The 59,189-nt window shown below is 40.0% G+C and overlaps 1 long non-coding RNA gene and 1 pseudogene across 1 annotated transcript; one reads left to right on the top strand and one right to left on the bottom strand.

The window, feature by feature from the left end:
- The first annotated feature begins 38,944 nt into the window (after window positions 1-38,944).
- On the top strand, window positions 38,945-40,326 carry LOC135252040 (uncharacterized). The gene is made up of 2 exons (XR_010329276.1): window positions 38,945-39,963; window positions 40,115-40,326. It is a non-coding gene; the product is annotated as an uncharacterized LOC135252040 (long non-coding RNA).
- Window positions 40,327-48,951: 8,625 nt separating this feature from the next.
- Window positions 48,952-49,931, bottom strand: LOC135251930 (craniofacial development protein 2-like; annotated as a pseudogene).
- Window positions 49,932-59,189: the final 9,258 nt, after the last annotated feature.

Below are 59,189 nucleotides of genomic sequence, written 5' to 3'. Positions count from 1 at the left end.
TGTAATTAGACCTCCATGTACAAAGCAGTTCACATTTTTAGGGTTAACAGTAAATTTTATTAAAATACAACAACTAAAAAAAAGAAATAAAAAAAGCTCCCATAAGCAAGAATGACAGGACCATCTTTTAAAGAAACTACCAACTGTGCATACCAGTGTTAGCTGTGGAGTTCTGCTTGCTTAGCCTCATCTGAAGTTATGAATACCAGATATATGAATTGAATTAGGAACAGATTGAAATATTTCCTATTTAGATTCCTTCTTTTTGTCAAGCAGAAATTCAGCAATACATGAGATTATTGCAGGCTGTACCTCAGGCGAAGTGGATTTACAGTATTCCAAACAATACCCCCATAGCTGTATTTAATACCACACTAAAGAGATCATCTAGCCAACACTATATGCATTGCATATACAATTATGTGGAATTGTACTCTGTTGCTGGGTGACTGTCATGACCATCATTTAGCTGACTCAAGTATATTCTGAGATAGAGACCAGGCAAAAATCAGCAAACAATTCGTCTTTGTGTTAGAATCCCTTTAGAATTTACGTTGGCAATTCAGATCAATTGTTTCTTAATACTGGCTATCATATGTAGAAGAAATGAGGATTAGCCTTTGCTATTTTTAAAACCATTTTATGTATTTACATTTTCAGCTGTTTAAGTTTCTGACATTGATTAAACAATGCCATCTAAATGCTGCCAGGTTTCAGTACTTTATAAATTAAAGCACAGAAGACATCCAGTTTTCACAAACTTGACTCCTTTTGTTGAAATTGCATGAGGCATACCAGAAAACCCGTTTTATCTCACCACAGTGAAGGAGATGGGTGAATATTGTATTTAAATTAACATTTTCTATTCCTGGCAAATTAAATCAATTCCAGCCTTTATGTTACTTCTCCCCAGCCTTTTGTCTTGTTGCGGAATCTTTTCTGTTTCTCCCTCATTCATCTGTTTTGCCCTTTCCTTGATCTGATAGCATTAAACATATAATTAAGTCATAAAGGAGGAAACTGATGAGTGTAGCAGATGGTAATTGCCTCCTACATTTGAATGAAATGATATGTATTGCTACAATTTACAGCTTTTGCCTCATATTTTATTCAGTAACCTTTTATCTCCTTTCCCACAGAATTATTCTGTTGAAAATGTAGACATCTTATCAATAGCCAGTGTGATAGTGGCACAAACCCTGGGAAAATGTAACCTCCAATATTTCTTTGCTGTTTGATATAATTTTCAATAATAAAGGAGCTAGTAGCTAGCCTCTATCAGGGCTAAGGGCTGATGGATATTCTAGTAAGTATTTTCTTGGTGGAGGACAAGCTGACACTCTTTGTGTTTATTCAGTGAAAATGTAAAAGTACTCCAAGAGGAAGTTTTCGTAGAACTCAGGTCTTTCAGCAAGACACCTTTGGTCTGGGTTGTTGAAAGCCTTTCATTTCATTTATACCTTCAAAACCGATGCCAGGAATGTAACCTGCAATCTTACTAATTTGTTCAATGCATGAATAGCCTAGTGTGTGAAAAATACTATCCTGTGTGCATGCTAAATTTGCCTTGAACTAATTTCATCTTATTCTCCTGACAGGTCTATTACATCTCTCAGTCTCCCCCAGTCCCCCTTTGCTGAGACTCTACAGCTAAACCCTCTGTAATCAGTAAAACATTTATCCTTTCACCAATTAAATTCAAATTATTTAAACACAGGCTAGTTAAGTAATGACTAACACTAATAAGAAATGTGTCATGCTGGTTAAATACTAGATCTACTACTATGCTTACTGCTGTTCAAATAAGAAATTTTGCATTTCTCAAATGCAAATGCAAAACGCTAGTTAGTTCACAATTCAAGTTCACTACTTCAGCAAGTTTGTTTAGTTCAATATGGGATCCTAAAATCTGAAAACAAATCTCAGGCAGATCATGCTGTATGTATGCACTTGTTCATGTGTGTTATTGCAATGCTAAAAATTCATATTACACACCTTTGTTGTCAGTGATCAATGTTGGGGGCAGTGATTAGTGTGGTTGCTTCTGTCATGGTTCTGTATTTTCTGTTTCTGTTTTTCCCCTTTTGGCCGCCAGATGGCGGCACTTCAGTTTTGTGTTTCAGTTTGTTCTCCCTCCCTGTGTTAATTGTATTATTGGTTTTAATTATTCTAACATTGTTCCCACCTGTGTCTTGTTATCCCCTCCTTCCCTGGTTTTATTGTTAATTGTGCCCTCCTGTGTCTTGTTGGTTTTCAGTCTATTTAAGTCCTTTGTCTCGCTGACTCGGGTGCTGGTTCCTTGTGTTCGTTTCTGAATGTGTGTATTCTGCCCGCTTTGGTCCTGCTTGTGCGTTATGTGTTTCTGTGTTTGATTCTAACTATATGTATTTGCCCGCTTTGGTCTCCTGCTTGCATTTCGTTTGTATTTCTGACCTGCCTGTGTTCCGCCTTGCTTTTGTTTTGTTCTGTGTTTTTTTGGTTTTTGAGTTTGTGGTTTTGCCCCTCGTGGCCCCTTTTGTTTGTTCCTGAGTTTTTTTGTATTAAATTTTTTGTGTATATTTACCCTTTTAGTTTTGTGAGTTTTTCCCACTCTGCATTTGGATCCATTTCCACAAAAACCCTGACAGCTTCAGCCACCCACTGCCAGTTCTCTTGCGCACTTAATAGTGTGATTGCTTCAGCCACCCACTGCCTGTTTTCTTGCATACTTGATAGTGTGATTGCTTCAGCCACCCACTGCCTGTTTTCTTGCATACTTGATAGTGTGATTGCTTCAGCAACCTACCTAATTACATACTACTTCTGCCTAAAATTCTGCATGCTGCTACTCCTACAGCTTTTAAACTAGACATGCCATTCCAACTTCGTAATATTTAGATTGGCTCAGAGAAGTGTGCATGTACACAGCTTCTTAAAATTCCGAATAGTTTTCAAAACATTTAGTTTTTTGCGAATAAATTCCCATGGCGAATGAATGGGAAATGAAAAATAAAATGCAATGAATTGGGAGTGTTGACGACTTAGTACATGTAGTGCTATTTTAGCCAACAGAACACATAGAAATAGTACAGGTGATGCTATTTCAGCCAATAGGACACAAAGAAAAAACTTAAAAGATGCCATTTTGTGCTTGTAAAGCAAGCTACCAATCTTATAATCATTGTAATTTAACAATATCACAACAGAAAGCACAAACATACAAGCAAGCTTTACAACTGTTTTTATTTTTTTTTTTTAAATTTACATACACAATACGAACAGTTGAGAACACTCATGAAATCTGTTCACATCCTACAAACAACCTGGCATACAAAGACTTTAATACGTCCCACATTTTTTTGCATAAATGCATTTCTGGGTGATTTACATCAAATTTGTTTGGCTCATGTTTGATCAATGAAGCTAAAGGTCATTCACCCAATCTGAATCCAATTAAATATGTGTTTCATATGCTGAAGAGAAAACTTAACTATTCCCCAAAACAAGCAGGAGCTGGAGATGACAAGATGGAAGATACTCAGCACCTGGCGATGTCTATGGGTCACAAACTTCAAGCAGTCATTGCATGTAAAGAATATGCAACAAAGTACTAAACATGACTACTTTCAGTTACATAACATTAATGTCCCGGACATTATGGTACCTTGAAATGCTATAACAGCCTCCACTCTTCTGGGAGGGCTTTTCACTAGATATTGGAACATGGCTGTTGTGAAGTTGTGAAGCAACTTCTCTCTCAAACTCTTCAGGGGCAATACTGTGTATACCATACTACACAATTTCTTGTAGTCTAACATTTCATATTTTCTCCTAACTGCCATCAAACATTAAATTATTTTCCTACCATAGCACCACCAATATGACACTGAGAAAGTTCTAGTGACATGATTTATATAATCAGCTCTTATAATATGCTCTGTGTTTATTAATTTTACAAGGTTTATGTTATAAGATGGCTCTTGAATGCACTCTTTTAGCTCAGTTTCTTAGGTCTTCAACTTCCATTTTCAATGCATTACAACTGAACAACCATTCCTGCATGCCATATTATTTCTTCCCCGGAATTCCCCCGTGCACTGCTGGTCTCAGCTGATATTAGGAGACTAATGCAGGTTTAATTCTCATGTTCCACTAACCTGCCAAGCAACTACTTCAACATGCCAGCTGGAAGGCTTACACATGAGAGAGAGAAATATTAACAGGGCAAAAGGAAGAATGTGCGCAAGGTCTTAGACACATGCTGTGCTCTCTGTGGTATGCAGTCCAAATGCTCACCTGAGGGACTTGGTCTTTACCAGCGGTGCTGGACCATTGCTTTTAGGTACAAGTATTTCTGTTTGCTTGCACCTGACCAGCTATAAAGTGGGAGCTCAGTTTACCTTGAGTGACCTGCATGCACTTATTTACATCTCTTAATTTTGCACTGGCCGGTAATAGGGAAAAGGCTAAGAGGAAAAATTATTATTTTTAATTGATCAGCATGAACGAGAAGTTTGATTTGTAGATCAATAATGGTTTGTAGTCAAGATAACTACTTTTTTCTTTAATTGAGTAAAGATTTTTTTTTACTCCCCAGTCAGGGTTGGATGTGTCAGGCACTCCTGACCATGTCTGAATGCCTTGCAGAGATCCTAATATCCACAACAATTCGTATTTATAACTAATACAGTACTGGCGTGCCTTGTGGCCTGGGGCTGAATTCACCAAGCCAATCTGATGTATGTGTTTTTGCAAGCTTGTTGTGATATGAATTACAATCTTAGAAGTAATAATAATTCCCCCACATTTTTTTTGCTGGTAATTCATTTGTTTTTCATTCAAAGGTAAAATGATTGGATTTTTTGTCCAAACAATTCAGAATTTTTCAATGTGGCAGAAGTATATTATAACTGAAATGGGCAGAATGAGAGCATAGATGTACTGTAGTGTTGCAGAAAGACTTATTTTCTGGATTCAACATTTTATATTTGTCACATACACCTCCCATGATAGCTGGCATATCAGGGTGCATAATCTTGCAGCCTGGTGACGAGGATGAGAATGATGACCGGGATGACAGCTGTAGCCACCAAAAGCAAACCTGGTAGCACCGCCACCATCTTTTTTAAAAATAAAAGGAAAAAAGTTTTGTGGGATTTTTTTTTGCTTCATTGGACAGGACAGTGTAGAGCGACAGGAAGAATGGGGAAGAGACGTGCCAAAAAGGTTGCATGGTCAGATTTGAACCACCGATGTCACACTTCGTAATGCACATGTGGACAGTGCTCTACAGGCTATGCCACGAGACCCCCAAATACCCTGCACATCTCTACAGTCGTTTTGTAGCCCCTGGCTTTAATTTAGAGAATGGCTTGAATATTCATCTAAGGCAGATGCAGCTTTATACTATACTTGCCAAAAGTTTTGCGGAGGTCCGGGTGCTAATGCTGATAAGGCCATCACTTGTCGCTTTGGATAAAAGCGTCTGCCAAATAAATGTAATGTAATGTAATGGATATAAAAATTGGCCCCATGCTACAGAAAGTAACAAGGGGCTAGTGAGGTATGCAGCCTGCAAAGAACATTTGAAGTGCATGATGATTTGGAAAAATCCTTCTGTGCTTCGTTCGTTGGTAATGAAGACTGTCCATGATGAGACTGCTGGTCATTTGGTCATAAAGAAAACCTATGATCATGTGTTGCAATACTTTCACTGGCCCCAACTGAAAAAGGACATCTTATTCTATATCAAAACCTGTCATACAGTACATGCCAGCTTACAGGTAAACCCAACCAAGTTCTTAAACCGGCTCCTCTCTATCCCATTCCAGCTGTGTTTAAGCCTTTTGAAAACCTGATTATTAATTGTGTTATTCCGTTGCCTCAGTCCAAGATAGGGAATGTGTACTTATTGACGGTAATGTGTCAAGCGACTCATTACCCTGCCATGTATCATCTTCATTCTATTACTTCAAAGTAATTTGTGAAGGTATCGTCTCAGTTCATTTCTGTGCTTGGTATTCTGAGAATTATTCAGTCTTATCTGGGTTCATGCTTGTGGAAGTCTTGTGCCAGCTTAATATTACACACAATAAGGCCTCTGCTTACCATGTCCCATCTGGGGGCTTTAGAGCACTTCCACCAGACCATAAAGTCTTGGTTGTGGGCATATTGTGTCAAGTTTGATTGGGATAGGAAGGAAGGGTTGCCATGGCTGATGTTGGTGACCAGAGAGGTGACAAGAAAGCACAGGGTCCAAACAACCTTGTGCTCAGACATAAGGTACGTAGACCGTCAGCAGTGTGACAGGAAAAATGGACAGATGCTGAACCATTTGCAGAATTTGCCCGATCATGTAAATGGTGTTAAACTGTGTCTTTTCGGGGCAATGGTGACTTATCTAGGAGAAGTGGTAGGTCAGGGCCTAGTGTTCCCTGTGCATGCAAAGGTTCAGGCCATAGATCAGTTCCCACCACTAACCACTAAGAAGGAACTGATGCGCTTCTTGGGTTTGGGGGGATATTATAGGAATTTTTGCACTAATTTTTCAACAGTGGTTGTTCATTTGATGGACTTAAAAGCTACTGCAATGTTTGTTTAGTTCTTGGCTTGCCAGAAGGCTTTTGGTACCATTAAATCTTTACTCACTTCTGCTCCTGTTTTGGGCACTCCACAATTAACCCAGCCTGACAGAGAAAAACTTTGGTTGTTGCTCCTCTGTGTGCTGATTAGAACATACAACATTAAAGTACCCCTGGAATAGTCACAACATTATTTGATTTAATACCCAATAATTTTTTATAGTTTGCGTAACGTCTGTGACATGAACGAAGTGCCTTGATCGGTTAGGATCTCTTTCGGGATATCAACCCGGGAGATTATTTGAAATAATGCCTGTGCGACATTCTTAGCCAACATGCTACACAGCGGCACTGCTTCTGGGAATCACATTGTGTAGTCTACTAAAACACAAAATGATACCTACGTGTACTTTGGTCTAATGGCGCGATGAGGTCCATCCCTACCAGTTCAAACGGGACCTCCATTAATGGTAATGGGCGCAACGGCGCTTTTGGAGTGGTCATGGGATTAACTAACTGACACTCGGGACAAGATGCACACTACCTCTGCACTTCGCCCCGAATGCCCGGCTAATAGAATCGTGCCATTAGCCTACTCAGTGTTTTATGAACACCCAGGTGACCAGCCATCAGGTTATGGTGAGCCGCCTGGATAAGCATTTTGGGTGACCAACAATTGGGTGATTTCCTTTCTAGTTTGAGTGTCACGGCTCACTCGATACAGTCTATCTTTAATAATTGCAAAATAAGGGTGAACTAGTACGGTGTTAGGGCGCACCCAGTGACTATCAATAACTATCACTTAGTCAAAGGCAAAGCGTAAAGTATCATCCCGAGACTGCTTGAGCGGAAAGTCCTCCTGGAACTGTATGCCGAAAGTCAGAGGAGTTCTCAAGATAGCTTCTCCTGACCCCGCCTCTCCCTCGGCAGTGTCAAACAACCTTGCGTCACCACTGAGCACATCACAGCTCACAGATCCCTATCAACCGTGATTGCTTCGCCAGGTAATCTCTCATTACATTAGTAAACCCCAGCTAATCAGTACCCAATAAAAGGGATGAGACAGGCGGGAGCTAACTCTATGCTTTTTCCCCGTGTCGAATTTCCACTGGCACCACTGGGTAATCGTGAATATTCCCATGCACACACCTTATTGACACCCACGATGCTTCCACCAATGCCTTGGGCCGAACCAAGCTTTGATGAATCATGGTTTGTTTACACCCTGAATCCAACAAAGCCTGGCGTGTACCCCCTTGGATCCTCATCGGTATCAGATAAATCCCCTCCAGACCAGGGGAGGGGGCTGGCGAACCAGTGACCCACACCACTTGCCCCACTTTTATCAGGGGACAGTCCCTGCGGACGTAGCCGGGCCGACCACAATGCCAGCACTCCTTCCCAGGCGCATGAGGAGGTCTCTGGGTGGCTGGCGCTGTAACCACTGAAACAGGGGACTGTGGAGGAACACGGAAGTGGTTGTGGGGAGATAGGGAGAGGAGCAGAGGACTGTTCCCCCGCTACCGATGAAGGCCCCCCTAGTGGCCTTCTCCTGGGTGTCGGAACCGGACGAGAAGACCGGGGTTCCCTCGGGGCGGGGCCAGGTGGTGAGTGAGGTTGGAGGGAGCTGAGGTGATCCTCTGCCAGGGCAACGGCGGCATCCACCGAGGTTGGTATTTGGCAGCACACCCAGTCAGCAGTGGCTGTCAGCAGGCTTAGCACAAACCGCTCAAGCGTCACCTGCTCAACAACCGCCATCCACTGAGTGCACTGCTGGCTGGATCTACCAGTTAGCGGCATCTCGGAACTGCTGAGCCAGAGCAAAGGGGCGGCCGGCATCCTCATATTGAAGAGATCTGAAGCGGCAATGGTGGTCCTCGGTTGTTCGACCTACTTGGTCTAAAATCGCCCGCTTCAGGTCTTCATAGATTGTTCTCGAGGACACCGGCAGGCTGTGCGCTGCTTGTTGAGCCTCCCTGGCAAGAAGAGGAGGCAAACGCACAGCTCACTCCTCTGTGGACCACCCACAGCCAGCCACTGTACCCTTGAACGTGGCCAGGTACGCCTCCATGTCTTCCGTGTTAGCCATTTGTGGAATCTGCAGTCCGGAAGTGGAGGGCACAGGAGGCAGTTGACTAGGCTGAATTATGGCTGCAGCATAGCATGCTGGTGGGATTGGTGGCGTCTGGGTGGGCAGGGTTTTGTAGCATAAAACTTGCTACGATAAAGCTCAAGATAAGGAAAGATGTCAGCTAGTCCAGGGGGAGGTACGAGCTGGGGTGAAGTATGCTCCAGTAGGAGGTTGGGGATGTGGCAGCAGGGCGGGTGGACAAGGTCGGAACATGCAATGGGCCAAAAGATCTCTTAGTCAGAGCTTTGGAAGGCCGAGTCACTTTGCATCAAATTCCTGATTCAGTCTGGCTATGACATCCTTCCCAGTCCATCAAACCTCTTCGGCTGGGGTATGGAGGAACATCAGCATGCCTACAACGCCAGAGAACAGGATCTCTGGAGCACATCCTCAGCAGTTACCCAAAGGCCCTGGGGGTGCGGTGTCATGACCAGGTAATGTAGGCAATCGCAAATGCACAGGGATCACCCAGATCAAGCAACAATGCCCAGCAAAGCAGGTCACTGCTTTTGTCAAGAAGGGGAAAAGCCGTGGCCAAGAGTGCCTGATGGGCTCTACATCATGGCATGGGACTGGCAGCTGAAAGTTGATCTGGGGAAGCAGTAAAAAAAAGTACAAGTTTTAAAGTAATTTCTTTGGTCAAAACAAATTCAGCTATTTCTCCCTCCCTTCTCTTTAGAGTACGCTTTTACATAGCCTACGCACCATCATTCTCCTCTTATCAATTCCACAGACATCGTGCAGCTTCGGTGGTTTGCTGGGACCGCACACACACACACACATTGGTTACATTTCACACAGTTGGCATGTAGCTGCTCTATTCAATTGTTAAAGTCTCAGTTTCAGTGAGAACCTAAAAATATGTTGGTGGCATTATCTCTGCAAAGTCCTAAGTCTATGATTTCTATAACTACAGCATCCACAATTATTCATCCCCAACCCAAAGGCTTTATCAACTTCATCAAATGATTTCAGTGAATTTTGAGTGATTATATGTGCAAACTTAGTTTCAATAGCTCTTGATTGGGAAACTCGTATCAAAGCGCTGGTCATTCAGTTACTGAACAACATGCTTGAGTAGACAGCGGTACGTTCACACCAAAGTGTGATGCCGTCACTCAGACCTATCTAGTGTGAAGGAAACTTTAATTTGCTGTCTCTCTGCAGGTATATATGTGTGTGTCTTATTAAGAAACTTGGTGCTGACTTCTGTGCGAATCGCATCAAAGAGATGGGAAAGAAGATCAGAATTATATTGGCCAAATTTCAGAGGAGAAAACATTTGGGGAGAACGCATTATTTGAGTGTTTCCGAATAGTGGTGTCACTAGGGTTGGTGACACCTGGTACAGTCGACCATTGGTGTCACCCGATGTTGTTGACAGGGGTGCTGTTGGATGTTGTCGACCGGGGGGGGGGGATGCTGGCGGGTGTGGCCGCATGGAATTGCATGTTATGCATTCAAATGACAAAGTGCTTCTCGTCACATTAATACCGCTAATTAAATAAAGTAAACTGCATCAGAGAAATTAGCTGTTTCAACTCATCGCTACACAAAACACTGCACAAAAAATTTATTGGCAGTCATTTCTGTGTCACCCCCCTCTGATGGTGTCACCCGGTGCGGTCCGCACCCCCTGCACCCCCCTAGTGATGCCTCTGTTTCTGAATATGGTATATTAAATAGGAGCATTGGTTTGCTGCTGGTGATAGATGCGTTGAGGCTTTATATCCATTCAAATTCAGAATTCAAAGGGTTACAAGGGGTACGTGCTGATGCAGTATTTATTTGAACAAGAAATGACACCTCATTTAATTGCACAAGCTAATGTGTGTTACAGATTAGGCTTTTCAATTGAGTCATTTTCAACACCAGCCTTGGTGTTAGAATATTTGTCAGAATATTTCAGTCACCAGCATAAGTCTTTCATTCAACATGATTTGTGCATGGATAAGTGTATGTAGGGGTTGCCAGTGCATGGGCAGTAACTTTTTTGCCTTTAACCCAGCGAAAAGCAAACATTTTGGTAAAATATGAATCATCATGTTGAATCATCATTTAGGAGAAGTAATTTTGGACAACACAGATATTAATCCCCAATAAATTAAATATAATAAGTAGAGGGAGGATATTCCAAAAAGTTGTCAACTCAGTACAGTCCCAAAACATTTGTAAGGAAAATCCTGTTGTACCTTAAACATAGATTAGAAAGGGATCATTTTCAAGGGATGAAATTTTCCTGGAGTAAGATAAGTTCTGTGCCGAAAAAATAAAAATGGATTTGGGTTTTTGGGTGGTCTTTACAGGTGTTTAAAATTGAAGGCCAACAGATGTCAGTATTTCCCAAGACTCTATACCATACAGCAAGAGGAAGCTATGAGGAATTGGTAAAGAGAACAAACAAGCCCTCTTACTCTTACACATCCACATTTTTTACTTTATTTATTTATGTAGTTTTTATGGTTCGCTTTAGCATTAGATTTAGGGCTACACATTTTTATTTATTTATTTATTCCTGACCCTAACCCTAAAAAACCCTAGGAAATATATATATATATATATATATATATATATATATATATAAAATAAAACAATAATAATTATTCAAGAATAAAAACTACTTTAAATTATAAAAATGATAATTAAAAAAATAATTGAAAAATGTAAAAAAATGAAAAATATGTAAGGAATAAAAAAATTTGAAGAAAATTATAAAATATTATAAACACATTTAAAAAAGAAATAATAAAGTTAAAAATGAATTAATTATGTGGAAAAACCCTAATCTCTCCTCAATCCTGACACCTACAGTTTTCCTCACCCCAACCCTAACCCTAATCTCCCCTCGACTGTTACATTTTTTTACAAAAGAATCACATCTTTTATTATACATTTTTGTATTATTGTTTTTTTTTTGTTCATTTCATTTTTCACTTTATAATAATAATAATAATAATAATAATAATAATAATTATTATTATTATTTTTATTATTATTGTTATTATTATTTGAAAATATATATTTTAATTATTATTATTTATTTTTTTTGGTGGGAGGGGGTTCATAGACATGAAGAGAATGAGACAACTGAAAGTAAATTTCAGCTGGCGATTGCATTCTGTCGCTTTTTAGACTTTGTTGGGAACACCCATGGTATATAACACATCAAAATGCATTCACATTCTTAAAACCATAGATGATATTGTCTGCTCTTACTAAAAAAGACAAGCCTACAAATTCACCAAGAGGGCTTCACAAAAGGAAAGGCTACATCTTTGTATTTACATTTGACAGAGGGTGGGTGGGAGGCCAAGATGCATATTGTTTGTGTTCGTTTGAATAAGGACAAATGTCAGATTTCCATGGCTGCAGGCAATCAACGTGTCAGATGATCAACTCTTTGGGGCTTCTGGTTGCGGGGTCATTGTTGGTTCTTCCAGGTCAGCATCACCACATGGCAGTTTGGAGCTATAATTGACCTTTTGACAGAGCTCACAGAGACAGCCCTTCTGCTCAGGCATGAATAATCACATTGCATTTGTGCATTGAGACACTCGCTCAGAGTAATTCAAATGTTTTGAGCCTGCTTCATCTGAGAATACGTGAAAATTCTGGTTAGCGTGATTATGTAATTAAAATGTCGGAGACATGAATATGAATTTCATTCAAAAAAGGCTGGTCATTTACATGATATTGTTGTATTGTGGGAATGAACCATACTAAAATCTTTAAAAATAAGATTTTTTAGTGGCTAGCATGCATTCTTGCTGTGTAATATTTAACTTATGGGCAAGAATATCATTGTTGAATACATGTATTTGAATTGGTTGTGCTTTATAGCAAGCTGCAGCTTGCTTTCTCTTGGTAAATTTATAAGTGCAAGAATCGAGTTCACAGGTACTCAAGAATTTACATAGACATAGCATTATGTTCATGTCCATAGCATATAGTGGAGACTGATAGGAAGCAATAAGTTCAGTTTCTCACTATCCACGGGCCGAGCACACGGGAGCTTTGTAATTCTTTGATAATATTTTAAAACTGAAGATGAGCCAGTACAAAACAGAACCAAGTAAGCAAAATTACATCCTATGGTTTGTGTCCTTTTCACAAACACATAATAATATATTTACCTTCAGCGTATAGGACACTCTAAATCAAATATATGGTCATATAGCTTTAATTCCATAAGATAATAGGGCAAATGCAGTATGGTAATAAACATATTGGTTTTCAATTGTGTGCTTGTAATCATGAAAGAAGGTCCAAAATGCTTTGCAGCAAAAACACAATTTTGCAATATGTCAATGCGCTGGGATTCAGAAATAATACTTGAGTAGCTTTGCTGATGTCTAGACAGTGTCCATAAGAAATATGAAAAAGAGCCCTCAAGGCCTAGTTGTTGCAAATATGGAAGTAAGTTATTAATTAAAACACCAGTCAATTCTTTTTATTCATAGCCCATGGACATATTGTGCATGCATTTGGTTGAATCAGGAAGTGGCAGCTCAGGCATTTTGCATTTTGCCCTTCAAGCAATGAAGGAAATGTGAAGAATTCAGGACTAAATGCTTCAGGACTAAATGTACTGTGTACAGTGATCATGATGTAGAAGATAATTCAGTACTACAGCTTGACAACTATTTTCACAAATATGTATTTATTTTAAAATCTCTGCTTTGCTACTTATTGTAATGGCAGATTATACTATTTGTGTATTTATTTATTTATTTATTTATTTGATTTTATTGTGTTAAAATATTGTCATGTTAGGCCCCAAGAATTGGGTGGTTGAGAGTAATTGGGCTTGTGTTTGGCCTTGCTTAATGTGACACCATTGTTAATACTAGTACAATCATAGGAGTAATACTACTTTAAAATAGTAAATGAGCTTAAGTTATTTTTGTGCTTTATTTACCTCAATATTTTTGAAAACCCACTCTCTCAGGAGGAAGATGCAGCATGTAAATGTGATTAAATCTCATTGTGTGAGTCTGTAGAGGGGGCTGTTGCATTTGAGCTCCACTGATGTTCTCAGCACTACAAAGAAGGCAATGACATTATCTTCTTTGGATAGTTTTGTTTGTACATATTTCTGTCAAATCTTTGTGCACATGTGTGTGCGTGTGTGTTTCAGGTATTAATGCTCAAAAAGGGATGCTTTATGCCAAGTATTTGTGTATTTTCATTCAATTTCTTAAAAAAAAGCAACAGAGCCCATACATTTGACTTCTGGATTACAAGGTAAAAGAGCATCTGAACCACAATATTTGTTTTTGTTTTAGTAATAGGCAAGTGGATCATTGAGCTAACTGAGCACAGAAACTACCACCACCCTTCCAATGTTACAATTCTGAAACTGTGTAATATTCATTCCTACTGACCTATAGAAGGGGAGAGTTGCATTGCAATCCTTATTCCATCAACTAATGCTCATTATTGCTTATAAAATATGCCTTAAAAAAGTGGGGATTGAAAAGGCTATATTAGTCTCTCATCATCCTCATTAAGCTGTCCTGTGGAGCCCCGAATATGCATTGCCATAATAAGGTGTGTGACAGAATGAAGGCGATTGTAATTGGTTTTAATGCGGGGAAGGGATAGATAATATTACACTCAGGACAATACAGCCCCTCTCTCCCATAATGAGGCGGGGATACGGCGCGTGTCTCTGAAATCTCTCTCTTCATGTTTGAGATGGAAGAGGAATATCGAGACCTCCTTTCTCCCACCTCTGATTCTCTCTGACCCTCGGTTTGGGTCTAATAGATATAGTCCAGGTCATAGTAGATGAATCGCTGAAATACCAAGGCTTGCCCAAGGCTTTTACATTCTGTTTTATCCTTCGGGTGTAAAGTGCTCAGTGGAGGCAGACAGTGTCTTTCCATGCCCTCTTCTGCTGCCCTGGTTCTGGTGTTTAAATTTTTGCTGTCACCAGAATCAGAGGGTTAATTAAGTCTTAATCCAGAATGGCTGCTAATATATAAAACAGCACGTTCTCTAATGTGATTGAATTAATAAAAAACACACGTGCCTGCAGCTGTTCCCCAGTGAACATGCTATGCTGTGACAAGACTGCGGTTTGCTCGATGCCAATGTAACACTAACTATATTTTGAAAATGTTTAAGATATGCCTCTAGTTACGCAATTATATAAATATTGTAGTAAAACAGTTTATGACAATTTATGTTTATGACAATGTTTTTTTAAAAAGCACAAAATAAAGAAATTTTTGTTGTATATAAGTAATAGGTTACGTTTTAATGCCACTGTCTTTTGAATATAACTAGCATAAAGTGTATTTTCATTTCATTTGAAGTCAGCTTCAGTTTTAAGCAAATCAATTTAAAATTGATAATAAGATGTCATATATTCATAACAGAAATGCATTATTAAGTATTTTATAAGATTTATAAGTTTCATCCTGTTATTATTTTAAAAAGAATTATCAGATACCTAGCATGTTATAGAATTGTAGAAAACAAAAGAAAACACAGTTTGGCTTTATGAGAACAGTGTAGCTGCTTTTGTCTTACCTGGATATATTTTATTTTACACATTAAGCAGCTGGTACAAACCCATACTCCTGCAGAAAACTGGCTAATAAGAGAACTAACATTTAGAAAACCACTGATGAAAAAGAAAAATATATTTATTACAAGGACCTAAAGTTAAATGCAAAACAACAGGGCAGTGACACAATTATGTTGTTTTGGCTCTGTACTCCAACATAATGGATTTGAAATAAGTCATTGAATATGTGAAAGTGCCGATTGTCAGCTTTTATTTGAGAGTGTCTATGTCTGTATCAGGTGATTCATGTAGAAATGTCTTTTTTTGATGGAGTCCTCATTTTAGGAAAGCAAAAGCAATGGGACAGATGAACATGATCTGAAATAAAGCTGTCATATTTAGTACTTGGCTGCAAATCCTTTGTGTTCGATGAGTGCCTGCATTTTACGAGCCATCGATATCCCCAGACACTGTGACTCTTCTCTGATGATGTTTTTGTTTTGTTCCTGTTTGTTTCTGGGGTGTTTTGCCTTTAGTCTTGTCTTCAGCAAGTGAAACAAATGTTGGATTCAGGACAGGTGATTGACTTGGCCGACCAATGAGTTTTGAGGCCTTTGTTTAGATATGAGCCGATAAAATGTTTCTGTGCGCTTCAGAATTCATCCTGCAGTCACATCATCAATGAAGAAAATTGAGTCAGTTCCTGAAGCAGCCATTCATGCCCGAGCCATAACACTACATCCAAGATGTTTCACAGATGAGGAGGGTGCTTTGGATAATTCCTTTGTTTTTCCACACTTCCATCCCTCTTTCCATAACTTTGGTACAGGTTAATACTCATCTAATCTGTCCATAACTACAGTTTTTTAACATACTTTTTAGCAAACTCTAATTTGGTCATTATATTATTGAGGCTTAGCGGTGGTTTGCATTTTGCGGTGAACCCTGTGAGGTTATGCTGCCGTAGTCTTCTCATTATGGTAGTTTTTGACACATCTATTCCTACAACTCGAGAGTGTTTTTAAAAAATCTGTTTAACAGTGTAAAATGGGTTTTCATCACAACTGAAAGTATTCTTTGGTCATCCACTACAGTGGTCCTCCATAGTCCATCAGGTTGTGTGCTGTTGCTGAGCTCACCAGTGTATTCTTGCTTCCTAACAATGTGTCAAACAGTTGATTCTAACACACCCAATGTTTTGACTATGTCTCTGATCAATTTATTCTGATTTCTCAGCGTCATGATTGACTGCTTTACTGCCATTGACACTTCTTTGGTCCTCACGTTGAGGGACAACAGCAACACTCCAAATGCAAATTCCACACCTTAGAATAAATTCTTGAACTTTTGTTAGCTTTCTTGTGAATTAACTAATGATGCAATGACATACAGCTGGCCATGAAACAGCTGAGGAACCAAATGTCCTTTTTGCTCCCCTAAAATGGAGGGATTATGTATAAAAACGGCTGTAATTCCTACACGGCTCACTCGATATGGATGTAAATACCCTCAAATTAAAGCTGACAGTCAGCAGCTGGAGCTTGTTTTGAATGACCAATGGCAATTCCTGGATTTTACCCCCTTTCATAATAATGGAATGAGATATGTCTCTGTTAGAGTGGGGGAGGGATATTTAGCAAGCCTGGTTGATGACATTGACTTCCATCAGAATCCATTCCTTTTGGAGACGCCCCACTTTTCCACACATTAACACCCCTGCCCCATTATTCCTGGCGCACTTGTTTGATCTGAGCCAGGGAAATTACTGTAGATTAAGATTCATGCATGGTCTACTATTGAACAGGAGTGGGGCTTTAGAGGGGCAGAGTCCAAGGGATGGGGTAGAAGGGGAGTTTTGGACAGGGGCTGAGACAGTGTTGGAAGGTATCCAGGGTTGTTGGGGTAGGAGGTGTGGGAATCTTCACCTCCTCACTAAGGGAGAGATGGTTCTTGCACTAGCTGGATGGCCCCACTCAATGTGGGGGGATCCTTGGGTCCCAGTTTGTATACGAAAGAATTGTCTTCAGAACAGTATAGGTATATCTACTGAAAACGCAAATTTAAATACATTTTAACAGAAATTTCTTAAAATATGGTGAACTGAGCCTCAAAAAGTCTGTGGTTACTAGTAACAGAACAGCTATAATCTCTGGATGTCTCTGTGTCAGTGAGAGAAGGGCGGCCTTCTCCTAGAAACAGCATACTGAGGGGTGAAAAAAACAACAACAAGGCACAGGAAACATGAGTCACCATGTAATATTTGTCTGTGATTATGCCAGCCTACTGGAGTCAGATATAAAAGTGAACATTCATCTGCCTGAGTCACATTGTGAACTCTGTCCTGATCCAGCACAATGAGATTATTGTAGAGGGCTAGATGGTGTGGAAAATATTTGAGAGAAACGAGCACTTTAAGAGCTTTTTTCACACAGAGTCAGTGTTCTGCTCAGTTTGGAAATATTGAGATTTTTTGAGAGCAGGGGGGGGAACAAAGAGGAGATTTGGACTGGTAAACATCGGGTATTCAAGCTTTTGTGTTCTACACAGCTCTGCACATTCTCTTGGTAGAAGGCTTTGGTGGATCCAAAAATGATATAATGTGGCAGTCTTTGAGGTTTTAACACAGCTATCATTTTCAAGCAGTAGTACAGTGACATATTTCCTTTGTCATAACAATACATTCAGTGTATTTTAAAGGCAAATGAACACTTTTTTGCAAATTTCCTTAGAGTGAATGTAAGTCTTACATGCAAAAATACAGTTATGATTGGTCTTTTTAGTCAGTTTTATTCTTTTGATACACACACACACACACACACACACACAGATATATACAAATTTGCTGATTGTATACAGTATTTTTCAAGATTATAATATATTATCTATGCCTAGATGTGTTACTGTATTTATGGCCTGTTTAGGTGCATTACCTACTAAGCAAAACAAGCAAATAAAATTGTAATAAATGTCTGAGAGAATAATTTCTTTCTTTCTCACTGACATGCCAAAAGCTGAGCTCATCTTTCCTAAAATGTACAGCGTTGTATAGTATACTTCAAGTAAGAATGCCATTTTCTTACATTTTATATGTATATTAACGGTTTTTACTTTCTGAAGTTTTGTCAACTGATATTGCTACATAAAATATGGTATTCAATCTGGAAAGCAATTTGGGTGAATTGGTACAGTATAGTGTATTTACACCTGGGGGGTCAAGTACAATATCAGAGATATACCTCAGATGCACTTAGATGCAAGTCTGTGTTGTTTCTTTTGCACACTTCAGAAATGGTGGATGGGGCACTGTCCCTGCCAGTAGAAAGCCCATAGGGTAAAGACAGAGCTGGTCTAATTTCAGCTTGCTGTGGTCCACACTGGCAAGTGGCAATGCAGTTAAATGTCAGCGACAGCTATTGGCATTCAAATATCTAATGAAGCAATTGCCTGAATGTAAAATCTCTCTCCATATTGACTACAACTGACTTTGAGCTCGCATTATAAAAATGATTTCCATATTGTTCTTCTTCATGTTCTTTTCAAAAATGTTGATTTCACAAAAAACGCATGGGTGACAATAAAATGTACATGTTTAAATTTGATGGATCCTTGCTAATTCAGTTACTCATATCATCTTAAACCATTATATTTATTGTTTGTATGTTAGTATAATGTATATGAATGTCTATCTATGGAAAGCTATGTGTATCCCAGATTGGGTTTTAGATCTACTTGATACAACTGTAAACTGCCAAACAAAAAGCCTACCTAAGAGAGTAAGCCTTGTTTAGTTTAAACACAATGTACAATGTTTTCAGTAGAAATCAATTGTCAATCCATAGTAAACGTTAACAGTACAAACAGAAAGAGAAAACGGTGAGAAAGAAAAAGTAAAGATAATATTTTTTTAGCTGTTTCCCTAGCACAGTGTGAGACTGACAGGTCTTTCATTTGAGTGACAGGTGTCCTTTGAAATGCTAGAGAATGGGCATCTGTTCGCACTGTTGAAATGCATATTCCTGCCTCTTATCATGAACTGCGGATGGTCCAGATAGGTGCTGTTAACATTGCAAATGGGTCCAGGAATTATTCATTGTCCACGCAGTATGAAGAATGGCTGGGAGAAGTTTGATTATTCCAGTCACACAATGGCGAGGTGCTTAATGATTCCTTTCCACCTCGGCATTGGCAGCATCGCCTGCCGACTTCAGCCGTTAGTGACAGGTGACACGGGTCTGGCCAAGTGTGAGAGCAAGATCATACGTTCCGGCCCCATTTTAATTTCTAATACATTAATCTAACTGCCACAGATTCCCCCATAAATATTCCACTGGCCCTCTTGTTTATCAGGGAAGGCTGTCCCTGCTTTCATCTATTCAGGTGGCTTCATTCACTCTGGAAGTGGACTAAATGGGCCCGATCATTCAGTGACAACCACGGAACAATAGAGCCCGGCAACGCACCCCTTTTACCCTTTCAGGTCTCTGATAGACAACTTTGACGCCTGGTCCCCCCAGGACTGCTCGGGAATAAAGTTGCCATCCAGGCTCCTGAGGGACTTCCTCTACTTTATCCGCCCACAAAAGAATTGCCACAGGTGAACATATCAGTGATTCTCAGGAGCTACACCTTCTGACCCCCGCACATCTATGCAGCTTCAGGAGGGTTGGGGTGCGGTGGGGGGATGGGGGGGTGTGGTGTGTGGGGGATGGCGTTGACGGTCTGAATCAAAAATGGATTAAGGCGGCTTAATGCTGTCGAACAAGGAGGCTGAGCACCTCAGGGTTTAAAAAATAAAGCCATTGTTCTCTTTAGGTAATTAGCATTGTCTTAAGTTCATTATCCCAGCATACACGTTGCTTCTAATAAGGTGTCGCTGCTTGCACGCTGCGTCCTCAGCTTTGCAGTGTCTGACCTTATCCGACCAACATTCCAGGTCACTCCTGAGGAACACGCAAATGGATGTATAACATACAGCCCTTTTCACTGTTTCTTCTATTCATACTTTTTAAATTATGAATGTGGTCATTAAGAGCTGTCTACACTTTGCTGCATCCATATTAGAAATGCTAGACAGGGTGTGATTAGAACATTATGAACAGATAACCATGACTTTGAAATAGCTGTCAACAGAATACCTGTTTACATTTTTAGAGCTGCATATTTTTTTTGGTTCGGTGCCTAACTTATATTGTCGGATATTTTTGCAACACAGTTTTGATTTAACCTATTTAGAAGCCACAATCATAAATAATAACTGAATTCAGTCTTTTTTTCTGGTACAGAAAGTAAAGTGTCTTTATTTTTGGTATAATGTTGTAATACAAACACTATAGAGGCAATTAATCATCTGTGCCTATGATTAAGAGAAGCTGACAGGAATTTTGGTATTAAGGCAATATTGTGTGATCGTACACCTTAAGTAGGAGAACACCTTTATGGTGCAAGTTAAAAGTGCTATGGCTTATATGGATATCATGAGCATGAAATGCCATAATATGGGAGTATTGACATTCAAATTATGATTTAGGCTCAATCAGAACCCCTGCCGCGGCAAATGAGTGCAACTGTGTTCAGCGGACAACACTTTCTTTCAAGGAAAATCACAGACAACACTGGTTATTTTCTATTAATATGGAAATGAATACAGGTGTCCTGTGTCTGGAAAATTGAGTTAGCTCTTACAAATTGCAATTAAAGGTGTGTAAGGAGAGGGGGGAGTGATTGCTCTGCAGCATGTATAGATTTTCAGAGGAAAAAAAGAGAAAAAACTATCATGTTTAAATGGACACAATACTAATGATTTGCCCTACACACACCCCTTGCCTTCCCTGTCTCCTCTCCCATGACAGTGTGCTTTGGCACCCTCACTTGTTTGTCATGGTGGTGAGAATAGCAAGCACCTTGGCGCAGAAGCCGCAGCAAATAAGCTGTGAAACATTGTGCCCTTCAAGGGTGAGCACTTGGAAAGGGCTTCAAGCACCAGGAAGGCATCCAAAAAGTCAAGTCCCCTCCTGAGGGGGAAAGAGATAGATACTGTGGAGAGACTCTCCCCCCTCAGAGTAAACCAGCTAGGTAAGGGGGGGCAGCTGAAATACCAATGGTGGGTGCCGTCGTGGATCCCTTCCTCTCGGCTGTGTGGAAAGATTGTGAGTGGAGCCGATGCCAGATGCCCTTCAATAAACACAGCTTCAGCTTTGCAAAGCTTCAATTTAGACATACCCAGGCCTGTGTGACTTAGGCACTCTGCTCTCCAGCCCTGTACTCCAGTCCAGCCTACACACACATACACATACACAAGCACACACACACACCACTGACTACTGGTGATTCTGCATTAGATTAAAGAAAGGGAAGTGCCAAAACTGATGTGTCCTTTCCTGAATTTGCTGCTTGTCGTGGGCAGCACCAAATTCAAGAACTTACATACCGGAATGGACAGATTTTGTTGTCTGCAGATTGCCCAATCTGTACTGACAATTTAGTCATGCTGGTTGACTGACCCCCCCCCCCCTTCCCTTCAAATTCTCCAGAACCACCATATCAATCTCTACCTCTCAAATCAGGGGCTCATTAACACTGAAGACAGTAGCTTGTGTTGCCAGGACATAGTATGATGTGATATTTTCTCCAGGCTGGTTGAATAATGCCCCTTGGATAATGTACATGTAAGAGCTCTGAATCAATGGACTGGATGAAGTTAACCAAAAAAAATACGACTTGATTACATGTTTTTTACATTTGTTTGTATGTTCTGTGATCACCAAAATAGATGACAAAAAATGAAAAAGGTATGTGAAAATACATTTCTGTTTCAAAGTTTTTGACAGCCTTAAATTAAAGCTAGGAAATAAACTCACTTAATATTAGTGCACCAGTATATTGTTTTAAATGTATCCTATTAGAATTTTGGTACTAAGGGAGAGACACTCACTTTTTGCTTGGCTTAAAAGCAGGGTGACCCAAACCAGCTTGGAATCCATCTTTTTTGGAAAGGGTAAAAGACCTGCTTTGCATGGCCTTGCGACTCTGCACAGCTTGTTATGAAAGTTCATGATTTCCCTTTCCAAGATTTATGTGGCCTGCCTCTCTGAGCACAAAATTAATGTGATCTTCACTCATAACAGCCACATCTAGTGTTGCTGCTTTGCAGTCACTGTGTTTCCAGCCATAGCAAGTAATTGAGAAGCTCTTGAGTTAAGGCAAGACATTAATTCACTGTGTCAACCTGTACCCATAGACTATTTATGATGCTAAGTACATTTAATTAGGAGTAGTGGTTTTGATTTAAAAAGTGCACTGAAAATGTGAGTGTATGAGTGTCTACTCACACACACGCACACACACACACACACACAGTATATACTGTTCTATAGCATTCATCTCTGTGAGTTTTTGTTAGTGAAATAACCATGGCAACTGAAACCATGACAATGTTACATGGTACAATGAACTGATTCCAAACTATTATGCAAGGTTTCCCCCTTGGTGGGACTGAATTTGTAACAGGGAGAGCTGAGAAAGACCAATACTTTCCCTAAACCACAACAATAATCAGCTCAAAAGTAGACAGGGCCACAATACGGTCACTGTTGCAGTGACGCACATAACATTTCTGGAAAATATTACTCAAGGCATGAAAAGCCCTTTTAATCTGCTCCTAAAGGCAACCTTATATCATCTAGATAACAGCATGTGGGTGGGGGGTGAACTGTCTCTTACATTTTATCTCGGAACAAGCACAACTTGAACATGAAGAATCACATTAAGGATCCTAACTGTTATTTGCCTCTAAATTTATATTTTCAAAATATGGATTTAGCAACTTGCTTCTATTCACTCAAATATTATTTCTGTTATGTATTCAGATTCTTGGATTGCATCAGCCATGGAGTTTGTTTCAAACTAAATCTGAAAATGTGCTAAATATGAATTGAAGATATCTAATTACATCCCTTTTTCAGTATGAAAGCAGAGGTATCAAAGGTAATTCTTGTTATGAATTATTATGAGTGTTTATCTTTGCTTTTCATGTACTGTAGTAGAAGTGATGACAAAGGTAGAGAAAGATGATTTAACAATCATGTAAAGGTCTCTGCTCACAGCTAACTGATGGATTGTGTCGGGATGAAATGCCAATGACAGCAACTGTATAAAATAGAAACATATTTTGTAGTTTCTGTTCTGGGAAATGCATAGTCATTTGAAAGAATGAACTGATTCAGATACTTCGATTTGTGTTTGTGAAAGGTACCGTGGTACCTGCTCCAATGAGCTGACTTCAAGCTATTATTTGAAATTCCCCATTTGGTGGGGGAGTTAGGTAAAAGCTTGCTGACTCTGAACTCCTCAACCCTGGAGTTTTCTGGCTTAGTTTTCAACTTACTGATGCAAAAGCATTTTTGGTTATTTTCCATGATTGAATTAGTTGTTTTACCAGGCACGGCATTCAGCTGGCTTAATCACCTCATGCCCTGGGCTCAGTCATCTTATCTCCTGCTCATGTTATGTCACTCATGAGTGATCAGATTATAGAAATGAAGTCAGAAACATCTAATTTTAATCAAAAATAATCCATATACTTTTTTTTCTGAAACCATGCACATAAATTGAGTCAAACTCCAATAAGTTAAAGTTAATGAATGCTATATTTGTTTAATTAAAATACCTACCTAACTTATTGAAACGGATCAATATCCAATACTAAATAAAAAGCAGAAACCTCCTCGTGAAGTGAGACATTGTGTCTGGCTTTGATAAAAGACAGCTACAGAAGGCCGAGCCTCCATCTTGACATCTGTCAACCTTGTGGAAATGGATGGGGAAATGACCGTCATTCTGTCCGCAAGGCCGCGGGTGTGTAAGAGTGGCAGACCGATGCAAATGGAAGATAATATCTGCGCTATGCTGAATGACATTACACCAAATATAATGTAGTTAAGGGGATGGGTATTAGAAGTGGCTGGGAGGCAGCGTGGGCTTGCTCTGGGGCTGACTGACACACAGATTAAGCGCGCTGACGGGGAGCACAATAAAGTCGTCAGAGAAAGTGACATGTCCGTTAGAGACAGAGGGATGAATTGTCACTCTCTGTCTGAGCAGATACACTTTCCTGTCCCTAACGTCCCACACGCCTCCGTGGGAAAAAAGAGCTCAGAGCCATGTTGCACTTATCCATGTAACTAAAAGTTCAAAAGGAAATATTTTGAATTAAAACTGTGATCGCAGGGGAGGTATGAGTCCTACCAGAAAACTAGAAAACCTTATGATTTTGGATATATTCTGCCTTATGCTCATTATTGCTGTAATTACACACTTCACCAGATTTCTGAAGAGAACAAACACCGTAACCCAATAAAAATGTTGTGCCTGACAAAAATTCTAATGACTTATTTGAGTCTTCTGGACTGTAGAATAATAAAACGACAGAATCTGTATTGCATGTGCTTATAACTTAAACATTATTTAATTAATCGTAAATAAAGTGTTCACCACACTATAACTTAATTGTGAGATGTAAACGCAAAAGTGTACATGAAATGAACTGGTTAAATTTACATAACAGCATTAAAGTAAGTGCATCATAAATAATATGCCCTGTTTATCCCTCTGATAACTAGAAAGTGATGCATGGTCCTGGAGAATGCACACATATAACAGATAGCCAAAAACATTTTGGCACGTGCGTTGACAAAATCTCCTCCTGACACAGCTGGAGTTTTTCACGGCCTCTGGGTGCACCGGGCTGCCAAAAGGTGGCAATGTTGCAGTACTGAATTCCTGATAAGAATTTTCCTTCTTTGGCTGACCTTATGAAAATCCCAGGCCACGTCCGCATCTGTGCCTTCAGGACTTGCTGTTCCAAACTGCTTCTCTGAAGCTGTTATGCTGTAAACCACCCCAAACATTAGGTATTGCTGCACGCTTGTACTTCTAACATGTGCTAACATGTGTACTGAGTAATAAAAATAAAAAAACACACTAAGTGAACATTGTGAATAGGATAATTATTATAATGTTTGAATAACTATTAAACTCAAATGGATTAAAGTATAAATGCTGCATTTAAAGTCCAAACCTTTGTCTTGGGCAAGTTTTTTATTTCATGTTTTGTGTGTTTTGTGTTCATTAATATGTGTGGAGTTAAGCAGAAAACATTGAAATTGTTGATCCTTTCAGTGAGGGGCAGTTTTTCCAAATACCTATTTTTTAAATATGCATCTGTTTTTAATGACCCTTTTATGGGCCATTAAACCGTATGTGTATTTTCAGTTTTCAAAGCCTTTATATTGTCAAGCAGTGTAAAGAAGCAGAATGTATTGAGTTCACTCTCATTTTGATAAATTTGGCATTCATTAAATGTTCTTTTATTTAAAAAACATAGTTTCCAGGGACTGGATTTTCCCTAAAAGTTCTCGCACAGAAGCTCCTCCCTTTTTTCAGTGCTATTTTTGTGGGTAATTACTGCCTGACGGAAGACACTGTGATACATTTTAGAGCACCCAAATGGACAATCAGCAGGCCAGCAATTCTGAAGCTATTATCACTGAAATCCCCCCAAAAAAGTGTCCCTCTTAATGGATTATGGAGCCATATCTTCGAGTGAAAGGGTTAATGTAGAGCAGACACAGTCGGGGCTAAATTGGCACTCTTGACAAAATTGCATCTGAACAAGATGCTTGCTGAGATAATAAAGAAAACTTTGAAACTAAAAAAGTCACTTATTTTTATTAATTATAGACCATGCACCTAATTTAAAGATGTTAAAAATGACAATGCTCCAACATCGGATGCAGAATTCTTATGGCCTGACACATCTATGTAAAAACACAGCATGTTCTGTTATTTTAAAATGGAGCAGTCAGTCTTTTCTATAACAGCCATTCTTTCTATGCATTATTGTTTGCCACATTGGTCTTATCCTCACACACCTGTCAGGGTTTTGAGCCCTTTCCTGATTCTTACATGGTCTGCAGGGACTTATAAAGCTTGCATGAGTGTATCTCCTAGTTTGACCTCAAGCATTCTTAGTTACTGTAGAGAAAACTTAACAAAAGCACCACCAAACAATGTAAGAAATTGTATCTGATGCTGAATAATGTGTTGTTCAGAGATAAAGTTATGTGATCATTCTTGGTTGACTGTATCTCTTGTGTACATTTGAAATATTAATTCTAGATAAGCAGCCAGTCAAGTAACCTGAGTTTTAATCAAAGAAAACGCTCAACAACCCTTTATGCTATTATCTGCTAAACCAGTTAAAGTGATGTTAAATGTATGAAATACCTCCACCCTCTCATTTTAGTCATTTCTTCCAACTCCTACGCCCCATTCATCTCTTATTTGTTCTCTGTAGGCCTTTGTCATTGGGGGAGGTGGAAGGGGTGTCGACAACTTCTCTTATGGCCAGATGTGATCCTGACCATGAACTCCAAGCCCAAATTTAAATGCAAAAGTATCTCAATTGCAAAATTCAGTATTTCTTTACACAACGATTGCCTTAATAGTAATGCTTGTCTTTTGAAATATTTAAATGCTTTCTTCTGAACTGAACTTTTACATGCTTTGCAGGCAAAGGCTGAAGCATTATGCTGTCAGCTAAAAACATCTACAATGTAACGTACACCAAATTATCTAAAATAAACTCATTATACCAGAAGCACATATTTGCTTAGACCAAAAATGTAGAGGCACTGATTTGACAATTTTTTTTGCGGAGACATAGTGACGTATTTGGTGCAACTCTTCCCATTCTTCCTTCCTGCTCTGATGCATATTGTGGTGTGTGGTACTCCATCAGAATCAGAACCTTAGCTCTTATATGTATTTACGACTTTGGAGAGGGGCGGAATGTTCCAGACAGGACCCTCAGAATTGAACCTGGTGACCAATGTTGTTCTGAACTGCTTTGTTCCTTAAGGGCATGAATTACAGTCTACGATAGAATTGTGCTGTTTTACTGCATAAGGTCAATAAATATGAAGAACATGAGATCTGAGCACATGCTGAACCACAGTCAGGTAGTTGCCTTGCCTCAGGCCATGGCAAACATTATTTATTGAGTATTCTCTCACAGTGTAAGCCATACAATCAAATACATTTAGAAAGATCCATTCATTGTTTTTCTCGCGAAAAAGAAATATAAATAAATTTAATTTAAAAAAATAAAAAAATTGTAAAGCTCATGGGAAAATGAATACATTTGAACTGTTCCTCAACATGGTTTAAAATGAAATATAGTACACACAGCTTCATAGATAACTTACAGCATATACTTGTATATTCCTTGATAGCTTGCAGTATTTGTTATATATGTTCAATCTGATGTTAAAATCTGAAAATGATTGTCATTGGCTGGATCGACTCTTTTTAATTTTTAATTTCAGTAATATGATATTTTGACTTGTGATAGCTGCCCTTCTGTTTTTGGGAGTCGCGTGGTTCAGCTTAAGGTGGTATAGTGTTGAGCGGAACCGAATCCTCTTGAAGAAAGAATGAAGAAAAGATCAGAGAAGGATTGTAATGATGCATGAAGGGAAAGGGAAGGAAATGAAGTGATTTACTGGGAAGCTCTGGGCTTCCACTCCTGAACTTAATCCTACTGTTACCGCACCTCTTCTCCCTCATGCCAGTCACAATTTCTAATTAGCTTTCCCTGCAGAGGAAGAAGATGGATTAGATTTTAATATCTGGGGCCTAAAATTAGTTTATATTTTAGCAAGTTAGCACTTCTTAGCAGTTGATTTACTCTTGAAGCTTTAAAGTCTGTGTGCCTGCAATTAATCATGAGCTGGTCACCATCTTCAAAAAAAAAAAAAAAAGGTTTCAGTGTCCTTGGCTGGATTGAAATGGGGGCTTTTGTACTAGCCTGATTTCAGATACATCCAATGTTTTCTTCAAGATACCTGCCAAAGAGGACCAAGCAGAAATGGCTATTATTTAGGGCCTTGCAAAATGAATTACAAAATTGGGAGAAGCAGATCATTAGACACATTATTAGACAAACACATAGTGTATGCCAGTCTTTATTATTCTTTGTTCTCCATGTACACAAACTGGATAACTGCACAAGGCAGTAGTTTTGTCATATGGTCAAGAAGTCAGACTCTCATTATCTGATTAGCAGAATCCTAAGAGGTTTGCACAGATTATCCATCATGTAACCAGTGCTCTGGAAGAGGCAGGGCCAGCCTGACACTATGATGTACAGCATCGAAGGTCCATAAACCTCATATGCAATGCACTGGCTTTATTTAGCCAACAGAAAACATGGTACTAGTGTGGAGTATCTAGAGCATGCCTCGGTAAGGCCGAATGTGTGACTACTGTGACTTGCAATTAGTGGTTCATAGATTTACACCATTTTAGATTCTTATTTTCTGAAATATATTAATACATTTGTTGAAGGTTCATGTCTTTTAAAAACCTTGAGTTCCCTAGTGCTGCTCACAAGTTTTGAAAATACCAATGCATGAGATTGCGAATTTCCTGGTGGTCAGGGGCTGTTGCACCAGCTGTGCATAAATAAAACTTGCGTACTACTAAAATAAAAAATGACAGTTAGAACGCACTGTAACAGTATGTAAAAACAAAATATATACGCAATATTTTTAAACTTATACAAGCCATTGACCAGGAGTAATCATATAATTAATAACACCGTAAAACACATTAAAAAATGACTTGATTTAAAATAAATTAGATAATAAAACAAAACAAAAAAATGTTTACTCATGCCTTTGACTAATATTACATTTTGTCAAAAAATCTGAAACCATTCAATGTGACAAATATGCAATAATAGAGGAAATCAGGAAGGGGGCAAATAATTTTTCACTGCATTGTAGTTGTAAACTAACTAGTAGCTACTAAGCCTGTAGTGTGAGCTTTATGTTTCAACTTAAGGGAGATCTTACAGTACGGAAAGCTGGTGCCATTCTACCAAGGACTTGTGACCAGTTGGGACTCCTGTCGAACTGTCAACCTGGGAGTGATGTAAAAGAAATTGTTTATAGGTGCAGTGAGACTGGGGAGGGCAAAAATATGACATTTTCACATACATTGTAGGCATTGTTGAACTAACATTCCGGAAACCAGCATGATAGCTATCACTGAGATGTGTGAGTTTTCTGACCAGGCAGTGTAAGTGCCCTCAGTGTGCAGGTCTCATGCCTGATGTGTGAGATTTCAGAGCTCTGTGACCTGTGTTTTTTTTTTTTTGTGTACATGATCACAGACAAAACTGATAAGCACAGAACATGACATCACCTCTTCAAGTAGTGTTGCTATTAGATGGCTTGAGATACCATAGCCTATTTTGTGTGTTATTTTTTGTATTAAGGATTATGAAAACCTCATCAACCCATCTGTTTTCCAGCTGAATATTACAATTATGTGCCAGTTTTGTGAATCAGTACAGACACCCCTCTACTCAAAACTGAACTGTATGTCATACACCTTGTCATATATACCTTTTTCTTTCCTGCTTGTAAAAATACAGAACCCTGCATTAATATGAAATCTGAAACCAAATGACTTTGAAAACTTCACTGGCTTGTTATAACCACTGTTATTGAAGTAAACATCCTTTTCATCAATATTAATCATCATGTCTTTTCTTTAACAGCTAACTCTGATGTGAAATCACTTTCCCATACCTTTTTTTTCTAAAATGAGGCAGTGTTCTGTTGGTTTATACATTTTGCAAAACTAATTTTTCTGTAGCTATATGGGATATCCTAAAGAAAAAAACTCTTGTGAATTCTGTTTTGCTAAAGCACACAATATTCCTTCTAAACAAGTTTTTCAATAAAAAGAACTATTGAAGTTGGACTAATATCTACCTCTTTGATTTACAAATTAGGTCATTAAAAGTCTTTTGACCACTGCATTATAATTACTGCAGAAAAGAGTAAAAGAAATTGCATTAGAAATACCTGTTTGCATACAGGTATAGTAATTTCACAGGTGCCACAGTGAGAACTTGGAATAGTTTCTCCATGCTATGTCACTAATGGACAATACTATCTATCATGACTACTCCATTTACATCATGTTATTTTGGGATGCTCTTTCCTTCACTAGAAAAATTATGATGTGGATGCAGTTCTCTGCTTTTATTATTGCCCTTTATTCCAAGCCACCTGGAATAAAAAAAAATTACAAGAAGTCATGGCAGCCCCAGCAACATGGCGGCAAGAAAATGCAATACACTAAAGTTTCATGTTATAGCAAACACACAACCCAAAATAATAACAGTAAAACACCAAAATGACTTTGGTGTTGAGAGTGTTAAAGGTAATTTGGTATGTGCAAACGAATGACAGTGGTTGGTTGGTTTCGATTGGCTGTGTTGCGAGGTGTCACATCCCGTCTGGGGCCTTCTGCCTCCCCCATAGCGCCTTTTGGCACCTCCACCAAAGGAAGACGCACAGCAGAGACCCATTTCATATGCAGGCCTTGATCCCTGGGTCTGGGTGGAGGTGGGCCCGGGTCCACCCCATATTCCCGCTTCATTAATCACTCGCCGCCCACCGCCCGCCGCAGCTTACCAGCAAACACCCACTCCACCCTTGCTGGACAACCCCCTGGATTACCCAGAGCCTGTGAAATGTCATCCCAAATCTGAGTCCTGATGCAGATAATGATTTCAATAATATTTCTCCATTTGTGGCCCTGATGCCAGGGGAATAGAGCTTTTCGGCAGTCAGGTTTCCCTTAAGACTGCACTTGGTGGGAAAACTTGACTCTGAGCCAGATGGCTTAGCTGTGCTTTCAGCATATATGTTCAACAAGCCTCCCTGTGTTGTGCTCACGTTGCAGCTTTATTCATTCAAAACTGCAGGGGGAGGAGTGTTGCACACTGCAGTGGGGGAGCACATATATTTACACTAACCCGTCCCTCTTAAATTGTTACGTCCAGGACATGTGTGGCTACTCAAATGAACAGGCACACGTTCTTTTAAACGACTTCTGATAGCTAGGGGAATATCTCATGTGCATTCATTGGCATGTCAATTAAGATCTATTATCCAAGCTCATGTCCTTATAGTTCCAATACCCAGATACCATTTTTCAACTGTGCTAAATTATATAATATTTCTGTTCTTCATAATCACCAAAAAATGTATTTTTTAGTTTCAATATTGATGGCCCAAGATGGGGTAAATGAGCTATTCTCATCAGTGCAATGTTTTTGTGTTATTATATCTATACAGTTCAATTTTTCTGGATGTTTCTTGGCTATTGACACTGACTTAACAAAAATCATATCCGGTGATCTACTCAAACATAATAAAATGTCTGGCAATTCATAGAAATGAGGGGCATTGAAATGTTCCAAAGAATAGGAACTGCACAGGAATAAAAAACACCTATACTTCCAGAACCTGGACACCCTGAACCTGTTAAAATGTTAAATTCTATCAGACCCGACTGTTTGAAAATGGAAACAAACCAGAAAAGTATGTCAGGCTGCTTTCAAAGTATGCTTAATATTGTTCTACGAGTGAAGGAAGAGAGGGAAAGAGCGTGTTTCAAAATCAGCCACCAGTACGCAGCTTGGTATTTTTTATTTTAAAAAAAAAAAGAATTTAACCTTCATTTTTCCAGGATGTACCATCGAGACTAAGAATATCTTTTGCAAAAGGCACCAGGTACAGAAAAGCAGGTATATAATTTTTTAGCATATTACCGTCAAATATATTGATTTCACATAAAATTTCAAGTTGAAATTGAGTTGTGAATAACAAGGCAAATCACTTTTTCAGGGAACAAACTCTAATTCCCCTTTAAAGAGATAAGACAATACATGGAAAAGCATGATTTTGCAGAGCAAATGTTTGATGCTGGTGAGACACGGCTGCATAGGAGAGAGAAATTTATGTGTAGCCTCACAGTTTCACTGAATCTCTCTGCTCCACACAATCCTGGGAGTTCTAATCCTGGTGACTTATGGCGCTATGGGGGTGGGGTGGGAGGGGGTTGTGAGGTCATGCAGAAAATGTCAACAGAAATAGTATGTCTAACAGAGAAGGCTTGCCTAATTAGCACCCATTTAGATTTTATGATCTAGAGATCTGCTCATCCTGACAGAGACTGCTATGGTTACATATTGTTCTTGCCTGAGGGAACTATAGGAAAATCCAGATTTATTATACCTATCCTACCGGTATATTTCATTTGCCATTATGAGATGCCATCTCACAATGATGCCAAATTATTTATTACAGATTAAACTGTAGAACAAGGATGGTTGAGTAAGGTTCTGGCGGTATCATTTATGTTATTAACTTGTTCATTATCTCACTTACTCTATTCGAAAAGCTATGGAGGTAGCAGCAGATCTGAGATACTGCTGAAGACAAAAACTATGGACAGCTCAGAGACTGTAATGATCCAGTGACATTTTGGGGATGTGAACACATAAGAATTGTACTGTATAGCTTTCCACATGCACATCCATTTGTGAGAGAGCATAATCTTTGTGATAACACGCGATTCCTGTTGAGGTATTTTTCTTATGCAAGGATTCTGAAATCACTTTATGTGCCATTGCCACATTACCATCACATTCATTTGTTGATAGATGTATGCAACAAAACCAAACCACACATCTGTTTCACAATCATTGTAATATACTGTGTACCTAGATGTACTTTCATAATATTGAGAAGGCTGGCAATAAGGAAATTCCTCTCTGCTCTGACATTTTTCTGAAGTCCTCTGACAGACTGGGTTTCTTTCAAATATAATTAAATCGCTAACATGTTCAGGTATAGATAGAAGCAGGGCTTACTTTCGATGGAAGATGTTCTCGTTAGCCTACAAATAGCTATATGCATTGTGTCTATGCTGAATATCACCACCTTAATTATACAACAGTATAAGTGTAGCAGTAGCTTTCCCTTAAGATAAAGATAAAATGTAAATGGTAAGGTAAAATTTCCTTTATAAGAATCAAATTTCACAAAACAAGAGATTTCACAAGTGTTTCATTACAGAGGTTTATTAAGATCAGAGAGCACAGCTTTTTAATAAGTATTTTATCGCAATGACAATTTAAATTTAGCTATATTTTCATTTATAGACTTCATTATTAGCCAAAAAATAAATAAGTGAAATGGAGATGATGTTCCTGTCTTTTTTCTCTCCGAACCACTGAAGATATTCTGCAGTTTTATATCTGATGTGTACCAGGAAATGTTTATTTACATGCCCTTTATACCCTTAGATGTTGGTATTTACCCTATATGCACACCCATATTACTTTTCTATAAAGGCCACGAGAGTGGCATTTAAATAGCTGTGTTTGGTGCTATTGAAATGCACTCCATACAGTGAGGGGAGCACATAGGGGAATAGTGCAGCCCTGGAGTCCCATTACCCAGTATAAAAGTGTCATCCACTTTAATTACATTCATGCTTTGCATTGTCACTTGTATGGTACTCTCAACTGTATTTCCTGCAGGGCTAAACTTTTCATCAAAGTAGGGCTAAGCATTCTTAAGGCAAATGTATAGCTGAGACTTCTGGTCTCATTACCTCTACGTGTAGTTATGAAGGTGAGATAACAGTGAATCTGAATCACAGTTTTTCACACTTCTCAATTCATATTTTTAAATCTTTCACCATATTCACAATTCCATGACACTTCAACCCTCCTATACACACACACACACACACACACACATATATATATATATATATAAATGTCATGGAAATGCAAATTCTCAGAATAATAAAGACAACCCCCAAACACCTGTCTGACAGAACAGAAACACTCAGAAATAGGGGTCACACATGAATGTGTCAGTGACTACTGTCCGCAGTACCGTCCGTGTCTTCACAAACAGAACTGCATAGACTACACTGGATATTTACAAGAAAACTGCTCTTCTTTTGTGCTTTACTAAGGATCTCCCAGAGAAAACTGTCCCATCAGTCATAAGGTCACAGTTTTTTACATACACGGGAGCATTTGTTTCGCTCACAAAATTCATAATTACATTTGATTTAGTGCCATTTTTATTTCCTCATTTAACCATCTACATATAGGGAATGACAATGTATATATACATCCTGCAGTACTGATTATAAAGTCAAATAAACACAACAAAAATGGCACAATAATCTAATCACATTAAAAGGACATCCACTCAAGTGTGTGCATGGGGTATACAGAGATGGTTTGTGTGTTTTCAGTTAGTTGTCATGCTAAATTTATTTTGTGGTTTGCCTCCTCTCTCTTCAGCACCTCAGCCTTTAATGCGATTTTGTTATCGCATTTAATTAAACTGGCATGCTCGGTCACCAAATATCAGCATACCCCATGAGAGGGAGTATACTAAGGCCACTGTGGGACATGTCTGCAGTGGGGAGGAGGAGATTGAGTCACTAGGTTCCACCATTTTCCGCAGCTCGGTCAATATCTTCCGTGCTGCCAGTATCAACATTTGCCAGTCATCATAATCTTGTCACCTGGCATCCATAAAAGTGTAGGCACACACTTAGAAAGGCAGGAGTGGCCACAGTGTTTCGGCTTGCAATCTCCTTTTCTAATGACTAGCAAAACATGTTATAGCCTACACTCAAAAAAATAAAGTTTGACCGGGGCTGCACGTAATACTATTTTGTAGGCTATGAAAAACTGATTAAGTTGAAGATGTCACATATAGGCGACTTCATTACGTGGAACCACTGTACATTTTATTAAGTAAATCTAATTATTTTTTGAGTCTCTTAATAATATTGCATATAACCACTTCACAACATTATTGTGTGTAGTAGTGTTCTATATATCTAGGGGAGAACTACTATCTTAAATACATTTTCCAGTAACCTACCATGCATGTAGTTCAACTACTTCCACAATCAAGTAGCATTCTGCCTGTATTGGCATAAAATAATTAGACCAGTATAATATCTGCACAAAGAAAAATCCAAGCTTTAGATTTAAAACACCATTATCCATCGGATATTGAAAGTGAAATTTCTGGCCTAAAATGTAATAGATTTATTGTGTCACCACCACGATTGGATTTTTTACTATTATATAAAAATATACGCCAAATTGTATGGAAACCTGTAGCGGCATAAAAGTGAAATCATTAGACCAGTACCATAGATAGACAAAATCCCAACTTTAAATTCACACCATTACCTGTCCGATATTGAAAGTGAAATTCCCAGCCTAAAATGGATCAGATTTATCACCACTACAACCATTCTGCCCTCCAATGCATTGGCAAAGTTATTGTGTTACTATAATGTGATATTTCACAAAGTTTTGAGTGCACAGGTGTGTCTATATCATGAATGGGAATGCTTAATGTAACAAAGTTCTCTAAAGCAGCAGTTCGCCCCATTTCTTGTCAATCATGTGTACTTGTCTGTCAGACAGAAGCTGTAGGGAAGATGATTGAAACATATTTGAATTTTAACAGATGCATTTTTAAAAGTGAGATCTACCAGCATGGCCTCTGCGATTGCGATCAATGTATTTGGGCACCCCTGAGATAAAGTATCTCCACATACTCTCAGCTTTGAGAGAAAAACTGTAGACACAGCCCTGCTCCCCAATCAATCAGTCAAATTTTATTTTAAAAGGAAATTTGATAAAAATAATTTATCACAATACGCTTCAGTTTACCCTGGCTTGAACCTAAGCCAACGACAAAGAAAAAAGGTATTTTCAAACTATTTTTATTCTTTCCCCTGTAAGTTTGGAATTTATGTGTGACAAATCATATTTGTACTGACATAATAACAAGCACTTCAACTTCATATTCAGCCCAAGAGACCCAGTACTGTCATTTTAATTCCTGTAAAGGGATGCCATTGGAATAGGCTTCATTTCACTTTTGGGGGAGACCCACTGCTGGATCACCTAGTCTTGTGTAGTCAAGCACAATTGTGCTAGCTAGTCTAGGGATCAATTCATATGAACATATTTGGGGTGTCATGTCCCCCTGTCTTCCCCCAAATCTATGTGTATGGGGGATGCAGAGTTTTGGTTTCAGACACTTTACTGCATTATGTTTTCCACCAGCACCACAGATGAAAAGATGCCCAAATACAAAAGATAGATATCTCTTTATCTTCTGACACCCCTGCCATGCTACTTCCTACCTATACATTCTTGCTTTGGTTATAAACAAAACAAGGTACCCTAGTAAGTTATCAGAAGTCATTCATATGATTGAATGCATTAATTGTGGCAACCACCTCCGTTGTAGAAATTATTTATGATGCATTACAGCAGTGTTTTAATGCTGGAGATATTCAAGCAGAAACGATCAATCCAAGATACAAATTTGCAATATTTTATGTCTCTAAAGTGGTAAATCAAGGGCGTTTGTAGTAATTTAATTAATCAAATACTATCTAACCCCTCCTCTACTCTTCAAAGAGAAGAAATTGAAATTGAAGTCATCAATGGGCCTCATTCACCAACCATTCTTAAGCAGAATTTTCTTCTTAAAATCCACTTACGCAGCTTTCACAAAGATTGTGACATTCACCAATGTTTTCTTATTTGGGATTTGTTCTTAGGTAAGAACAGAATCTACGCACACTCAAGAGCACACTTACGCACATTTGAGTGCTGACATGTTGGTGCAAAATAATTGTTTATTGCATTTTCTTCAATTCTACAGTTGTATAATATTATAGGATTTAAATTACAATAATATTTTTATCATTTATAATATTAATAATTATTTTACAAAGCATTAAGGTACCAGGTTCCGCCTCAGAGGGTGGTTGCCTCAGCGGGAGTAAATGATCAAACCATTGTAGTGACACTTTATTTTTTGGGGTTTCAATTATGCAATGTTTGGTCTATACTGCAAAAGCAAATGTTTAAACTTTGAATACAGACTACGCACTTAAGTAACACTTTTTAAACACATGGACATGCTGAAGAAGAGAACGTCACTAGGGGCTGGCACTAAATTTTTTGTACAGTGCAGCGACGGGTTTACTCCGATGCAGTTTAATGCCGGTTGATTTAATTAGCAGTATTAATGTGACGAGAAGCGCTTTGTCATTTGAATGCATAACACGCAATTCCTTGCGCCCACTCCCACCAGTATTTTTTTTTTTTAAATTTTTGCCTCAGATTTGACATCAAACCATTTTTTTACTTCATCAGTTGTGCGCCGTTTGTCATGCCCCCGTGTTTCGGTTGTCTTATGGTTTCCCTTGTGTTCCAGTTATTTCTGTTCCGCGTGCCTTATTCCTCACCACGTCTTTGCTTTTCCCCACAGGGTGGGCGTGATCTTTCCCCATGCACTCCTTAATCACTTCCAGCCCTCAGCAATTTTCACACTCGTTTCAGGTCACATTCCTCACACCCTCCCTGATTAATTCCTATCAGCACCAGGCTATAAAGCCACACTTTTTGTTTCTGTCTTTGCCAGATTGTTGATTTGTTGCCCAGCGGCACTCTTTGCGATCATGTTATATCCTAGCCTTGCACCATTTTCTATACCCCGTTTCCTCTGCACCTTCCTCGGTTCCCTTGGCCACAGATTGTTTGTTTGTTCATGTACCTTGTTCAGTGTTTCCCTGTCTGTTCTGCCTGCGTGTGGTCTGCGTTGCGTCTTGTTCCGTGTTCCCTGTTCTTCCCTATTCCCTCCCCAGCTCCAACCTCCCGATCCAGCCCGTCCTTCGCCGGCCTCCCAGTCCCCAGCCCAGCTCCGCCACCGACACCGGAGGTGTTCCATTCAGCGCCAGCCAGATTCCGGATCTCCCCTCAACACCCCACTGCCCTGCTCCAAGTCTGCCTGGTTCCTGCCTCAGTCCGTACAGCGCCAGGCCAAGCCGGACTCCGGACCTCTGCACCTACCCTCACTGTTCCTGTCCCAAGTCTGCCCTGATTCCTACCGTCTCTGTCTGTACTCCAATAAACCCCTTTGTATATATCTACTGCTGCCTCTGAGTCCTGCGTTTGGGTCCAGTCCGAGACCGGTTCTTAACACCGTTCTCCGGATACAGTGTTCACTGAATGAGTAATATCATCCCATGCATCTTTTTGTGTTATTTTATATCCACTACTGACGCTACTATGACAGGTCGTTTGCTGTTCACTTCCCGCAGCAAAACCTCCACTTCAGAACTACTGAAGTTTTTCTTACGTTTGAAGTCCGGTGCTCCACCGTCTTTAGGGCGACATAGCTCAGGAGGTAAGAGCGGTTGTCTGGCAGTCGGAGGGTTGCCAGTTCAATCCCCCGCCCTGGGCATGTCGAAGTGTCCCTGAGCAAGACCCCTAACCCCTAATTGCTCCCAGTGAGCTGATTGGTACCTTGCATGGCAGCCTTTCACCATTGGTGTGTGTGTGTGTGAATGAAAGGCATCAATTGTAAAGTGCTTTAGATAAAAGCGCTATATAAATGCAGTCCATTTACCATTTAGATTTTCGTTTGGGCATTATTGACTTCGTTTTTCTTTTCGATTTCTGTGTGGGCACACGGTCCTGCAGTCTCATGCCCTTTTATGGGGATTGGCGGGGTGTTTACCTATGCTAATTAGGAACAACTGGAACGCGCTTTACACTTACGAGGACAATGGGATTCATCGTTTTAAGAACACGTGCGAACAATTCTGCGGTTTAAGAACACGTCGTGAATCTGACATAGACTTTTTTTTTAGGAATTTTCTCAAGAAGAAATTTAAGGAAAAAACTGAGGCCCATTGATTTCATTCTACTTGGATCAACAATCAATGTCAAGGGAAGTAGCAACCAAGAAATCAAAAGATGTATTACACTGGGAAAATCTGCCACCAAAGACCTGTCTTCAGTTTTCAGAAGTAAAGATATCATTTTGAAAACAAAGGTGCGTCTGACTCACGCCATGGTCTTTTCAATCACCTCATATGCTTGTGAAAGCTGGACATTAAAAAAGGAAGATAGAAGCAGAATTGATGCATTCAAGTTGTGGTGCTGGTGGAGAATACTGAAAATACCATGGACTGCCAGAAGAACAAATAAATCAGTTTTAGAAAAAATACAACCAAAATGTTCCGTAGAGGCGAAGATGATGAGACTTAGACTCTCATACTTTGGGCAAATCATCCGAAAAGACCGATCGCTTGAAAAGGACATCATGTTTGGTTAAGTCGAGGGCCAACAGAAAAGAGGTAAACCTTCAATGCAATGGATTGATACAATTGCCGCAGCAATGGACGCAAACGTTCGAATGGTCAGGCATGTGGCACAAGACCGGGCAACATTTTGCTCTGTTACATATAGGGTCGCCATGAGTCGTAAACAACTCAATGGCAACTAACTAACTAACTCTTCAAAGACACAGAGAAGCAACTTCCTGCTTGCTTGAGATTTGTTGAGTGGCAGAAACAGGTTCTGGGTAGGAGGTTGCTTTTCTTGTGTTTGCAATCTCATTTGAAACATTTGCCTCCAACTCCCGATTCAGGTCTCTGCTTGATCCAAGATCGGAGGTATACACATCCTGTCATATTCCTCTCGTTTATCATGTTTTCTGTTAGCCTCGTGTATCTTGTCTTTTGTCATGTGATCTTTGTTCTCCCTCTGTTCCTCCCTGCAGTGTAGGCGTGCCTCATTGACCGCTCCAGTGATTCTCAGATCAGCTGATTTCTCTCACCTGTCTTCTCTGCATTCCGCACGCCTCCACTTAAGCACTCTCCAGTACATATTCTCGGTTCACCCGCTACTTCTCACCAGATCATTGTTTCAGCCCGTCTGAAGGTTCTTGTCGGCTCCAGTCTTTATGTCTCGAATTGTACTAACATTTTCTAAATTCCGGTTTCAGCCTCGGTCAGCTCGTTTACCTGCTTTCCCTACTTTGTTCGTCGTTGTTCGTTTATATGTTTAAGTGTCCCTGTCATTGTCTTCCCAGTCGTCGTGGTCGTCTGTGTCTTCCTTGTTCCCAGCCTGCCGGTTCCAGCCCGCCCTTCGCCGGTCTTCCAGTCCAGTCCTGATCCAGTCCGGTCCTGCTCCCAGTCTTGATCCAGTCCAGTCTGGATCCAGCCCAGTCCTGAACCAGTCCGGTTCCAGTTCTGTCCGGGGCGTCAACGCCTTCTCCCTTGCTACCCAGCTGGATCACCAGTTATTAAAATAAATGTGTCTGATTTTTCCCACAGAATCTGTGTCCGAGTCCTGCATTTGGGTCCACCTGCATTGCGTTACGTAACACATCTGTATTTCATCATGAAACTTGAGACAGTTCTGAGGAAATTCTGGGAGAGAGCTTCCCTTACCATATGTTGTCAAGGGAGCATGTTTCTGCTCTTGTTCGTCTTCCCAGGTGAACAACAAGATTATTTTTTGTCCCATGAAAACAGACATAAGGAGAGGAGATAAGTGGTTTATCAAATGCTGGTGTTTTTCCAAAGTCACTGGTATGTAAACCCCTTGTGTCAGGGGTGTGAAACAACTGGTTTTTGTGGTTTCCTTCAAAGACCAACAGACACAGTGTCCCTCCAGCACAGGATTCTGACACCTGTGCTATATGAAGTCTTTCATTATTCCAAAGCTGATATGCTGAGTCAGCCTCAGTCAGTGTATATACAGTGCACTCCAAAAGTATGGTAACAATGGAGTGAAATTTGGCATTTGGATTTGAGATCAAAAGATGAATAAAGAGCCAACAGTACAGACAATCAGCCTTTTTATTTCATGGTATTTACATTTGTATATGTTTTGCCATTTCACAGAAACCCCTGTGGTTGTGGTCCCCCCCGCCCCCATTTTTAGCTGTGCAAAATGAAGTTAACTTGCGACATCTTCTTTGGAGATGCCTTTCCAGGCCCAATGCAGCTGCTTTCAGTAGATCTTCGTTTTGAGGGGGTTCTGTCAGATTCCTCATCAGCAAGCGAAATACATGCTTGATTGGATTTAAATCAGGTAAATAACTTAGCTAGTCCAAAACTTTCTACTTTTTCCTATTTTGATGAATGCTTTGATTGTGTAGGCAGTGTGCCTGGGGTTATTGTCTTATTGCAGGATGAATTGCCTGCCATTGAGTTCAGAGGAATTACTACACAGCCAGACAAAGAAATCTGTCTGTACGCTTCCAAATTCATCCTATTGCTGACATCCTCCATTACATCATCAATAAGGATGAGTGAGCCTATTCAAAAAGCAGCCATACATGCCCAAGCTATGACAACACCTCCTCCATATTTCACAGATGAGGTGGTATGTTTTGGATCATGGGCAGTTCCTTCCTTTCTCCACACGTTTGGTTTTTCATTCCTCTGGTAAAGGCTTATTTTTGACTGATCTGTTCATAGAACTTTGTTCCAGAACATGCCTGGCTCATCTCATATTTTTTGGCTCATTCTAATTTGGCCTTGCTGCTGATGAGAGGATTTCATTTTGCAGTATAGCCTCAATAATTCTGCTCTCAAAGTCTTCTGCATACGGTTACTAGTAATATTTTAATCTCAGCCCTCTGGACACTGCTGGTGATGTCACTGACTGTTTATGTTTAGGCTTTTTTCTGCACAGCTCTTAGGATTTGTCTGTCATCAACCTCAGTTGTCTTCCTTGGCTGACCTGTACGATGTTTATATCTCCAGTCCACCAGTGGTTTCTTTCTTTCTCAAGACGTTTCACATGGCTGTCACGGTTTCTGTGCAGGTAGATCATTTTTCTGTGCCTGCACCGGCTCAGTGGTTAGCATTCCGATTAGCCACTCGGCTAATCGTTATTTTGGTGTGTGGGGACGATTAGTTCGAGCTTGCAGATTAGCCACTCGGCTAATCGTTATTTTTGGTTCCTGTGGGAGGATTGTTCCTGCTTGAACATTCCATGCATTCCTGCAGGGTTACCTCTGATCTGTTTCACCTGTGGGTTGCTCACATCTTCCGCTGATTACCAGCCACACCTGTGGCTGGGTATTTAAAGCGTCAGTAGGCAGTGGAACGGTGCTTGAGTGTAACGTGTTTTGCTCTAGCCAGTTCCCTGTCGTATTTCTGAGCAAGGTGTAAGGAATTTAAGAACAAAGAAATTTAAAAAGAATTCTGACTTCAGTTTGTTTGTTTTTTTTGGGAAAAAGGTATTAGGACGGTATATGTCCAGATTCTGAGGCCGGCGGTTTTAAGGGGTTATTGTGTCACCGTTGGGGCACAAACCTTTCTGCCCTTTACTAACCAGTTTTCCCCCCTGGTTTTAGTTGGCCTCAGAACATCTTCTGTTTGTTTTTGAAAAGACATTTTCTTTTTCTCTGCTTCGGGTCGAAGTCGTTTTTTCTTCTTTTCTTTTCCCTGTTCCTTTATTTTCTTATATACTCCTTCTTCCTCAGTTACCCGTTTAGGGGTTTATTCATTTTTTTGGGATATGTCCCTTAGGAGTATAGCACCCCCTTCTTATTTCGTCTCTCACGAGACTCAATGGTTACTGGAGTGCCCCTTTGGTAACTTATAGATCCCCTGTTTGGTCGCATCTGGTCTTCACACTGGTCTTCACTGGTTCTATAAATCAATGGTTGGGTAGCATCAAGCCCATCTGCTACTACCTTTACAACTTGAAATTTGGATATTTTGAACGATATTACAGACAGATTTATGCAAATGCCAGCCACAGCAATTAGACCACAGGGAACTCTTCTAAACTTCCCTGCAACTTGCAGTGAAATTGTGTGGTACTTGCTTAAGTTATAGTTTATGCTATATAATGACATCCCTGACATAGTGAGGCAAACCTGCAGGGTGTTGAATGAGAGAGTAAGATGGAGAGTGTGAGTCTGGAGCACAGACACAAGCAGGAAGCGCATTCCCCTACAAGCCACACTTTGCCATTCTTTTGTGAAGGTTGAGACTGTCACTCCTCGGGCAAAATTACACCCATGCCTTCTGTCACAGCCTCCAGCCAGGGCCCCTACGGCAACCAGCCATTCGGGCAATGTTCTGCCAGTTGAAGTATTTAATTGGCCATCTGGGGAAACTCCGACTTTGCTGCTGGATATTAATCAGTAACTTAATCCCAGCCATAATGTGCCTTTCCCATTGGAAGCCGGGCAGTTGCAGGTGGAGCAGACAGTTAAATGTGTGGCAACTCGAATGGAGAAAGCTTGCCTTTGCCAACTCATGAATTAATATTTCCTCCATCTTTTCAGCCAATTCCCTAGTGCTTTAACACAGGTGAACAATCAACAAATGCAATGAGATTTCTTACATGTCACCAAAAATGTTGTAGATATGACCTTGGCCAAAGATAATGCTGGCAACCTATAGAATATTGGATTTGACACAGGGGTGTTGGAAGATGTTTTAAGTAGTGGTTGCTGATAATGGAAATGCAAAGTCATGACATCACTATATATTAGTTAGCTTAATTGTATTTGTTATTCTAGCAGGGAGGGGCTTGAAACTAGATAGTTTCTTATTACATTTTAACTTCATACACATAACGACATAACTATGCAAAACACAGATTTATATGATAAAGTTTGCACAAATGCATATAACTCTTCTTCACAATACAAATAAACAAAAGGCCACGCACATAGCTCTGCACCGTGCATGCACAATAAAAACAGGTCCATAGAATGATTTGCGATACAGAACGACTCAGAAACACAACATCTTTTCTTTGCATATGAATTCACAACACTAAAACCCACAATTCTTAAGGCTTTCCACAGACTCAGTGATTCATGATCTGACATCTACTGTTGTAACTGAATAGCTATTTTGACATACAGGAGAAATAAAGATGGCTTTTAATGCATCCTCACAGCTGGCTGTGTACTGCTGCCTACATTGCAAAGTCTAAAATGAATTGTAAGATGACCAAATTAGACCCACAATAATTTTGTTCATATACACACCGCTACAAGTGAATTCGACATCCAGTTACAATACACCATCTGTTACCTCTGAAGTGATTGCCACGCACACAAATATTCATACACTGTCAGGGTTACTGTGATTGTTTGCATCTGCTACTCGATGGATATATATGTTTTTCTAGCACATATTTTAGCCAAGTCGATCTGCTAAATGGTAAATGGACTGCATTTATATAGTGCCTCTCATTCACCCATTCACACTCACACACACACACACACCAACGGTGAAAGGCTGCCATGCAAGCAATTAGGGGTTAGGTGTCTTGCTCAGGGAAGGAACTGGCAACCCTCCGACTGCCAGACAACCACTCTTACCTCCTGAGCTAACTCACCCACATCGATCTCTACATCACAAAACATTGTGAATTGAACTGATTCTGCATGGCAGCAGTGTACTGAATAACCAAATGTATTATGCATACTTAGAAGACCCCAAATGTAGCCTTGTGCTCTGGTGTGTTGCTTATAATGCAAATGAGGGGTTTAATGTTCACTCTGCCCAGAATGTGACTGTGCACATGTAAGACAGCCAGGTCAGTTAATCTTCTTTGAGTCATTAAAGACATACTATGCATGATTTCTTTCCATGCTTCTGTGTTTTCAATCAAAAATGTCTCTGCCCGTGTTCTGAGCCCCACCTACACCTGCAACATACATGTTCAAGGGGGGAAAAAGTGACTTCATATCCTGACAATATTGTTACTATTGACTTACACTGAAACGGGTAGCTGAAAGACCAATACTGGAGCTAACCACACTGGCACTAGTGAGCAACTTGAGGAAGACGAGGACATGAGCTTCAAAAATGAAGCCCGGTCTTGGCTGCTTGATCCATACACATTTCTTCTTCTTCTATTGACTACATGCTTCTGAGGTACAGCCCACAAAGAAAAAAGGGTAACACCCAGAAACATCCAAAATACTTTTTACAATAACAAATATAGGCAGACAAGCAGGGACTGGGCAGAAGTGAACACAGATACAGTTGCCAGTGAATGCATCATAGTAATGACTGAGCATCGTTGTTATCTCCGCCAGGCGGAGCCTGGAGGGGATCATCCATTTGGTCGCGTGTGTTTGTGCGTGTGTGTGTCTGTCCGCAGCTAATCTCGCATACTACTGGGCCGATCAGCCTAATATTTGTTGTGCATGCTGACAGCAGGCCAAGGACCTGAATTCTCGAATATTTTGCAAATCGGTGAAAAGTGAAAATCCTTCATAACATGGCTTCGGGTTCTGCAGTCAGGTTTTTGATAAAGTAGAAAAATATCACCTCTCTGAACAGTCTGATAGATAGCAGAGCAGCGATTGGTGTTTTACTGAGCGTAGTTCTTATTGAATCAGGGAGCAGATTCAACATCTCATGTTAATTAAACCTTGTGGTCACTTTTCGCCAGCAACTGCCTGATTACAGTGCAGTTTCTCCAAATTCTATATAGCTAGTTGTTTGTATGGAAGGCATTTATGCAAACAACGATACAATTTATTAAAATATGAATGATTAGAAGTCACTTCAAGATTATCTACAAATTTTTGGGTCACAACCGTAATTTAATTGGCAAATTTTTTAGTGGGATTAAAATGGTGAAAATCAGTGATTGACAAGATATTTTCTCTATCACAACTCTCATTATTGCAGTAGGTTACCAACCAGTGCCCCCAGCACCCCCACTTCCAGCACCTATAATTTGACATGAATCTGCTGTAAAGACATGTGTAAGGACAAACTATACTAGAGACTGCATTTACAGAATATTTTCTTTCAGGATAGCAATGTGTTGTCAGGGCCGGCCCTAGGATTTTGTTGGCCCTAAACAACAACAAGCGCGGAGGGGTGGGGGGGATCTCTTGGTAAAATCATTATGTTACGCAATGTTCTGTTGCCATTCCATTTTAAATTCATACCGCTAATTCCGCGATAGGGGATGAATAACGTAATTACAAAAATAACGTTATTTACCTTTGAGATACACTGGATCGTGTGGCCCCCTCTTGTGGTCGTGTGGCCCCCCCTAGCGGTTGTGGCCCTAAACAACCGCATAGAGTGTTTAGGGGGGCTGGCCCTGTGTGTTGTAAATGTAGGGTGTTGAAGATCAATACAGTCCGGCTGGCTAGAGGAAGTGCTTGCTATAAATTGGTAGAACCAATCTGAGAGAGACTAAAGCCGCGTTTCCACCGCAGGGACTTTCCCCAGGAACTAGGAACTCAGTGCGTTTCCACCGCAGGGACCAGGGTCTAAATTAAGTTCCGGGAACATTATTTTACCCCCCCAAAAAGAACCTGCTCGGGAGGCAGTACTTTCTAAAAGTACAGGAACTTTGGGTGTGGGGCGCAAGCACTGAAAATTTCTGATTGGTCGAGTACTCGCAGCATTTTATTTCAACCGCCATTTTTAAAAATCTGCAGCCGCAAACCGATTTATTATTTTCATAATAATAGCTTGAATTCAAACCTTCATGTTATGCGGCGCAGTAGCCTACTTTTGGTTATAGCCTGCCAACGTCTTGGAACAGATGAGAAATTAAGATTGTGGATTATAACATGTGCTCTTCTGTTCTTTTCTTGCTTTAGCATTAAGTCTGTTTTATAAAATATTAAGCATTCATGCTGGGACAGCATATTATGTACCAAAACATTCAAATGGTTTAATTCGGTTGCTGAATATTTTCATCCGGATTTTCTTTGTTAGCCCGTTATAATTGACTCAAAACGTTTGACACAGTTATGTGAAGTATGCGGTAGTTCTGCGTAATTTACATTGGGGATACAGTAAAAGCAAACTGGAAAAAATCATCTTCCACACTTTTTGTCAGGGTAAAATAACAGGTTAATTCTAGTAATCGTCCCTTTTGCTTTTTCAAACTGCCACAATTTTACTCTGCGATTCTTCAATTTCACAAAAAGACCAGGAAGACTAGACATGGACTTATGGTGCATGGTTCGCATCTGGAGGGCACACTTCAAGTGGCCTATTTAGCTGCTCTGCTAGCAGTAACTCTGAAGGAATCTAAAAGATGAAAGCAAATGGTGGCTGTACCATTGCTGTCTAGGCCGTCCTCAAACAAGCCCTCCAGCGGCATTTCAAGTCATCTCGATCATCCATGCATCTGGCTAGCTCGCCAGTACTTTCCGCCCCTGCATCTTCCTTTAGTACGACCACGTACGTTGTTGTGGGACGCCTTTGTGATCGATGCCCGTGTGTTGGCTCCCACAGCACCAGTTTCCTGGCTGGGAGCTCCTGGTGTCTCTGGCAGTGACCGGCCAGCCTCATTCTCCTGGATGCTATTTTCTCACTCACCCTTGGTAACCCCCCATACAGATCCTTGATGGTAATATGTTTATTGTGGTTGATGTTCAGTACTACACGCAGCATTCTGGTGTAGCATCCGTCCAGGGACTTCTGCAGGGTAGGATTTAGGGTCCAGCATTTACATCCATATAGAAGAATGGACTCAATAGTTGCAGAGATGAAGCTGAGCTTGATATGTCAGGGGAGGTTGGATTTCCACACACTGGCCATGCCGTTCAGAGCTTTCCATGCGAGCGCCTTCCTCACTTTAAGGTCTTGCTCTGATGAGTTGACCCATGAGCCCAGGTATTTGAAGTCATCGACTTCTTTCAGACCAGTGCCTCCGGTTGTCATTAGAGGTGGATGGTCCGGGAGGATGTTACAGGTGATGACCTTGGTTTTCTTGGCATTTCGCCTAAGACCAACCTTAGCACACTCTGTCTCCACTCTGGTCAAGAGCTCCTGTGCCTGCTCCACTCAGTCAGCAGGCTGATGTCATCTGCATAGTCTAGGTTCGTTAGCACTACAGCAGGGAGTCATCTAGACCTCCTAGGTGTAATAGTGACGCCGAGTTCCTGCTCCCGTCCACTGATGGCCCGCCTAAGTGCATAGTCCTGGACTATAATGAAGAGAAAGGGGGCGAGGGTGTCCCCTTGCAAAACCCCAGCCAGGATGTCAAACTCCTCGCTGTTACTGTCTGGGGTCACCACCTTAGCTCTTGTACCCGTGTACATGGTCCCTATGGCCCGGAGTAGGTTGGGAGGGACACCGTAAGCCTTGAGTATCCTCATCATCATACCTCTGTGTATTGAATCAAATGCCTTTTTGAAGTCGATGAAACACAGCACAGCTGTCAGGTTGTTCTTTTTCACCTCCTCAATGATCCTCCTTAAGGCTAAGGTCTGGGTAACGGTGGCCCTCCCCTCTTGAAAGCTATTTTGGTTTTCCCTCAAGTGGGGGTAGATGGTGCACCGTATCCGGTTTAGTATAATGTGGTTGTACATCTTTGCAATGATACATGTCAGACTGATGCCACAGTAGTTGTCAGGTTTTGAGAGATCTCCAGATTTCGGCACTGGGATGATGTTAGAGAGAGACCACACATCAGGCTTGTTGTTTCTTATCAGAACAAGGTTGCAAATCTCCAGGATGATGTCGTCAAGATCGCAATTCTTAAAGACCTCTGGGGGAATGCCATCCGGCCCAGCACTTTTCCCCTGCTTCAGAGTGGATTTCACTCTGGCAAACTCCCTGACTGTAAAGGGACCATCATCAATATTGAGATCTGTGAGGACTGCAGGTATCTCTTCCTCAGCTCCATCCACTGTTAGGTGTGTGCTTAGGAGATTCCGGAAGTGAGTGAACCAGGAAGTCACTCTCTCTTCTGGGCTGTTGCCTGCAACCTGTCCGTTTTTTGACCTTTTGCGCGCACTCATCTCATTTATGACTCGCCATGACTCCCCATACTGTTGTTCACCCTGAGCTGCCTCCACTCTCCGCACCCTCTCCATCAGCTCCTCCCCTTGTCGTACGTATTGAAGAGAAGTTGCTTGGCCTCAATCAATACCTCACGATTCTCCATAGTCCGCTCGTGATCGAAGCATCAACGTGCTTCCTCCACTTTTTCACGTGCTGCCATGACCTCCGGATGCCTGGCCCTCGGGGAGGTTCTGATCTTCTCCATCACTGGCACACATCCTAGTCGCCTCCACATTCGCAGTGACAAACCGCTCATACTTTGCATTAGGCTCCTCCTCCTCATCCTGCAGCTGAAAGCGATTTCTCACCTCCACTGTATATCTGGCTTGAAGGTCAAGACTTGTCGAAAACACCTTCCAGTCACATCGGGTCCTCGGGCTTGGCTTAGGGACCCTCAGGCTCAGTCGCACCCTCATGGTGACCACTCGATGATCAGAGCCCACAGAGTCGAAATTGCTGTAAGGTTCAGCGTTCAGGATAGAATTCCTCCACCTGCGCCTTACCAGTATGTAGTCCAGCTGATGTAACATCCCGGTAGCCCGATCCTGGAAGGTCCATCTCTTGCCCATTCTTTTCCAGAACAGGATGTTCGCAGCCAGTAGCTGATATTCCATGAATAGGGCAGCAAGATATTCGCCATTGTGGTTGGTGGTGTTGTGGTATGTGAAGGGTGTGTCCTCTGGTCCAAGCCTCGCATTGAAGTCACCCAGAATAGCTAGGAAGTTGTGAGCCGGGACCTTAGAGAGTGCTGTTGTAAGATCCTCATAGAACTTCTCTACTTCCTCAACTAGTGTGAGTACACAACCATGATGGTTGTAACTGGGTTGCTATCGAAATCCACGATAAGGATCCTCTCGGTGTGATGGTGAACCCTACAGAGAGCCTTACGCGCCCGAGAACTCAGCATTAGCCCAACGCCACCAGTAGCAGCCTGGGCCTCGTTTCGCCATGCAGATGAGGTGATGAGCGAGCATCCCTCCACTCTGCGATACACGATCGGATCATCAGCATGTACTCTCCTGTGCTCCTGGACTCCCAGGATCTCTACCCCCCTTTCTTCGGCACAGTGTGCAAGTTCCGCCAACCTCGCTTCTTCCCTCACTGTGTTTGCATTGAAGGTTCCCATAATAAACAACGCATGAGTGCATCCGTGTGCTGTAGTCAGACTGAACCCTCCCTTTCGGCTTTGGGGTCCCATCGTCATGCTGTCCACCGGGGGGAGGACCAGCACCACCATCTGCTGTGTGATTCCTGTGGACTCCCGCCACTGGAAGTATAGGATTCTCAATAACTGGACTACAATATTAATTAAAATTTTCACATAAATCCGAGTTTTCATTCTATTTATTGTTGTCATTTTGCAATTATATGGAAATGACGATGAGAGTCGAATTAATCAATTCAACAACAAATTGTTTACGATCTGTGCATGTTTTCTGCAATAAATGTTGTTACCAGTTATTTGTGGAATGTGAATGCATTCTGTCGCCTTGGATGTCAAGACATGAAAGTGAATGTTTGCATAAAAACATAATGAATGTGTTTGAGAGGATATATAAAACAGTTACAATCTGTATATTGGCCTGTTATATCCTGTTTGTTGCATAACAACAACGGTCCAAGTCAAACTACCAATGAGAGTTTTGCTTGACAACGGTAAAATAATATGCCCAAACGGCCCCGGAAGAATATTTCAATTTCAGGTGATTCAGTCAATAAAAATAAATAAATACTAAAGTAATCATATATAGTCATTGTTGGTAACCCGTTGTATAAGTGGAATAAACCTCACCAGGCTGTCCCATTATTGGAAAATAATGTACTTCGGTGGTAGTATGGAGTTACAGAAGAAATCATAGGACAGATGGACCGACGACGACGTCACTTTTTCATACGTCAGTGGACTAATTTGCCTAATCTTTAGACCGCGGTAGAAACGCAGACAACAATGGGCTGAAGGAACCCTTTAGTTCCTTGAAAAGTAGTTCCTGAGACTAAAAGTTCCAGGTACTTTGGGTGGAAATGCGGCTTAAATGTTGACTGAATCCATTTTTTTTTCACCAAGAAGACTGATACTATTCCTGGGATTTTTGCATATTGAAATTGAAAAATGTATGAATGATGAGATTTCCTGTCTTAAGAGTGAGTGCAAGCCCACAAATTTGGAATCAATAGTATTTAAGACAATGTAAGCCCTTATTGCCAATTTACATGTAGTTTCTCTGTGTACCCTGTGTATGCTTCTCTGTTCACACACATACGAGCAGCACAGACAGTATTATCTCCTCATAGCTAGCATTTTAGCATCATATATTGCCCAATGAGATCCAGTGCATTTAGGCATGTTCACAATATCACTGTGTTTCATATTGCAGTTCCTGCCCGACTGGTTCAGGGTTCTTATGGCAGCAGGGATAAAGCTCACACTGCCCCTATTATATGTCCAGTTCCATTGCCTTATACCTTTGTCCTGAGGGCAACCGTTCAAAGCACTCGGCAAAAGTATGCGTGGTGTCAGCAAGCTGCAAAGAATCCTGTGGATCCATAAGGGAAATTTTGTAGGAGATAAACGTTATTTTCTCAAGTGAGTTTACAACGTGCGAAATGTAAGTTGGTGAGCTGTTTTGGACAGTGTATTGTGGGAACGTGAAGATTAAGTAAAAATAAGTTCTGAATCCAGCAGTTCATTGCCTTTGTTAAAATGTTCAGCACAGAATATTGAACACAAGCAGTACTGCATGCTAGAACCCTCACTTAACCTGCATTCAAAATATATTTTATGTAATTTAATTTACTAGTGAAAATGGCAATGATCAATTAAATTGCCAAAATTCATTGATAGTCAGTCCAACAGTAACCTGGCGGAATCAAAAAGTCAAGACAAACTATATCAGGTTTTAAGATTAGATAATTTTATCAAATGAGAAACAGTCAATTGGAGTAATCAACTGATTAGAGTAATCATACATTCATTACTGAATATAGGCTGACTACTTATAATTTACAAAACACAAGCTATTAAACAATGCATTAATTTGAAATTAACATAAAGGATAGAAAGACCAATATCCCACCCCTTGCCAGAGTATAACTGTCTTCCAATTCAAGCAGTACAGGAATGAAAGGAAACAAGCTAGAAGAACTCAGATGCATGCTCTGATTTGGCGAATTTGTTTGCAATTAATAAGCTTGGTTCAAAATAGTGGTCAAAAATGAGAATGCACACCAGCTGATTTACATAGAAATGTGGGCTTATTTATGAACTTAAGGCAATGAAAACTGAGACAATACTATATATCAATTATACCTTATTAATGTAAAACAAGATCAAAGAGGAATGAGGTGGTGCTGCTCTTGTATATTCAATGTGAACTCAATTTCTGCTGAGTATCAATAAGTGGAGCTAATTTAAACCAGACAATGTACTACTTCATTATGAAAGAGACATTTTTATCAAGCTTTGATGAAAATATATACCATTGCCCATCTCTTTTCATGCTTTGGGATCTTCATTATGATTGAACATTCACCTGGTTTATATGAAAAATAGTTCAAGGTAACATACTCCCAGTAACTGGTTAATTTTACCCCAAAGCTTGATCCTGTTGGTGAGACCAGTTTGTACCTGTAAAGGTGCTGCCAGAACCATGGGGTTTTCTTATTCTTCTACTTCTTCTTCTTCTTATTATTATTATTATTCATAAGATCAATTAACCGACATAAATGTGACACTGCTGCTCAGCAAATTAAAATGTTTTCAATGCTTTATATTAAAACTATTGCTTTTCACACATCTTGAGAATATTAACTGCACTCATTTATGCAGTGGTTTAACAATGGTTTAACATAAGAAAATTAGGATGCTATGAATAAATAACACAAAATGACTACTATGTCCTACTCATATTAACCAAACCACTGCTTAGCGATGCCATTGCCTTCAACCTTCAGAAAAGAGGGGCTTCTACCAGTAAATTTCACTGGACTCAGTCATACATCTCATTTTGTCCCACATTTACTTTCTAATTTTAAGGGTCAACAGTATTTTAATACCATTTTAAAGACATATGCAATGTTTTTTATGGTGCATATACAGGAAGGTTTTGATGGCTAAACCAGCCAAGCATGGTTAAAGAGACCCCCACTGCAGCTGCCTCCAAGCCCTGCTTAATTGTGTCACCTGACCCCATCTCACCTGGGTCTGCATGGAAATCATAATGCAATCCAACTGTGGAGAAAAATGATATACTGTGTGCTCACCCTAAATATTTATTCAGGTCCCACAGAACAGGCATGTTTCAGCCTAATAAAAGGGAGAGAAATAGCCTTGTAACTTTGGAAACGATGGCTTGCAATTGTACCGCTCGGGGGCCAGTTTCCAGAACATTACCATTTTCATAGGCTTCGATGCTTGATGCGATTTTTCTACCCCACACTCCAGATTATTTTTCTCTTGAGCCTCTTTTAATAAATTGGTTAATCAATATATTCATTTTGGAAGGAGAGCACCTTAGAAACAGAAAACAGGTAGCATATTTGTCTTTCATGTTTATGATTTCACACAGAATATTAAAGCATATGATATTTTCTCTTGAATCAAAGAAAAGGGCTCTTAGAAACAATGGGATATATATGAAAATATTATTCAATAGATCACATTTAAAGAGACTGGAATATGCGTTCTCTGTACCATTTAACGAGCATATGAATAGGACATTATTTAGCACATCCTAAAACAGGGGTTGTAGCTGCTTTAGGCTTCAGTCATTTAGAAAATTATGACTTATCTATTTAAAAAACTGATTATTAGATTTTTTTTTTCTAATTTTGTGCACCGGTAAAAGAAATTGCTTACAAGTAACCAATATTTACATTTTCATATACTCTCACTCTAGATTCTCATCTCCCCACCCCCCTTCCCCCTCCACCACACACACACACACACTATTTTCCAGAAGGCTGGAGTTATCACATAACTACACTGAACCCCTCTTGTATGGTCTACCTGAAGCTGCACATCTGTTGCACTGTACATCTACAAAGATTGTTACAGTATGCCCTATAAGGAATACAGCTTCACCCACTCTGACACATTTATATAAAATGAAATCTGGTTAGGTCAGTACATTTCCTCTTTTTGAATTCCTCTGAATGAACCTATATACAGCTGTAGTAAGGGTCTTAATACTAATGTTAGCCCACTTCTGCCACAGACAGTTCGCTCTCTCTCGTTCTCTCTCTTTCTCTCTCTCCCTCCCTCCCTCCCTCCCTCCCTCTCGTCTATGGACCGTAATAGCTTTTGTGTACAGCACAGGCAGCGCCGACATATCTTCTGGCACAGAGAACCTCTCCCTCATCGCGCTGCCTGCTAATGAGATCTTTCCCCATATAATTAATACCATAAGAATTTTAATTCTGACTGAATCAATTTAATGTGATGTGATTTTGTCAGCTCTATTCCCCAACTAAGAAAAAATTAGAGTGAGCCCCAATGCTTATTACATACATCATTTCACGGGCCCTGCATTCCCTGCTGACTTAAACAAATTCTAATTAAGACTAATTAAAGCATCATTTATGAAAACGCTTGTGATAGCTATGCAAACATTCTGGGTGGGCATGCTTTGCATGATAATTACCCCCTGGTTTAAATTAAGACCTGTTCATTGGCAATTAGGCCTGCCTGACACCAGCACCTTGTGGAAAACCAGTCTTTATTCAATTCTTGCAATTAAATATGAGCTCCAATTATGAATTGTCTATTGAAAATACATATTTGAAGGAGAAGCTTGATTACTCATTTTTTCAACTTTTTTGTCAGACATATTTGGTAAACCATCTCTGGTTTCTTTATTTGTGTTGCCATGGTGTTACAGGAGTGGCCACACCTCCTAGTAAACCTGTGTGTAATGTGACTGATGCACTACCTGACACCTGCTCTCTGTGGGAGAAGTAATTTGTTTGTGTTTTATTATGATTCTCCCACAATAAAGACAGAGTTAGGCAGATGTGTCCAAGCTGCACACCCATGGATCTCCAGCACATCATATGGCATTTTTTTTTTTGTATATTTATGTATTAATCACAAAAAACTATGTTTTTTAATGGAAAATTTAGCATTTGCCAAATACCTCAAAAGACAGAAAATTAAATAGTTTAGCCCTAATGCTAGCATCAATGCTAGCCTGTTCTCCATCAAGGAGTTCAGCACAGATGTTTGACAACTTTGACAACTACTACGGCCCTGTATATATCTACTGTACTTCAAACAGCATGTACTTACCCCAGGGCTGTAGCAGTTATCAAAGATCTGTGCTGATACACCTTGATGGAAAGCACACTGATGTTAGCGTTAGGGCTGATCATTTTCATTTTCTGTCTTTCGAAGCCTTTTGCAAATGCAAACATTAAACATGTTTTTTTTGTGATCAATTTCCTTTTTGCTCTGGAAGTAACATTAACTGGAAATTTACCATCATCCTAAAACAAGTATGTTAGTTAATCAAATGTTTAAATCAAATTTTCTATAACACCGCACATATATGTACATAGCGTATAGGTGTGAAAAATATCCCTCCCTAACATAATGTGCCTGTCAGCCTGCATTCAATACCACGACAATACTGTGACACAGTTAACATTTACCATCCCCCAACCCACCACATTACAACATTACAATTCAGCAACACACAAGAAACTTTAAATTTCTCATTCACTAAATTATTTTAGTTTCACCGATGAAATGTACAGTAATAGAATTTCCCATTTCTTATTCCCATTTATAAGAAAAAACTGAATTCACAATTGTTGTTTGTCACACAAAACTTAATGGAAAAGTAACTTAAACTATACTGTCCAGAAACAAATACTTGATGATGTCATCTGTCCAGCTAGGTAGCCAAAAACAGGGATAGCTTACTGGGTGACAATACAGTAGCAACAGAAGCAGTGGTACTCCTGGATGTAACTTAACTTTTCTCATGATGAGCATAAAACTAGCTACCCTAACAACATTAATTAGCCTAGGCTAAGACATAAAAAATGTGCATTTACAACATATATGTAATGTTATATACATTTACATCTAGCTAGCTAGCTAGTAATATGATCTGAAACAATAGTGCTAACTATCTATATCAAATGATTTATTAGTTCGTCAGCTAGATGTCAGAGTTGCCATGGAAATCCTAGCTGCTAAAAACATAACGTTAGTCATCCCAACTGTAATTAGCTACCTAGCTAATAGACAGCAAAGACAATATGGTACCTAATGTGAACAGAACTGGCTGGCCATATGCTTTTGCCCTGGCTTTACTGGATTCAACATGTTATAGCTATGAGACACGGAGGAACATGTTCGCAAACACAATGGTCAGAGTACCCAAAAATAACTATGTGTACTTCGTAATTCATTTGCTCCAAATCACTTACTTCCTACCATTACAGCATTGATTTGCACCCGAAGCGACCTAATTTCATAAATATTACAAAACCAAATGCTGCAAAACTATTTTTTTAACACAACTGAATCAAATTATGCAGTTATATTTCTACATTATATTTCTATAGGCTATTATAGTAATTTTCTTATATAGCCTAAGCAGAAAATGTATCACGGCATTATTACAGGTAGGTACAATGACAAAAGCACTAAAATGTGCAAAACAAAATAAAACACAAAATTGAAAAAATAGTTAAAGAAATACAAAGTGCAGTATTTTTCTTTTTGAAGAAGTAGCTTCTTCAGACAGGCACTGCACACAAATTGGTTACATTTCACCCAGCTGTAATGTAGTCTATTCCATTTATTCAAAGTGTCAGTTTCAGTGAAAAACTATCTACTGTCTGTCTACAACACCCATAATTTAATGCCCACCCTAAAGTCTTCATCAACTTCATTGCATGATTGCAATTAATGAATTGTGTATGATTATATTTGAAAAATTTGTTTAGATAGCCCTAGCTTGAGCTAGCATTTTGTATAAATGTGTCGGTCATTCAGTTGCTCAATAGCATAGCGGAGCAGAGAACGACACATTCACTCACATTCACAACCAAGACAATGAATGCATGAGTGGTATTGTGTCAGAGTCAGGAAGGTTTAAACAGAAAAAAGTATTTTTTAGGGGGTATCCACAACACAATAATGGTGTAACATAGCTATACAAAATTCGGTATTTGTTGAGCACATGGGGATTGGAGTCCACATGTGAAATGGTATTGGGACTGGTGGCGATATCAAGGTAAAAAAATCTCTGTTTTACATGGGAGTGCTGGCCAATGCCAACATACTGTACACTGAACACAATTATTAGTGTAATGCACACTTCTATCTAAATCTCTAAATCTTTCCCAGTTTATCTCTACTGCTGGCAAATTAATTTACACATAATTTCTCATTAAACTCACATTGTCAAATTGGAAGAGGCATGTACTGTATAGTGAAATTCATTCGTGACATCACAAAACAGTCTTAGGCCGGAAACACACCCTACACAAGTACGCAAACACAAATGACAACGCCAGGCCAATGCACATCCTTGACATGCGTTCATAATGCCGAAGTGGAGGTAATAAACCTGAGTCCTGATGGGGGCGATCCAGGACAGTTGTGAAAGACTAAGTGGAAAGAAGCAAAAATCGAAGAAAACGGCTTCATCCTGTTGTCACCTGCTATAAGGCCCCTCGCTGTGACGCTTGAAACCGCAGCTTGTGCTTGCATTGCGTTAAGAATTTCAGGTGACGCATTTTAGAACGCAATGAAAACCGACTTTGCGATGCATCTGCGTTAGCGTACATACATAGGATATGTTTCGGCCCTTGTATGCACACAGTGTCATAATGTAGTTCTGACTTATATTAGCAGGTCTACACACCATGATACATCAAGAGCATAGTTTTTGGCAAACAATTTTTCATTGAGTGTATTTCACGTAGTGTACAACAATTACAACCACTCTCAAATGGCAAGAATTTTATACTCAGAAGTACAAAGTAAAGACAGCGAAACCACAAAGTGCCACATTAATCTACATAATGGGTAAAGCCAGCCATCTCTTCGGTGGTGAGACAAGGTATCATTTGTGGAAAATGTTTGCACTACACTTCTACACATCTTGTGTTTGTTTTGCCTTCCAGTTCCTTTGATTTTGGCTGTGATTTGGATGAATTATACACCTTGCTATATTGATTTTGCTCCTGACTGGCAGCTGGCTCAATATTAAGAAAGGAAAACACAATTCCCAAATCTGCAGCTGATGCTAAGGGGGTGGGAGGGTAGGCAATGTGACGGAAACCTCCCTGTTTAACGTGTACCAACTCTCACTGTACATGCAGATGGCATGGTGCTCCCAGATTTCATTTCAGCTAATCTAATCCCCCCTCTGCTCCCACTAGAAAGGAGGAGTATTAGTGGCCATATGTCAACCAGATTTGTTAGATTATTCATTACAATTAATTGCTGTTCTCACTTAAGGCCTTTAATGCTGTGAATTGCTTAGAATTCTACTGCAAACACAAAAATTATGAGTAAAAGATGTAAGCCCTGTCATTCAAATTTCATGCTGACCTTTAGTGGAGCCTGGCTTTTCTGAGGGTGCAGCAGGGAAAAGCTTCCTAATTGGTATTCTGTCATTTTCTCTCTCTCCCCCATCTACAGGTAGACGGTTGGACTAGTCAGACATCTTAACAGAGAACACAAGGAGGGGGTCTCGTCTGTACCTTGAGATGATATTTAGCTGCATACTGAAAGTACACTGAGTAGGTAGCAGTTTTTAGAAATAGAATTGAAATAAAATATAAACCTGAGCTTTTTATTCATCAGACAATTTAACAACCTAGTGTAGAATTTCCTGTAGGTGTTACAGACAAAGAAGCCCGATTTTTCTGTTTAATTTCTCTCTGAATACATTCCATTCTTTTTTTGTGTGTGCGTGTTAAAAATATTCAAATAAGGATTATCAAACTTGAAAATTCAGGAGGAATATTTGGTCCCAGGAGCCCTCCTAGCCATCTGGATTAATGTGCTGTCATAATGTATAAGGCTTAATATTTTGGTGATTAATGTTTCTCCTGTACTCCAGAGCTGTGCCTGTAATGATCCAAGTGCTGCTTACACGTGGGGATATTATGGTTTTATTAGAAAAAGACGTGCATGCTACATAGAATGTGCTGCTGCCCCAAGACATGTTCAGAGAATAGTGTCTCACACGCCGGTTTCTTGTGTGATGATCCAACATGTCATGTGTTGCCAGTTCAGTGGTGCTGTAGTCATTGCATCTGTGTGAAATGGCTTAACTTTAGAGCTCCTAGACAGATGATGATGACATTAGCACTGAAATTGAGGATTAGAAACTGTTGTGTCAAGTGTGCTTGTTTGTACATA

Source organism: Anguilla rostrata, chromosome 3 (assembly GCF_018555375.3).
Source record: "Anguilla rostrata isolate EN2019 chromosome 3, ASM1855537v3, whole genome shotgun sequence".
NCBI lineage: Eukaryota > Metazoa > Chordata > Actinopteri > Anguilliformes > Anguillidae > Anguilla > Anguilla rostrata.
Note: the sequence above shows the minus strand (reverse complement) of the source record. Positions and strands in the feature narration are given on the sequence as shown.